This window comes from Arvicola amphibius, chromosome 14 (assembly GCF_903992535.2).
Source record: "Arvicola amphibius chromosome 14, mArvAmp1.2, whole genome shotgun sequence".
Taxonomy (NCBI): domain Eukaryota; kingdom Metazoa; phylum Chordata; class Mammalia; order Rodentia; family Cricetidae; genus Arvicola; species Arvicola amphibius.
Genome location: NC_052060.1, coordinates 10,358,977 through 10,430,756, shown reverse-complemented (window position 1 = coordinate 10,430,756; position 71,780 = coordinate 10,358,977). Strand labels below are relative to the sequence as shown.

Sequence of the window (71,780 nt, the reverse complement as noted above, 5' to 3'; positions counted from 1 at the left end):
TCAGGACCCTGTAGTTGCATTTGTGGGCAAATCCTAACCATGGGGAATGTGACCCTTGGACCGTAGAAACGTATTAAGGCCATATCTTAGTCACGTTTTCCCATGTACAGAAACGGATCAGCGTTCAGAAACGAGAGCCAAGGGGCGTCAGCATTCTGAGACAGTCATCTAGGTATGGTAATGGGGAGGGGCCAAAAGAGGAAGGGCCGCCTTTGGAAAATAAAAAGGGGTTAAGTCATGCCTCATACCCCACTCTGGCAGGATAGTGCTTATGATTCTAATAAACGGCACTGTCTTTACCTCAATTACTGTCTGGAGTTGCAGCAGAGACTCGGAGAGAGTCAGGACTTGTCTTTGGTTATTCTTTTCTCAGAACACCACTCCACCGTGAAAGTAAGAATAGGCGACTCTTAAACCCTAAGTGGCAAAGTGCTGCTGAGTTATGACTACTTTTATTACGCTGTTGGAAGGCTTTCTCACCGTGTGTTAAGGATCGCACGGGAGGAAGTGTCTGTCCTCTGTGTCTGTCTGAGTGGATCTCACTATCCTACCAAGCCTTGATCGTATTGCTTGTGTTGTAACAGTGGTTTTTTCAGGAGTTGGAAAGCAGAGACTAAGCGCAGACTGGGAGTCTGAGGCCATATATATTTGTTCATTTGTATTCAAATGTATGCTAGCCAGGTCATCCTGCTTCTGTTTGCTGAATGTCAGCAAGCTTTACTGCCACCCCACCTGCCTTTCCAGTGATACTGGCCATGCTTTCCTGGGTCAGAGATTTGTCGTCAAAATGAGTTAACTGTAACTTGAAAGAAAATACCCAAGCAATCATTAGTTTGAAATTGCCAAATACCTTATTTATATAGTAAAGAAAGACTATTGTCGATGAAAAATTTCAGTTATTTTGAAGATAACAATGTGTTTAACATAGGAAACTTACATACGCATTCTGCTGTTTATACAATTCGTAATACTGAAAAAAGAAACAAGCTAACTCTATATCATATTTGCAGCTTGCCAGGGTATCAATCTTGCCCTTCATCTTTCTTCTCTTTTTACTTCCCGCCTTGGTCTTGGCAAAGGTTTCATGGGAAATGTTATCTTGAATGATTTCATTTAAAGACTCAGTGAAGAATCATGCTGAATGAACTAAAAGCAACAACAACAAAACAACATATGCACACCCAAAGCCACAAATAATGTTACAATTCCAGCGGCTCTTCACAAGATCACCTCAACTCTGCCTGTTTCATGCAGGGTATGTCTGTTATCTCCCCTCCCTCGGGGCATCCACGCTCTTCTCTGTGTACATTCAGTGGAACACAAGTAGAACATGAGCTTCTCTGTGAATCCCTTAACTTGGGAATAGTGGCATATGTAGGATCCATGCGCACGGGCTTATAGAGGCCCAGTCGGGAAGTCGCTGTTCTGTCACCTGAGTTCCCCTCCAAGGCTTCCTTCTGGAGTCCAGGCCTGTGGGATCCCAGCTCTGATACTCACAATATATGTAATCGGGGGCTCATCTATTCATCTTCCTGTGTTACTTTTTCCTTTTGTCAAGCAGAGATCTGTCTAGGTCACCTTTCCCAGGGTTTCTGTTGGAGTGAAATGATTCCCACTGAGGTCTGATCTGGATGTTCTAAGGCCTACTTATTTAATGACAGTCTCACCTACAAGGTTGAAGATTAGGAGACACTGTTAAGTATTTAAGCTGTGTAGGTCTGTAAGAGATTCTGGGGTCCACCAAGGCCTAAGAGTAACTAAGGGATGACTGGACAACAGAGAGTCAGTCTGTGCCAGCAAGAAGGCCTTTTTCTTTGCTCGATATCCCAATGCCTCAGCGCAACCTATTATAGGTACCCTCACTGTGCTCATCATTCCCTAAGCTACAGCACATGCCAATGTTTCATGCCAAGTCCTGACACTGCACACAAGCTTCCTTCCCATTTAGCCTACAGGGTCTTGGTAAAGGTTGCTGGGGTGGGCTGCTCTGACCCAGGAGAGTGAGGATTGCCACCACTCCGATTACTTCATTCCAGACCCTCTTCTTTGACTTTGATTGCTTGTATGAGCACAGTGTCCATCCTCACTCTGCTGGACCATACCACGTTCAATCCGTGCAGAAGATCATCCAGGAGATGTACTGAGGGACTCACAGTTCGGAGAAAACTTTGGCTATCCTGAGTCTCTCAATTAGCAACATTTTCAACACAAACGTAAAGGAGAACTGGGTCCGGGAGAGAAGTAAGCAGATAGTTCAGCACACGACTTGAAGATGGACATACCTGAGGTCAGCCTGGGAGCACCACTGTGTGTCCAGCAGCAGGGAGTATCCTGGAGTCAGCTCTCTAGGGCAGCTGTCTGGAGGTACTAACCTTCCCTCTCCTCCAGCAGCAATGTGCTAACGTAGGATGCTTACAACCCAAGCTTTCCCATGAGCCCAGCTTAAAGGTGTGGCTTTAGGAAAGAAACAGAATACCTCTGGACGTTTTTCCTCATGCATTTACCTACCAAAAATATGCGAGTACAACCCAATCTATGGTTTAACTAGATAATAATAAAGCAGAATGCACATTGCTTCTTTCCTGCTGGCCCTTTAAAAATATATTATTGGAATGTTCTAAAGATTTGTTTCATTTGTTCATGCTTCACAGTCCTATATCTGTGATGAAAAAATAGGTACATTTTTAAAAATTTATATTCATGTATGGGTATAAATGTTTTGGCTATATGGGTATATCTGTGTCGCATGTGTGGCTGCATCAGAAGAATGCATCAGATCACATAGAACTGGAGTTACAGATGGTTATAAGGAATCATGTGAGTGCTGGACACCAAATCTTGGTCCTCTACAATAGTTATGTGTTCTTAACAACTAGGCCATCTCTCCAGGCCTCAATAAATACATACCTTTAAACTGCATAATAAATGAGTGTGAATGATCTCATTTTTTTCTATGTTCATCAAGTGACTGTCTGGAGTCAACACAAACCTACCCTGAGTGTGACTGTAGCCCTAAGTCAGTAACTGAGGGACATTATCGTTCTGAACTCAGATCAGTTCCAAAGGTCAAGAGCCTGCAGCCATGCTTGCCTTGGTTTCTGAAGTTTCCCACAGAGCTTGAGTTTCAAGACAGTTCTCCATTGCTTCCTGATGTAGACATAGACTACTTAGACATTTTTCCACCAGAGGGCAGGAGTCACAAAGATTATAAACAAACCCAAGAGCTTCCCAATAAGCCTGTCAGCCTGGGGTTTAAGAGTTGAGTGTGAAGGATTCTGGGTAGGCTGCCTATGTGACCACTGGCTCTCTAGCTGGAAAGAGGCTTCTGCATTACAGCAAGTTCTTTTATCCAGATGCAAAATATAAACATTTTTAACATTTCTCAGTTTCTACCTTAACTAGTCTTTAGACAGCCTAGCAGTATTTATAAACAAAATCACAGGTAGATGAGGCCATTATAATACAACTGTGTAGAAATAGGTAATGAGCTATATTCAGCCCATGGGCTATAGTTTGCTAGCCCCTGCTTCTTACCATTGATACTTCTGGTGCTAAAAGTTGTCTACAGGTCTGAGAGTAGTTGCATCTTTGCGTCTACTCTGGTCCTTGGTCAATCACGAGCAGGGGGCCTGGGGAGTAGAAGGGCAAAATAATGAGTTCAAATTAAGGCAAACCCAAAAGATGAAGCCTAGCGTTACATGAGATCTGGGTAGCTCAGTGCCTAAGAGAAGCCCCTTATTTTCTGAATAAATAACTGACTACGTGATTGGTTTCCACAAAAGTGCATTTACTGTTTGGTTGACCTCAGAGCACTTTGGGTCTCAGATCAGTCACCAGCTCCATACCTTATCTTCAGTCGGCCCTCTCTGCCACAAGTCAGGACCAAAGTAAGCAAAGAGTCAACATGGCTGGGCTCAGGTCAAGTCAAACACTACCTCAGTTGATCTGAACATCTTTGGAAACTGGTGTGGCCCGAATAGGTCTCGAGTCTCCTGATTTTCCCCAGACATTTTCTCCCGTAGCGAGCCCTGTGATTCCTTTGGGCTACTGGTACTGGGAAATTAGTGACAATGAAGGCCGACCTGCATCTGAGCATCTTGCAGCATCTTGTTCTTGCTCCCCTCTCAGCCAGGTGTATGCTTGGATACCTGCACCAAGCTTGGAACAGAGCTGAAAAGGCCTGTTGGGAAAGAAGAAACATCTCACTGTCTTCTATGGTCCCATCACCTTTGTCTGCAAAGGAAGTCTAGCTTGAGGGCTGCTGGTCAGGTAGATAGATTTCCACATCTGCCACATATTTCGAACATTGCTTATCTGCCATGACTTACCATCTGTGATTTGACATGTTCTACACATATGGGCATGTTGTACACATTAAGACGTACTTCCTGTGCTCTCTTTTCCCAGATCCAGGGCACTTCCTGAAAGCAGAAGTAAAGAGTGAGTTCAAGCATTCACGCTAGGACAGTTCTAGAGGAGGTCTGGGCCATTTTCTCCACTGTAAGGGTTTCCAGTGGTGATCCGGGGCATGCCAGCGAGAGAGCTTGCACTCTGTACGGTGGAGAGTTGCTATCTCCATGATCAACAATGGATGGTATCCTGGCTTGAGCTGCCCTTCTCCTTCCCCTTCCACATAGAGAGAGGCTGCAGCCTGCAGCTCACAGCTCACCTGGAAAGCCTCTGGCTGCTGAAGGGCCTCATGGAGACGCTGAGACAGCCTGATGGATCATCCCATAAACAGAGCCTGCAGGAAGGAAAGGAAAATTATGCCAGCAGAATGCACTTATGAGAAATAGATACGTGCGGTGCAGGGAGAAATGCTTTGATATTAAAATTTTTTGTAACTTAAAAAGGCATGAAAAATGATACCGACCACTAACTAATCAACATTCCTCGGCAAATGCAGCTTCAGTTCCTAACCAAAAACACATCCCCGCTATTGTCTTGTCTGAATCCAGATGCAACCATGATTAATTAAGTTTCAGGCAAAGAGTGGGAGGGGGCTGGTCAGGATGAATGGTTCCTCCAAGGATCCTTTTTGTACACGGGCTCAGAAGCCTCTCCCTTCCACATGGCTGGGCTTGCCTTCTGTGCGCCTATGGCCACTGGGCTTGCTGAGGGGCTTGTGCCCAGGTCTTCAGGGCAACACAGCCATCAGAAGGGCATCTCTCTCCAGTGTGTCCTACAGGGCAGAGAAAGCACCTGTGATGTGCTGTTAGGAGGCCTGGCTTCTGCTCTCTACACCGTTACCAGGCAGACTGGAGCCCTTGGCAAGCTGCCTCAGTTTCTGTACTCATGAAGTGAAAGCAAGGAATCATTGCTCTGTAAATAGACCTTTGCTTTTTACTCGAGAGCCCATGTCCCCTCCTACGTAACAGGTGTCTGGCGTTTGGTTGCTAGGCACACGTGACTGTCAGACCTGCTCTCTGGAGGCATGGGAAGTGCGTGAGATGAGCACACCCTACAGAGGTGGCTGAACTGAGGACCTCCCCACCCACCTCGAGGAACACAGAAGGAGCCAGTAGACCCGCCTGCCATTCATGCCCTGATAGTAAGTCTAAAAGCCATTAGATACCTGCCTGCTCTGCCAGGCTCAACTTATCTATCTGGAGTGCTGTCGTGCTGGTTGGTTAGAGGGGACCGTGACAGCGTGCAAACTCTTTGCCAGGACTCTGCTTCCCTAATTAGAGCCATCAACCTCTGAAGGATTCTGCAGTTGAGTGGATAGAAGGATGGATTCAAACTGCCTGCACTGAGATCACCCAGCAACCTAAGGCACCATGCACATTACAAAAGTCTTTGGGGCCACATTGACTTTCCATGGAAGGAATAAAATCCTATCCCATGCCTCCCAAGATCACCGTGAAAGTCAGATGAAGTGTGTAAAGTTTGACAGTCGTGAATTACATGGTTAGCAAATGTGTAGTCAGTGCCGTTATCACTGGTCCCTCTACTGCTTTGAGTGCCCGCCAAATGTTTCTGTACTGGGTACGGAGTTGTATCTTATTGCAGAGGAAAGTAAGTGGCCTGCCTGAATCTTCAGTTGCGCTGAGCAAGCACATCCACTCATTTGACAGATATCACTAGATGCCCACCGTACATCCTTCACAGAGACTTCAGTGAAGCATTGCATAGTGCTTCCAGCTTGGCTGAAACCCGGGCTCATCAGAAGAACATGCAATGGCTGTCCTCCCTGCATAGTGAGCAGGGGCTGACTTCTACGTGGGTGAAAGAGTTTTCTAAGGGTCAGATGGGATTCCAGGGCAGTACAGATCCCGGTCAGAGCCTAGATTAGAGTTTTGTGAGCAGTTTAATTTTTTTTTTGCAACTTGCTTGTTCATAAACTCGTATTTAGTCCCTCTTGATATCAACTCTAGATAGCCGTTTTCTTAGAACACCAGCCACTCCCCATCAAGTATTGAAAATGTATTGCCCAACTCAAGTTCTATAATCCTGTTTGATTCCAAAGTAAAGAGGATTACTTTTATGTGCGCCTGACTTCATCCCTGTGAACATCTCTGAAAGATGCAGTATCCTCTAAGCTAGCTTGGAAATCACTTAAAAATGTTTTTTATGCATCTTCAGGTTCTCAAGAGGAGGTTTGTTATTCCCATTTCCCAGATGGAGTAACTGAGAACAGAGTTAGGAGTTACATAGTTAGTTTACATAGGGCTGGAACCACAGTAATATTTGGGGATAGGGCCAAGAATCTATTCTTCTATCCTGCCTCCAAATCCTTCACAGCCTGGGAATGACCTTGCAGGGCAGTGTTAGAAACACGAACGAGAAAGGAGAATATAGATGCTGAGCCTCTGGGCCAAGTCCAGCATTCAGGAATGAGCGCACTAGTCTTGTGAAGGTAAGACAAATGGACCATTAGATTGTAAATCAAGGTAACACACATCTTCGGGGAAGCTTCCAGGCAAATCCAGTCCCGTGAACTTCATTTCATTTCAATTCATGCCAATGATGATTTAACCCCCCTCTCAGGTGCAGGGTATTGCTTGGATGAATGTTTTATAAAGTTACCAAGAAGAGATGGAATTTCCCTTGAAATAACAGCGTAAGGATATAGAGATGAACTCATGGCTCCCAGGCTGTGCATGAACTAGTCCTTCAGATGTGACCAGCCTGCTCTGCAATTTGGCCAAGAGGCTCACCTTGCCTCATTTTCTGGGCAGCTTCCACTCCTCCCAAAGTTCAAATGACTGTTTCTTTTACTCTATGACGTGGACTTGGTTTCTCTGCTTTGGTTTCCCTTGTGTTTGTCCTCAAGTCCTTGGGTTTGTACACGTTATTGCGGTATCCCGCCCCCACATTCCAGAAATCTCTGTTTTCTTTTTCCTCCCTCATGACCCAAGCACGGAGATCCTTATCTGGGACTAAGGATGTAACAGGACAGGAACTCAAGGCTCCGGAACACAGAGTCCTGATGGGTAGGCTTATATAACAATCGGTGAAGGCCAGGGCTCCCCTCTTGCTGATCTCCCTGATTCCAAATATTGTCATCTGCCCAGCCTTCAGCACGTTTACTGTCCCCACTCTGTCAAGTCTGTCCATGAAGCCTCTGAGCCCCTCAGCCCTTGAGAGCCCTGACCCCCTTAGAAAATGCACAACCACCTTCTCCATCATTGGGAGGATTTTTCGGGAGTGTGAAGGGTAATTAGGGGAGGGGGGGGCTTGCAAATCAAGCAATGTTCTAAAGATCTTTCCAACCTCTCTTGAATATTCAGGAAAACCTCATGGGGCAGGTGAGGGAGAAACTGTTGGTTAGTGTGCTATACAAAAGCAGAAGTTACATAGCTACTAACTGAGAGACGTGAAAGACTAGAAGGCAAATACAGGCCATTCAGATTCCAAAGCCCAAGTTCTGTGAACAAGGACAGAATAAGAGCTCAGAAGTTCAAAGGAAAGGTTGGCAAAGCTTTTCTCAAATAAGCACATTAAACAAACAAACTGAAAGCGATTTCAGAGTTTTTGAGCCACACTTTGTCTTTGTAACACATTCATTTTGTTAGACTTCATTTTGATTTTAGTTACTTTTTAATACTGCTGAAACCATGCTCAGCCATTAGATCATCGCTCATCTAAAGATTTTGAACATAAATGAATTCAGGATGAGTCTGAGATGTCAAAGCACTAATTACCAATCTTGCTTCTGAGGTTCCCTGGTCAATATTGCTGAATACTGGCAAACTATCAACTTCTGAGAGTTTTTATTTTGAGCTTTTATAATAAGAGCAAATTGCCATAAGCACCTAACCAAAATATAGGTTCATTCATTAATGAAGACTCCAAGTATACCTCTAGGCATAAATAATTCATCTCATTATAAAATTGAACTATTTTAACGTTTAACAAATAACACAATACTTCTTAATTATCACACATACAATAGCCATTATTCATATTTAGATCTATCATTATACATTTTTAAAAACACAAATAAAATTACCAAAGAAATTTTTGTACTCTTATCCCTAGAAACAGGATATTAATCTACATTGCTGTAATGGTATAGGTTTTTATTCAACAGAAAGAGTAAGTCTGTGTTCTTGGTCAGCTGGGAGGACAGGTTGTAAGAAGCTGTATTTGAACTGCTTCTTTCTTTTCCTTTCCATGAAACTCAAAGCAATATAACAGCTGCATGTTGAGTGCTGAGGTTGGGGAGTTATCCCTTATTCCTTAGGAACAATATAAGATATCAGATCAAAGCTATGTGTTTTCAGACATTGCGATTAGAAACTCTCCACATCTACTGATGACTGAATTGGGCCCGCACAAGAATGGGCATCAACTGGCAGACAAGAATGCACAGGGTCTCACAAGTTGGGTTGTGGTGGCACATGCCTTTAATCCCAGCACTTGGGAGGCAGAGGCAGGTGGATCTCTGTGAGTTCAAGGCCAGCCTGGTCTACAAGAGCAAGTTCCAGGACAGTTTCCAAAGCTACACAGAGAAACCCTGTCTCAAAAAACCAAAACCAAAACAAACAAACAAAAAAAATGGACCCATCAACCACAAGCAGACAAGAATGGAGAGGGTCTCAGAGGATGCTACTTCTCGCTACTTACTTAATTCCTTCAGATAGATTCATGGAAACGAGTCATTCCCTTATTTGTGTACAACTGGTAATCCTTCCAGGCTCCAATGTATTCCTCCAATGCAGTGGTCACACAGATGGCCCTTACTAAACCAAATGGCTAGCACAACAAAACCAAAGTCATGAATATGGAAAAGAAACTAGGGTGTGGGAGGTGGGAGGTTGACATTGTTGAACAATGGCTTTAAGAAAATCTGATTAACCAATTTTTAAAAAACTTAAGTATATTTAAAAGTACATTGACTAGCCTGTTATTAAGTGAATTAATAATATAGAATAATTGAAATGGTGTCAGACCTTTATATGGGCTATATCAAAGCCTCAAAGCTCACTATTATTACTTGAATTCTGCTTAAGGTAGCTTCAAACACCAGAAGGCCAAGTAATTCTTGTAAATAACCTGTTGTCAGCTCTTGTTTCAGCATGTTATTGTCTGAATAGCTCTATCATGTTTTCTAGGGGGGGCATTTAGCCTCTCTTAATTTATTCGAATGATCTATAGAAAATTATGAATAGGAGCTCGGTTGTATGGTGGAGCAGGAAGCCATATTTGAGACTTTAATTACCTTTACGATGGTACTATACACTACATCACTTTCAACAACATCCTTGGATGACTTTTATAAAAGCTTTGAGGAAAAACAATTGATATGTTGTCTATAATTTGAAAGAAGAAAACCTTGTCTCTTGTGGATTATATATTCAAGGTTACCTAGGAATGTTAAAGCCCCGTCTGGAATCAGCCCAGACCTTTGCATACCAAGCCCAATGCTGTCCTTCTCAAATTGCTGATTCATTCTGCCAATGACAGCAGGATAGGAGACAGCCCAGAGCAGCCACCAGCAGCCTTGGGTATTCTCTTAACCTTTCTGAGGACTTCCAGTTAGGTAAATCTGGGCTCTTGGTTTCGGTGGAGAAAATTCCAGAACAAGGCAGTGTGAAGCAGAGTTTAAGTCTATTATTGAAAGACATTTTTTTTATCAAAGATCTTAAGACAAGGGGTTAGTAAGATGTGAGATGCCCAGGAAAAGAATAAGGCTTACCCAAGTTTCCAAGGGGAAGTGTGTGTGTGTGTGTGTGTGTGTGTGTGTGTGTGTGTGTGTATGTGCCCATTCTAGTGGTGGGCGTATGTAGAGTTTGGAAGCTTTTGGAACTTCACTACTCAACAGGTTTCTTTTTTTTTTGGTTCTTCGAGACAGGGTTTCTCTGTAGCTTTGGAGCCTGTCCTGGAACTAGCTCTTGTAGACCAGGCTGGCCTCAAACTCACAGAGATCCGCCTGCCTCTGCCTTCCGAGTGCTGGGATTAAAGGCGTGTGCCACCGCCGCCGGCTCAACAGGTTTCTAATAGACCCTCAGCTTCTCTATCTCAGTTTCCCATTTCAATAATAGAGACTGCAGGGTGGCTCCAAAGATGCCTTCGGTGGAACTGCAATATGATAGGATAAAATCTGAAGCTCTTCAGGTTGTACAAGGGATTTAAGATGATGTACTATTACTTTAAATGGAGTTTCTGGAGATTCCTAGAAGATCGCAGGTTTACACCTGGGTAGAGAGGAAGTTAATTGTTAATGGCCCAGGAATTCCTGATTCTCCAGCAGCGAGAGGCTTCAACCAGATTCTGGGGTAAGGAGCTCTTTTTGCTTCCATGTCCTCCTCATATCTTCCTCCTTTCTAGCCGTCCTCACTTTTTAAAACAACCAAAGCTCCCTGCTTGAGGGTTCCTGGGTAATGCACTACACGGCCCTGTGAAACGAAGACCACCCGACTGACTAGCTAAAGCCATGGGTAGCCATGGAGCTGTCTGCGGGAGAACGCGTAACACAGACAAACATACTTCCCACACATATTCTCTGGCACGTCGTTTGCAGGTGCCCTGGATAGCTGTGTATAGTCTAAACGTTGCAGAAAGAAAGAAACCAAGCTCTGGCTTTCTAAAAAGGACCTGGGGTGGGCTTTGTTCCACTTGGGTCCTCCCTCAGTGCCCAGCCAAGAGGAAAAACCCTATTTTGGAGTTTGGTAGAGATTGAAGTGGTGAAGAAGAAAGCCAGGTGTCAAATAGAAGCTGCGTATCCTTCCAATTATAAAGCCATGGGTGCAGACGTGTCTGGAGGACTAACAACTTCTTTAAATTGGGTATTCTGAGAATGGGGAGAACGTGGCTTTTACTTTCTGTGTGAAGTCTACTGAGTTATAAACACACCTACTGTTATATATCAAAAATGAGGTAGGAACAACAGCTCGATGAAACTGACAGTCAGCGACTGTCCTTAAGGTGTCACTTTGAAAAGAGTACGAATGGCCATCTGACAACATCCCCAGGTTGCTGAGTATAATGGTTGATCGTCACTGTCATCTTGTCTTGATTTGAAATCATCTGATGGACGCAACTCTAGGTGTGTCAATGAGGACAGTTCCATGGGGTTGACTGAGATGGTAGAGCCTGCCCTAAAGTGGCCCCACCCTATGGCCTGACATGCCAGATCAAATAGAGAGAGAAACAGGAGAAGACCCGATGAAAATCAGGCTTTTCCACTTTCCTCTGCTTCCTGATCAGCACCAGGGACCATGCCCCTCCTTCCACCATGCTTTTCCCAGCACGATGGACCTCGTTTCTTTGAACTATGAGCTACACTGTTTATCTCATAAGTTACATATGGTCTGGCATTTGGTCACAACAATAAGGGAAGTAACTGATACATTGAATAAGACACAAAAGCTATATGGGAAAGAGTGAGCCCACTGGAGACCTTGGGGCCGCCGTAAGGGGACGCTGGATCAGAAGGATGAAGCTCAGAGGAATCATTGCTGGAGTTCTGGGAGAGCATCGCTGCCTCCTAGAGGATAGCTGGTGTATAGGAGCACACCTTGGATGCACAGAGGGCAGGGCACCTTGGAAGCAGGGTTAGCCCAGCAGCACAGCAAACAAACATGAGGAGTCTATTCTACACTCATCCCCTGGCAGTACTTAGGTGCATAAGCAGGAGCAGCCGGACGTTTGCGGATGAACAGTCCCCTAGGATGAGGAGAAAGAAGGGAAAGAAAATCTTCACCGTGACTTGCTCATAAAAATTCCCACAGTAGTTTAGAAGTCAGTGGATTTAATGGCTCTACTTAAGTAATTACATTAACTTACCTCTGTTAGAGTGAATGAAGATTCAAGGCAGAATATTGGGCCTGGCATAGGAAGAATGAAAACCGAATTTCCTCCATGTTTGTTTGTATCTGTTTAAAGACACGAGTAGTTACATTGGCTATTGTTTATCAAATACCGATTTTGTACATATACTTCGAACATACCAGCTCATCTAATCTTAATTATGTGAGAAACATATTACTTTCCTCTCTTAAAACAAACAAACAAACAAAAAAACAGGTAGAATGAACTACCTACCCCAAATCACCTGCTAGCCATTGCTGTCTGCAGATTACCTGTATGCAACTAAACATGTGCATTCTTTGGGACTCTGGGAAGAATGTATCTAGGTCACCCTGTGTACCTTTGACTTTTAAACCATGTGTTTATATCGTCACATTTGTAACAATAATAATAATAATAATAATAATCAGAATAAAGTTCAAGCTTGATCATGTTTTTAGTGACACCATCTTTATTTCCACATCTTCCTCACCCCAAAGAACAATGACACTCAGAAGCCACAAAACTCCTTTCGCATCTCTTCTTTGCAAAGGCACACAGAGCTGTGATTCCTAGCCTTCGTCTGTTCCTAGACGGAAGGCAGACAATTTAGGCAGTGGTAGCCCTCCTTCTCTGCAATGTAAATGAAACAATCAGATTTCAAAGTCCGGGCCCATTAGAAGCCCGTAGGAACTCCAGTTCCTTCTTTTCTCCTTCAGAGCATTTGCCTGTTCCCTGCAGCACGCTGGACTAGGCACATACTGGGGGCCTGGGAGAAGCATGCTGTGAGACCCACACACTGGGAGTAGTGAAGGGCAGTCCGGCAGCAGATGCAGGGACAGAAAACAGGAAAGTCGTTGCTTTTAGGATTCAGTTCCCATTGTACACATTGTACACATTCATTCTGAAGCTGATTTAAGGAAGGAGACAACAGAAAATATCTCCAGTCTCTACTCCAAACGTTAACCACAAAATATCAGTGTGAAAGCTGGAAGAGGTAGCTCTCTGATCCCCGGGCTGGCTATTCATTATGTTTCCAGCACAGCCTATCAACTGTGATTCCTCTTTTCTTCAAGACAGTTTGATTTACAGAGGCTCTGCTAGTCTTCCCTATCTCTGGCACTGGTTAGTGGAAGCCTATTCTACCTCAGTGGCTCTCTCCCAATTTCTCCAATTTCTCTCCCGTTTTGCTTTTGTAAAGTTTGCATAGTCCCCTTTCAAAGATTCTCTTCTTTAAGACACAAGCAAGTTTGTGAGTATTTAAAGATTAAAAAATCCACCAATACTCCTCTCCCAGAACAAAATAGTATGATCAGCCAACTCCGTGGAACCCCTGGGAATTCCCAGAGCAAGCCTTTGAAGGCTTCTCTAGTTGGAAATATCTCTCACAACACATTGACATGAGTAAGTCTTTATTTTGTATCCTATTGCACATATAATTCCAAGCAAATGGTTTTATGAACGAATTTTAAATTCAAAAAAGTTGTAGTATACAAAATCTGTACATCTGTGTTAGTTAACTTTCTGGCCCTGTAATAAATGCCCAAGAGAACTAACTTTTAGAAAGAAGAGACTCTATTCACCTCATAGTTCTGAGAGTTCCCACCATGGTCAATTGACCCAGCTATTTTGGGCCTCCGACAGCATGTCACGGCAAGAACAAATATCTTAGTTTCTTTTCATGTTGCTGTGACGAAATGCTCGAAAGGAGCAGCAAGGTCGGGAGGTAATAGCTTATTTCAGCTCACAGTTCAAGGTTACAGTCCATCACGTTGAGACAAGTCATAGCAGCGGGAGCTGGAGAGAGGTGCTCACATTGTATCCCCAGTAAAGAGATGGACGACAGCAACTGATGGATGTGTGCTAGCTCTTGCTCAACATGCCCTCTCCACTGACATGGTCCAGGTACTTCCTGCAGTTAAGATGTTCTTCCCTACATCAGTTAACACAAACATAATCAAGGAAATCCATGAAGGCATGACCAGAGGCCTGACACCCTGGTGGTCTGGATTCAGTAAGGGTGATAACACTAGCCATCCCACCTGCAGGAGACCAGGGTCCCACTCTACCCTTCAAGGCCATGCCTCCAGTGACCTACAGACCTCCCATTAGATCTCTTTTTGTTTGTTTGCTTGTTTATTTTGTTTTATTTTGGTTTTTTTTTGAGATAGGATTTCTCTGTGTTACAGTTCTGGCTATTTTGGAACTAGCTATGTAGACCAGGCTGGCCTTGAACTCACAAAGATCTGTCTGCGTCTGCCTCCCAAGTACTGGGATTAAAGGCATGCACCACCACCATCCAGCTAGATCTCTTCTTTATAGTTTCTACTACCTTTCAATAGTGCCAATCTAGAAACCAAGCATTTGCCCACACAGACTTCTGGGTGGCTCCTATCTAGACTATAGTAATATTGTCCCTTAATTAAGACACCTAAAGAAAGAGAGCCATGATCAGAACTAAGACTGTTTTCTTTTTAAAGTTCTCCATTCATTAGCTTGCCTTTTAAACTATGTAAGGGAATGACAAAGAAGGGCCAATAAAGCTTCTCACTTCTTTGTTCTGTACAAACTGACAAAGAAAATAAGTAATTGGCAAGTGGAGGTTGGAAATGCATTCTGCTTCTTCTAGAAGCCAGGCTAGGAGATATGGCTCTCTGTCACTCAAGTGAGTCTGGTGAGTCTGACTCCCGCAGTGGGAAATAACCTTCCCTGGAAAATCAAGATAATTTCTCTCTGTGAGCCACTCCCTCTCTGAAAGATGAAGAATCTGAGCTGAGTGTTCCCAGATAATTCGGACGCTAAGAGACTCCGTTGTTCCCTGGAGAAATAAGGAGTTAAGAGAACCAGGAAGCTAAACCATTCCCTTTAAGCAAAGGAAATACTGGCAGCTGAATGAAACCATTCCTAAGGTACATTGAATTTATTTACTATCAACCTAAGTGAGACTTTATTTAAAAATTTCCCATTACAACTCTCTACTGCCATAAAACAAAATGGTGTTTTCTGTCTATTTATTAACAAAGACAATAGTACCTTTTAAGTCCTTACACCAAAGAACTGTGAAGAGCAGAGTGGGGAGGGAACTTGGCGTACATCTGACCTGGCCAAACCAGGCATAAGAAAAACAGTTCTGTGTTTCCTCAATTTGTTCGCTAGTAAGGGGCTATCTTACTTCCCAAAAAGACTTATCTGAATCCTATTACAGGGGGCCTTGCCCACTTTCAGATGGAGTAGAGTGCTTTCATTCTCAAACTGATCCATCTTCTTCCAGAAACACATCTCCTAGAAAAGTCTGGAGCCTCCGCGTGCTACCATTTTTAGCACATACCAGACCCACGGCCAACTTCAGCTGCCTCGGGGCTTATTGGGGTCAACGAACATTGTACCATACACACTTAAGCTCTATAAGAGTTGATAGATGGGTCCCCCAAATCTGATTGCCAAGGCTTTTTATAAAGTAGGTGGAGAGCAGGAATGGTTCTCATCACAGCCTGTCTCCACCATCTTACGATCCTGATTCATCTGCAACGAGAAAGAGGGAGGGTGTGGGTGTGACAGAGCATATGTGAGTGTGTGTGTGAGTGTGTGCGCGAGTGTGTGTGTTTCAAATTGCATTTTTTTTTTTTGGCTACATCTCCAATGAGATGATTAAAGAACTCTAGCTCTTTGCAACCAGCCCAGCCAAAAGTTTGACTTCGCTTCGCTTTCCCAATATGGTTCTCATTTGCTCCGAGCCTCATTCATTTCTTATTATTTGTCTTTCAGAGAAAAAGGCAGCAAGAAAAATCAACCTTGGGCTTCGTTAATTAAGGCTCGCATTCTTGCCGGTGTATTTCAGGAAGACAGTCGGTAACTTTTGCCCTACTCTCTGGAGACCCTTATAATGTGGTCCTATTCATTCATCAGGGCTCTGCGCAGCTTGGGGGCCCATGCGGGTTTGGCGGTCTCCAAGTCCGCCTTCATATGGAATTGTGGACATGGATGGTATCAGCTTTGAAAAAGTGACTCTAAAGCTGCAGACTTCCAGCAAGCAAAAGCTAGGACAGTCTCACAGATACCCCCGGGCAGGAAATAGGAAGGTAGGATTTCTACCTGACTTGGTGATTTTTAATATTTAAAAAGGAAAAGAAAGGCAAGCCCTAGCTTCCCCATTCCTCACACTCCCAAGTACCATGCACTCCAGCCTGATTTCCTTCCTTGCTTGCTCTCTGACAGCTTGACCCATCTCAAGCTTAGCCTCATTTTTCATTATAAACAAAAATAAATGCAGAGAAATTTAGGGTTATTTTTCCAAATATGGAACCGGACACAGTCAGGAAGAGAGGCCATGTGTCTGCCGCCTAGTCTCCTTTTCTTCTCCCGTTTCTGCCTCTGGGAAGAGGACCAGTGTGATTCAGCATTCAAGTTGGGATCTTTGAGCAACTGACCAACTGTTTGCTCAACTCTTCTGATACAAGCAATAGTATGGGTGTCTTAGAAGCTGGGAAATGAACTCACAATCCACACAAAAGGCTTCGACATGCAGGATGGAGCAGGACAGACATACAGCAAGAAAATGAGTCCTAGAAAGGGAAAAGAGAGAGGATGAAATAGGTCTCTTATAACATTGACGCCATTGGTTTGGGGTGGGTTGAGCTTTCTTCACACCTCCTTACACTTCTAAAATACTTGTGCTTTGTCATAGGTGCCTGGAAAAAAACGATGAGGTGATTAGTGCCCCTGCATTTGAGAACGTGTCTGGTGGGACGATCAGCTGCAGGGCTCTCTTGCTCTGAGCAGGTGTGATGGCAAACCTGAGCTAAGTGGCCCGAGAAACAGGAAACAAGGAATTCCTATGGCCGGGGACATGGATAAACCAAGATGATGACGGAGGCTGAGAAAGAGTAGCCAGTGAGGCAAGAACCAAGTCAAAGTAAGTAGAAATAGCACCCAGTATCCCAGCATAGATGCTGTTGACATCTCAAGATGAGAGAGGAGTCTTAAACCTCGGTTTAGGAGTGATTTTGACCTACAAAAGTAAAAACAAAATACCTGGTTTAACAGGAAAAATGGACGTGATTATTGACATCACTTATCTAAGAAAAATACCTTTGGAAATTAAAATTAAGCATTACGCAGAGAATGAGAGAGACCTTGGATTACTCAACCATAAATTGGATGTGTCCACCAAATCTCTCCCCATAAGCTCAAGGAATCCCATAGAAGAGGAGGCGAAGAGTGTAAGATCCAGAAGGGATGGAGGTCACTATGAAAACAAGGTCCTCTGATTCAACAAGAGCAGAGCTCAAATGAACTCACAGAGACTGAGGCAGCAAGCACGGAGCCTGCACGGGTCGGCCCAGGTCCTTTGGGCTTATATTATGGCTTTAGTGTTTTATGGAATTACTGACTGTGTGAACAAGTGGGTCTCTGATCCTGTGACTGCTCTCGGGCTCTTTCCCTTCAGTTTGCTTGTCCTATCTAATTCCAATGCTAGTTTCCATTCTCTCTTATTATATTTTATTGTTACGTTTTATTATTATCTCTTAGAGGCCTTAGAAATTCTTCTCTAATGAGAGATAAAGGGAGTGGATCTGGATGGAAGGGGAGGTGGGGGGAACTAGGAGGAGAAAAGGAAGGGAAGTCACAATCAGAATATAGTATGTATGAGAAGGAAGGAAGGCAGGAAGGAAGGAAGGAAGGCAGGCAGGCAGGCAGGCAGGCAGGCAGGCAGGCAGGCAGGAAGGAAGGAAGGAAGGAAGGAAGGAAGGAAGGAAGGAAGGGAAGGAGGAAGTAGGGAGGAAGGCAGGAAGGCAGGCAGGCAGGGAGGGAGGGAGGGAGGGAGGGAGGGAGGAAGGAAGGAAGGAAGGAAGGAGGGCAGGTAGGCAGGCAGGCAGGAAGGAAGGCAGGAAGGAAGGAAGGAAGGAAGGAAGTAAGGAAGGAAGGAAGGAAGGAAGGAAGGAAGGAAGGAAGGAAGGAAAGAAGGCAGGCAGGCTTCTGTGTTTGGAAGGTTAAGCTCTCCGTTATCTTCTTTTTCTGATGTTGCAGAATAATTACCTCACCCAGGTATCATAAGTTTTCAGCTTTCTAGAACAGTGGATGATGCTGACTGATCTGTAACTCAGGGCCCCTTACTTTCATAATCATCTTTATACATATTTTTCATCTGTTTAATCTTCATAGTGACCCGAAATGGTAATTGCTATTATTGAACCCATTCTACAGATGAGGAATCCAAAGCCCAGAAAGGTTCATTAATTTAGTCAAGATGGTATAGTCAGTAAGAGCTGAAGGCAGAATTCAAACAGCTAGACTGGATCATGCAGGACCCAGCCCAAGTCCTCCCGTTTCCGTAGCATCAGTTTTTGATAGGATGATTTCTCCTCCAGTGCTTGCTTTGCTGAGCACCACATCATTCTTCCAGTCAGATATGGAAGGTGGAGGCATTAGAAGACCCCTGACCAAGGTCCAAATGAGGAGAAGAAGGAGAGAGAACATGAGCAAGGAAGTCAGGACTGCGAGGGGTGCACCCACCCACTGAGATGGTGGGGTTGATCTAATGGGAGCTCACCAAGGCCAGCTGGACTGGGTCTGAGGGAGCACTGGATAAAACCGGACTCCCTGAACATGGCGGACAATGAGGGCTGCTGAGAAGCTAAGGACAGTGGAACTGTGTTTTGATCCTACTGCATGTACTGGCTTTGGAGGGGCCTAGCCTGTTTGGATGCTCACCTTCCTAGACCTGGATGGAGAGGAGAAGACCATGGACTTCCCACAGGGCAGGGAACCCTTACTGCTCTTTGGACTGGAGAGGGAGGGGGAGGGGAGTGGGGGAGAGGGAGGGAAATAGGAAGTGGGGAGGAGGCCTGGAGGAGGTAGAAATTTTTAATAAAAATAATAATAATAAAAAAATTTTCAAAAAAAAAGAAGATTCCTGAAAGCCCCAGGGTTCTGTGGCCTTGACACTCTGCTGGATTTTCATGCAACACACTTCCTTTGTCTGTGTTCTTTTTTAAACCTCACAGACCACAGCTACTGACCCTGGAGACTAGTTAAAAACCAGAGTGATAATGATGGGCAAGGTTAGAGGATCCGGGGGACCAAGGCAGATTATTGTCATGGGGGGATAACAGTTGATGTTGGTCCTCATGTCCCTGACACTAAGTCTTACTGATAAAGGGTAACCAAGCTCTCAGGCCACTCTTCCTACAAACTCTTCATAAGGAAAAATGCTTACTGGCAGCAATATTCCACCACATCTGTCTCCCCATCTTTGATAACCCCACCTTCTACTTACTATATCTGATGGGATGGCCTGAGTAAAGGTATCCCAATACAGTATCTCCAGGATTGGCTAACACAGTTCCCACACGATAGTGCTACAAGACTTGGTGTCCGTCTGTCCTTTTCCTCTGCCATCTTTAGCATCTTGTCTCATTGACTTGGTGGCCTTCCTCACATCTGACAGTCTCAGGTATCCTGTTACCCACAAACATGGCAGTCTCCAAGAGTGGTTGTGTTCAAGAAGGACAAGCTCTTTTTCAGAAGCTTCCTATCATTCCACAACACACACATACACACAAACACACACACATATAAACACTCACACACACATACACACACATACACACAAACACACACACATATAAACACATATAAACACACACACACATACACACACATACACACAGACACTGACTGGAACTGAGCATGGTGCTCACTCTCAAGCCCTGGAAAGAGAATAAATTTATCTTTTACCAAAGTAATAGAGAGAAGGTAGAAAAAAACTCAGAGCACTAAGCGCCAAGAATTTGGAGTTGGGAGTGAAAGTTGGCAGTGGGTGAGTTTTGCCTGTGCAACCACCTGTTGGCAATGTGTACCAACGTTCACCTTATCTCAGATCATTCCATCAGTTACAGGAGCTGAGGTGTGAGGATATAGGACATGAGTCAGTAGGCTTCGGTAAGGAGAGAAAAGCAAGTCAGAGGAAAGGCTGAAAGTGTGTGCTGAGGAGATGGGGACCGCAGAGCGAAGAACAAAAGCTGACATGAGGATGTTTCCATCACACACGCTATTCCATTAATCCTTGTAAAATCTTCTCAAATATATATTTATATATTTTATTATATATTATTAAATATGTGTTTGTTATATATAATTTTATATATAAAATTCTCCTATTACAGGAGAAAGTAAGAAAAGGAGAATAAAGAGCGAGGGAGGGAGGGAGGGAGGGAGGGAGGGAGGGAGGGAGGGAGGAAGGGAGGAAGGGAGAGAGGAAAGGAGGAAAGGGGTGGGGGAAGGGAGGAAGGGAGAGGAGTAAAGAGGAAAGGAAGGGAAGGGAAGGGAAGGGAGGGGAAGGGAGGGGAAGGGAGGGGAGGGGAGGGGAGGGAAGGGAAGGGAAGGGAAGGGCAGGGAAGGGAAGGGAAGGGAAGGGAAGGAAAGGAAAGGAAAGGAAAGGAAAGGAAAGGAAAGGAAAGGAAAGGAAAGGAAAGGAAAGGAAAAGGAAAAGGAAGAAAAGAAGGAAGCCCTGGAGCATGAGTCACTGGCCAAGAGTTACATAGCCAGCGAGCAGCACAGAGGATCATGGTGGCTGTGGAGATTGACTGCAACCTTCCCACCAGGCCATACTGTCTAAGGAATGATAAGAACAGAAAGAGTTCCTCATCACCAGCAGCTTTGGGCCGCTGATCTCTGTGGTCTCTCTTGAGAAGATGAAGGGACTGAGAAAAGAACTTCGAGGAGACAGGAGGCTTGAAAGATGTTAGTAAAGCGGGAGGGGGGGGGGGAGAGAATCAGCAAACCTCCGGCTGCTGAGAACAAATTATCCAAAAATCTATCTGATGAAATTATTAACCTGGCAAGTGATCCATGTGCCAAACTCACAACTGCTAACTTATTTCTTTTAGTTGTTTGTAAAGTTCATAGCCATCTGTGCTGTTTATAGCCATTTCAACAGATTTTTTTTTTTCAAAATTCTCTCATGAATTATTGAGCCTTTGCTACCAGAGGACAAGGTATCTTCTTAGAAGAGAGGCCTCTTTGATGAAAATGTAGCCCCAGTTTTTATGGAATTTTGAGTGCACGTCTTTTGTGGGGAGATGCTTAGGAAGCAATCAAAAACGGTCATTTAGCCAGCCAGCAATGCCAAGTCAACCACAACTGGGCATGCAGGCACTGAGGTGGCTGCGTTTGCCACCAGGCAAGTCAGGATCAGGGATTGAAAGAGTATCAATGCTGGGTTCCTAAGCGTGCAGACAACTCCCAGCAGAGAAACCAGTTCACCTAGGATGCTCCATGCTCCTCACAGCTGGACAGCAAGGCTGTAAGCACTCTGCCCAAGGGCAGAAGCCAGTTTGCATGGCCGGCTCCATCATCATTTGGTAAACAGCCATCCTGCAGAGAGAGGGCTGGTGGGTCCACTGCTCAGACGGATGGCTCGAAACAGCTCTCTGCAACTAACATCTAAAACTTCTTGGGGCTGCAGGGGGGAGGGAGAAGTAGTTACATAAATGTAAAGAAGTCAATGGTTATATAGGACACTAAACACAGAATCTCAGCTCTATTTATGTATTCCCCAATCATTTATCTACATAAACAAGTATGTCAGGCTACTCGAAATTGTTCAAGCCCCTGACGTTTAAACACCAGGACAAAGTGCTTGAGTCTTGGTTAAAACTGGCATCTGTTCTCTCTGAGATGAATAACTCTGAACAAATTCCTTACATTTCCTGAGCCTCAGTTCCCTAGCTCTAATGCTTATAACACCTACCAAAAGTGCTGTGGAGCTTGCATGGCACCAAGCATGTTGCATCTGCATGAGTGGCTAAACTCTGTCTACACTGGCTTTCTTCCAGAACACCTTGAAGATTGATATTGGCATGATCCAGTTGTTTTCTTATTCCATTTATAACATCATTTAAAATAAAGAAGAAAAAGGAAATAAGTGAGAAACATTAAATCGGTAGCTAACAAGAATTCCATTTGATGCCCGGACGTCAGTACTCTGCAAGCTCTGCTTCACTTCTGGTCATTCATCACACTGGGTGCCTGTCTGCTGCCAGTCCCAGCAATCTCCAATCTCAGGCCGCCCTCCTGGCCTGCAGGCTGGGCCTGCTTCCTCTTCCTTGTCTGGAGCGACCTCTGGCTCTCTTACTCCGTGCTTGTCTCTCTTGTTTACACTGAAACCCATGAACCTAATGGAGGGTGATCTCCTTGGTGATCCCCATCTCTTCTCTTTGCTCAATGCCTTTCATTCCCTCTCTGGTTCTTACATCTTGATTCTGCTCCCTTTTATTCTCTGTATTGTAGGAAGCTCCTATTTCAATTGGCAGACTCACCTTACTCTTTGTGGTAAATTCTCGCCCCAGTATTACCTGTCCAATAACAACAGCTCCAGATCCAGGTCCCATTTCAGTATCCCTCTGCATCTCATCATATTTACGAATGTATGTATGTGTGTGTATGTGTAAATTATATATATGTGTGTATGTATAAATTATATATATACATATATAATTTACATAGATCAAATATGAAGATATATATGCATACAAATCAGCTATGCATCACTTACAACCCTTAACACAATGGAGCATTTACAATGTTATTTAAGTAGGTCATAGGTCATATAGTTTACTATTTGGGCAATAATGAAAGAAGAGAGTTTTATGTATTCAGTACAGAATGTAACTTAAATTATATACATATATATGTATGTTATATATGTATGTTATATAATGTTTATATATGTAATATATAGTGTTTTATCACATTTATTTTAAGATTTTATTGTTTGGTAGTTTCATACCTTTATAAAATGAGTTTCAATAATTTTATATACTTCATTTCTCTCATGTGCACCAGTCCCTTCTCAGTAAACCCCCTTACTTTGATGTCTTCTTTTGCCTATAGCAACACTGACTTTAAAGTTTCTCACCGAAGAACGAGGGGAGGTTCTTTACTGGAGCAGGGACACCTTAACAGATGACTGCACCGCTGATTTTGATTGTCAGCCATCTCCTGGGGAAGAGGGGGACCTCGCTGGGCAGTCACCCATCTTTGACGCAATATTGAGTGACCCCGTCTTGTGCCAGTCTCACACAGATGACCACAGCTGCAATTAGTCCTTGAGCGCCACAGCTCTGCTGTTTCTAGAAGACGAACGAAAGCAATTAAAATTATCAATGCACACTTGATGGATGGTGAGCCCTGCCATTCTGTGCTACAGCACAGACTGGACACTTTGCAAGTCCCGTGTTGATGCTGTTGTCTCATACCCTGTATGTGTCTGTTCAACACGGAGGTCTCTTGCCACACATGGTTTTTAAAACACAAATGAAAGATATTCAATACAATTTGAAGCTCAGTTCCTCACCCACACTAGTCACATGTTCAGGGGTCAGTAGTCACATGGGTCAGCAGTCACATGCTGCCGTGGTCTACAGGAGCATCACTGACATTTGCCTGGACAGCCCTACACCACAGCACCTGCTGATGTCTGCATTTCTTCCCCTACTATTACCAGATCCCCAGAAACCCAGAGGAGACATGTGTTTATTTGCAAAAGGTACTCACTCTTTTTTCATTCTGCTGAGCAAAAGCAAAGACAGAGTTGACTCAGTTTTCTCTCTGGCTGTGTGGGGTGGGGGGACAGAACTGGGGAATGCTGCTTCCCAAGAGTCAGAAAGAATCACAGGATCACAGTTCCCTGTCCCCGGGGCTCGGCCCCTGGCTTCTGTGCAACGCTTTTGGGACTCTGTGAATGGCAGCGATGACACGTTTAATGAAAGGTAAATATATACAGTCAGTCTCTAGCAGATGTGGGCTGTGGGGAGCGGGAAAGTTAGCACAGGGAGGGGAGCCCAGAGTGGTGCTCTAGGCTGACCTGTGAGGTTGCCCTGCATAAGGTTAACCTTGCTGTTCAGAAACAGAGAAATCGGTAATCCAGAGACCTAGAGTCTATTAGTGGCCCTTCAGTTCCATTAAGACGTGGATGTGCTTGAAACAGGAGCAGATTTTCGAGTTGTCATTAAAAACTACCAGAGAACACGCGCAGCCATCTGAGCAATATCCCAGGGCGCTGCTGGCATCTAGTGTAGAGACAGGGAAGCAACTGGCAGGCAAAGGCTCAGGGGTTCACAAAGGGAGGATCCCAACCAGAGTCATGTAACCTTGCTGTGTGCACAGCAGATGCCACTTCTCTAACAACAGCGACTGCTGGTGGATGGGGAGTCATAAGAATGAAAAGAAGTTTCTCAGTACATCTGTACAACGCTTAGAGCAGTGGCTGTCAATCCTACCAAACACATTGCCTGCAGGGAACTCATAGTAAGTTATTACCACTGTGTGCATCGTCAAATATAATCAATAGGCACCTAAAACCTGCTGTGTACATTACTATAAAAATAAAATGATATACTAACTAACAAAAGGAAGAAATTTGTAATTACAAAGCAATAATGTATTTTAATATGTATTTACTAAAACATTCAACACGTAATTGGGCCACAAGCTTTTTGCTTACATAGAATGAATAAGTGTGAATTTAAGGATTATTAGGAAGAAGTAAGAGTATACAAGAGAGGCAGAAACAAGGACTCACAGGTAAGGAAGGACATGGGACTTTTGTCTCTCTGGGTCTGAGTTACCTCACTCACTATGATCTCTTCTAGTTCTGCCATTACCTGCAAATGCCGTGGTGTCCTTATTCTTTACAGTCTGTCCTGTAGTGTGTATATACCACATTTTAACTATCTATTCATCATTTAAAGGACATTAAGAATGTTTCCACTCCCATAACTGGTTAGCCAATACCAAGTGGCCAGCCTTGTAACATTATACAGACCGGCAAAGTTGAGTTTATATATTTAGGAATATAAATGTGTGAATGAAGGAGACAATGTTGGGGGGTTGAGGGATGACAGAGGAGGGGAGAGATGATATAAATATAATTTGCTTTTCTAAAGGCTGTTCTTTTCTTTTATTAAAGATATATTTTTTCATAGCATATATTTTAATTTCAGTTTCCCTTCCCTTCGCCCCAGTTCCTCCCCACATCCCCTTCCACATGAATCTACCTCCTTTCTGTCTCTCCTTAGAAAACAGACAGCTATCTAAGGGATAATAATAAAATTAAATAAAATATAATAAGACAAAACAAAAGCAAACAAAGTGGAATGGGGCAAAACTAGCAGAAGGAGAAGGCACTAGAAACAGCTATAGATGCGGAGGCCGACTAGTTTGTGTATTCAGGAATCCGGTAAGAACACAAAACCGAAAGCATAATATATATTCAAAACCTGGAGTAGTAAATTAATTAATAAATAAAATGTAAATTTAAAAATAAAAGCCCTGACCATGACCTTATGAGACAAGAAACCTCCAAAGATGCCTTTGAGTGAGTTTTGTGTTGGCCATCCTCTGCTAGACATGTGGTTTGTTTCCCTTGGAGAAAATTGATTTTTCATTTGTAAATGGTTGTCAATTGGAGATTTCATCTGAGTTAAGGATTGGGCATATGTGTTCCCTTCTCCTTTCAACTCTAGGTCCCTGTACGGTGCAGACCTGGGCAGGCCCTGCACATGCTGTCTCAGTCTCTGTGAGTTCATAGATGCATTGCTACTGCCATGTTTAGAAGGCTCATTTTCTTGGTGTCTTCCATCCATCTGGCCTCTTACACCCTTTCTGCTTCCTCCTCCATGGGGTTCCCTGAGCCCTGGGTTGGGGCGAGAATGGAGCTGATAGAGACATCCCACTTAGGATGAGTGTTCCGAGGTGTCTCACTTTCTGGCAGTTGTCTGTCGATTTTGTTCCCATTTGCTGCAGGAGGAAGCTTCCCTGATGATGGCTGAGCGAGGCACGGAGCAGAGCAGAGCAGAGCATCTTTAGGAATCATTTTATTGCTACTTCATTTTCTCTTTCAGGACAGCAGTGTTTGTTTTTTTTACCTTAGATCTCTGGGCTAATGAGGCCTAGGCTCTCGGTCACCCAAGCAGCATCAGATATGGGTTTCCTCTCACATGATTTAAGTGGGCCTTAAATCAAATCAGATATTGGTTGGTTACTCCCACACGCTTTGGGCCACCATTGCACTAATGTATTATAGACTGTATGGTTTGCAGCTGGGTTGGTGTTGACATCTCTCCTTTGGTAGCATGCATAGTACCTTCTGGTATCAGGAGCCCTAGCCAGTGGGGCTGAAGGCTCTAGGCAGGCACCAGCTCAACTTCTCCACCTTCAATGAGTTCTGTAGGTGTTATTTTTAGACATAGGGCCTTGCTTTCAGTTTATGGAGAGCAGCAACCTGTAGCCTTTGCAACAGCAGCTTGTTCAGGGGTTCCCTTGGGACTCTTTCGGCCAACAACTAGATTAGGTATAACCCATTCTAGGTACTGAAGTTTCTTTGGGGAATAAGAGATGTCCAGTTGGGGTTCCCCCATTATTTTGTAAGTTCATTTAGATCACCTTCATATATGTATGAAGCTTCTATTGTATTAGGTTTTCATATGACCCCTCAAATGGCCCTTAAGCTTTTAGCTGTCCCTCCTCATATCCCTTCCCTTGTTCCTCTCGTCCCTTCCCATCTCAATTTGATCTGTCTCACCCCCCTTGTCCGTCCATAATTATCTGTTCTATTCCCCTTTCCTGGGGATGTCTGTGCTTCCCTCAACACTGCCATTTGTTTTATTGATCTTAGCCATTCTGACTGGTGTAAGAGAAAAATCTCAAAGAAGTTTTGACCAGCATTTCCCTGGTGAATAAGGATGCTGAACACTTCTTTAAGTGTTTTTCAGCCATTTGGTGTCGCCTTTTATTTAGGTCCATACCCTATTTTTTTACTGGGTTACTTGTTTTCTTGATGTCCATTTTTCCAGTTCTTTGTGTGCCTCGGATATTATTGCTCTACCAGGTGTGCAGCTGGTAAAAGTCTTTTCCCACTCTGTAGGATGCCACTGTATGCTGCGGGTGTTGTTCTTCACTGCCCAGAAGCTTTGCAGTTTCAGGAGGTCCCATGTACTGGTTGTTCATCTTAGTGCCTCTACTAATGGTGTTCTCTTCAGAGAGTTTTTTTCTGTACTGATGAGTTCAAGGCTGTTCCCCACTTTCTCTTTTATGAAGTTCAGTGTATCTGGTTTTATGTTGAGGTCTTTGACCCACTTAGACTGGAGTTTTGCACAGGATGATAATTTATATCTCTTTGCATTCTTCTACATATAGCCATCCAGTTTGACCAGAACCATTTGTTGAAGATGCTGTTTTTTTTCCAGTGTGTACTCATATTCGTGGCTTCTTTATCAAAAATCAGGTGTTCATAGGTGTGTGGATTTATGTCTAAGTATTCAATTCAATTTGGTTTATCTGTGCCTTTGATCTTGATTTCTTCTTTTTCCTCTAGTCCTACTGCTCAACTATTTTGGTTCTTTCAAAGTGTCACAAATTTCCTGGGTGTTTTGTGCCTGAAGATTTTTAGATTTAATGTTTTGTTTGATTAGAGTATCTATCTTGTCTTCAATGCCTGAGATTCTCTCTTCCAATCCTTGTATTCTGGGGGTGGGGCTTGCCTCTGAACTTCCTGTCCAAGTTTCTAGATTTTTCAGTTCCAGATTTCCCTCAGTTTGGGTTTTCTTTATTGATTCAGTGATCATTTTCAGGATCTGAACTGTTTCATTCATCTCTTCCACTGTTTGACTGTGTTTTCTTGCATTTCTTTAAGGGATGCATTCATTTCCTCTTTAAGCATCTCTATAATCAAAGCTATTTTTAGGCTCCTTGTCTTGTGTGTCAGCTATATTGCAGTTCTCAGAGCCTGCTGTGGTAGGGCTGCTGGCCTCCGGTGAAGACACATTACCCTGGTTGTTACTCATTGGATTTTTTTTTTTACACTAGCATCTGGGCATCTAGTTTGGGAATTAATGTAATTCCAAGTGCCAATATCTGTAGCAGGAATAATAAAAACCCAGAGTCAGATATAGGGGCAAAGCTGAAGATCAGAGAAGCAGAGCAGTAAGCAGGTAAAGAGACCTTTAACCTCTACCAATGCTTATACTGAAGGAGTGATCCTCAGGCTGCCTAGATGGCACTGTCTCCATCTCTCCATCAAACCTCAGACTCCACACTCCAGAGAGTTCCTGTCTCTTCCCCTTTATATTCCTCTCTCCACTCAGCCATATTGCTCCAGTCTCAGCCTCCCTAGTGCTGGGATTAAAGGTGTGTGACTCCCAAACACTGGATAAAATGTGTGAGCCATCGCCACGTCTCTTGCGTAGCCTAGGATAGCCTTGAACTCACAGAGATCCATCTGGTGCTATCTTCTAAATCCTAGGATTAAAGGTGTGTACCACCACTCCCTGGCCTCTAGTGGCCTAGCTTTGCACTCTGATCTTCAGGCAAGCTTTATTTTTATTGAAATACAAATAAAATATTGCGACGATATCTGTTCTTGTCTTTGGTTGGTTGGTATTCTATCCTTTGATTTCTGTTGTTCCCTCAGGCTCCTTAGAGAGTGTAGAAGCCTTGTGTTGCCTGGAAGGGGGTACTTCCAGGAACCTGCTTGGTGTGGCCACTGAGCATTCTGAGTGTTGAGTATTTTTAGATATTGGGAGCTGATACTTGGGACTGGGAAAGGGTTAGAAGGGAAGCTGAAGGGATTCTCGAGAGGAATAAAAACAGGATGCTCCACAGAATCTGCTTAGTCCCCTAGGAATGGGAGCAGAGAGTGAGGGCAGGCTACATAGGTGGTCTGCTACAGATATGGGATTAGATGGGGGCGGGTTGTGTTTGGAGGAGTGATGGAGGAAAGTTATCTGTCTATGTTTCTTTCATTGGTTAATTAATAAAGAAAACTGCCTTGGCCCTTTAAGAGACAGAAAATTAGGTAGGTGGAGTAGACAGAACAGAATTGTGGGAACAAGGAAGTAGAGTTGGGGAGACCCTTCAGGCAGTCTCCATAGGGAGTCTCCATGCTGCTCCTCTCCGAGATGGACGCAGGTTAAGATCTCTCCTGGTAAGCCACACCTCGTGGTGCTACCCAGATTACTAAATATGGGTTAAAGGAAGATGTGAGAATTAACCAATAAGAGGCTGAAACTATGGGCCAGGCAATGTTTTAAAAGAATACAGTTTCCGTGTAATTATTTTGGGTGTAAAGCTAGCCGGAGGCCGGGCGGCGGGACACAGCCCCGCCGCTTCACACTACAGATTGGCGCTCCAACGTGGTGACTAAATCCACTTAAAAACCTGAGAGGGCTTTAAATAAAGGAGAGAGAGAGTTTAACACAGCTTTTTGCTGTTTGCCTGGACGTGCCGTAGAGAGATTTTCTGTTTCTGCAATAGCGGCAGAGAAAAAGCTGAGTCATTTTAAAACGCGGCTTCCTTGTGCTGTGCTGCCAGTGCAAATTCTGGCTATAAACCATTTCAGTGGCTTTTATGGACTGGATGTTTGTGTGCCCGCTTGGGATCGGGAAAAAAAGTACTCTGAGACCATGCCAATGGCTCACTGCTCCCTGCCTGCACCTGGGCAGATGGCGGAATCAGGCTTAGGCGAGCGGGACAGCATTTGCGGATTCCTGCCGCCATAGAGAGAGAGGTGTTTTCAGACTGCGCGGTGCTCTGCGCGTCAGATTCAGCTGTGACTTGGATTAAAAGAGTTTCTGTGCTGCACGCTCAGTATCAAAATTAAACTGCTGAGTGCAGCTCCAATGTGGACTGCTGTGTACCTGTAACTGTGTGCAGCTCAGGGACACCAAATAACTGAGGCAGTAGCAGCTCTGGCTCTGCTCCGCCATGCTGAATTGTGCTGAGCTCAGACAGGTCTATCGCAATTACCATAATAACAGCGCAGTTAAGGTTTAGACTTGGCTGTAAACAGGCGGTACCGTATTACCTCTACCTGGCGCAACTTAAGATTTTAAGAAGTGGTTAACCTTTTAAGAAGTGCTCCTGGATAGTAAAAAATTACAGATTCACAATAGAAAAGATTCAGACATAGAAGGCCTTTAAATGGCTCATGTAGGCTTAAAAGAGAGAAAAAGAAAATATAGAGAATAAAGTTAATGCCTTAAAAAAAAGGCTAAAGTCTTTAAAGAGACAGAATAAAGTAAAGTGATAGAATGAAAATAAGCCGCATAAAAATGGAAAATTCACAGAGAGTCTGGATTATGTATTTTGTTGTGTTTTCTTTGATTTTTTTGACTGTAAAGGAGCTAAGTACAGAGAGACATTTCATTATATGGGCTGCCAGGCTAGACCAGAATGGACATCTTAACGGTATGACTTTAGGATTTGGATCTAAGAACATGATGCTTTGGAAAAGAGTTTCTTCTTTTGTTTTCACAGAGGACGAGACTCTGTGGATTGCTTCTATCCCAATATGGTATGATAGACCACGCCCTCCTGAAAGGTTGCTGTGAACATCTTCAAAAAATTACTTCACTCAACTGCCAACTGAGAGGAACCTAGCACACAGGTTACACCATGAAAGACCTAAATAACAGCGCCCCCATTCAGCAGGAAGCAGTTTGGAGAGAAAAAACTGCGCCCATTTTCCCAAATATTGCTTATAAATGTTCTTTTACATTTAAAGGGGGAGATGATATAGATATGAATTTGCATTGGTATGGATTTTAAGGTCAATTTGTTATATGTATATGTATTTCTGATTTTGATTAAGCTATTGTGATTGTAGTTCATTTTAAAGAATGTAATGTATAATTAGGAAATATAGGTTGTTAATGGATAATCATCGATTAATAGTCAAGCTTGTAGTCATGTTAGTCATTTTCTAGATGTGCATAGATATATTTCAGATAGGCATTCTTCATATCTTTCAAAGACTGCAGAATATGGCATTTAATGTTTTAATAACTTAGGGTTTTTCATGACAATGAGACACGTCTGCTCCTGGCAGCACCAATCTACTTCAAGAGGAAGATGGGCATCGAAGAGGCTACTTATAGAGTTTGTTAGCCATTTGGGCAAGAAACTGCTCTTGGCTGGACTGTTCCATAAACTGGACACAAAGAACCCGCAGAGAGAGGACTGCTGAACTTGCCTAAAGGTGAGATGGTCTTTCGGGGTTCCTGATTCATGAAAGTGTCTGCGAGACGTTCTGCAGGACACAGCAGAAAGTGACTGAACTGTCTTTGGAATTTCCTGCTTCATGAAAAAGTCTGCTGGACACTATGGGCCTGAAGGCTGAAGATGGATGCCCCAACGGTACAGAGGAACTTTGGGTGACTGTCCAGGCAGTGAGTTGTCTCTGTCATTTCTAGAGTTTTATAAGTTACTTATTTCTTGTTTACTTAGGTAGCATTATATCCTTCTGGAGTCTTTGATGGAGTTGAAGAATGGTTCAATAGTTATAGATTTCCTTAGTTATGATAAAAGATAAAATAGATTTAAATATTGTAACTGTAATACTTGCTTGATAACTGTTTTGTTATATGTAATTTTGCTATGTTAAAATTGAAGCCTTTCTTTTTTGTTTAAACAGAAAAAGGGGAAATGATGGAGGAAAGTTATCTGTCTATGTTTCTTTCATTGGTTAATTAATAAAGAAAACTGCCTTGGCCCTTTAAGAGACAGAAAATTAGGTAGGTGGAGTAGACAGAACAGAATTGTGGGAACAAGGAAGTAGAGTTGGGGAGACGCTTCAGGCAGTCTCCATAGTGAGTCTCCATGCTGCTCCTCTCCGAGATGGACGCAGGTTAAGATCTCTCCTGGTAAGCCACACCTCGTGGTGCTACCCAGATTACTAAATATGGGTTAAAGGAAGATGTGAGAATTAACCAATAAGAGGCTGAAACTATGGGCCAGGCAATGTTTTAAAAGAATACAGTTTCCGTGTAATTATTTTGGGTGTAAAGCTAGCCGGAGGCCGGGCGGCGGGACACAGCCCCGCCGCTTCACACTACAGAGGAGAGGAAGGAGTGATAAAGATCCTCAGTTAGCCTACCTACTTGCCTGGTTGTAGCAAGCTAAGGTTCCCAGGGAGTTCCTGCTGGAGCTGGGGCTGGGACAAAGCAATGCTTGAAGAAGGAAGTTTGGAGGAAGAGCTGCAGTTAGCACACCTGCTTCCCTGGCCTGAGTTCCTTTTGAACTCTTATTTTTGTGTGTGTCAACACAAGGAACTTCTCCCCTCCTTTAGAGACTTGTGTATAAAACATTGTGCTTCTGCTGGCATTTAAACCAAATGACCTTGGATTTTCATGAGTTTGTTTGTTTATTTGTTTGAGGAACACATCTGGACTCACCCAGATCCGCCTCATTTTTTATATGAGAATCACAGGCAAGGCCCACTGAACTCCATTTGATCTGAATTTTGATTCTTCACCCTGACTGTTGCCCAGGCAATCTCATGTATTAGAGCTTTCATTAGAAACAATCCTGTGCAATAAAAGAACTTCTGGAGGCATCACAATCCCTGACTTCAAACTCTACTGTACTGAAAACAGCCTGGTATTGGCATAAGAACAGACAGGAAGACCAATGGAACCGAAAAGAAGACCCTCTTATCAAGCCACATGTCTTCAAACACCTGATATTTTTTTTTTGATAAAGAAGCAAAAAATATCAATTGGACAAAAGAAAACATATTTAACAAGTGGTGCTGGCATAACTGGATATCAACATGTAGAAGAATGAAAATAGATCCATATCTATCACCATGCACAAATCTCAAGTCCAAATGGATCAAAGACTTCAACATAAGGCCAGCCGCACTGAACCTTACAGAAGAGAATGTGGGAAGTACACTTGAATGCATTGGCACAGGGAACCACTTCCTAAATATAACTCCAGCATCACAGACACTGAGAGAAACAATTAATAAATGGGACCTCCTGAAACTGAAAAGTTTCTGTAAAGAAAAGGACACAGTCAACAAGACAGAACAACAGCCTACAGAATTGGTAAAGATCTTCACTAACCCCATGTCAGACAGAGGTCTGATCTCCAAAATATACAAAGAACTCAAGAAATTGGACACCAAAAGATCACATAATCCAATTTAAAAAATGGGGTACAGACCTAAACAGAGAACTCTCAACAGAGGAATATAAAACAGCTGAAAGAGATTTAAGGAAATGTTCAACATCCTTAGTCATCAGAGAAATGCAAATCAAAAGAACTCTGAGATTTCATCTTACACCTGTAAGAATGGCCAAGATCAAAAACACTGATGACAACTTATGCTGGAGAGGTTGTGGGGAAAGAGGAACACTCCTGCATTGCTGGTGGGAGTGTAAGCTGGTACAGCCACTTTGGATGTCAGTGTGGCGATTTCTCAGAAAATTAGGAAACAACCTTTCTCAAGACACAGTAATACCACTTTTAGGTATATATCCAAAAGATGCTTAGTTGTGCCACAAGGACATGTGCTCAACTATGTTCATAGCAGCTTTGTTTGTCATAGCCAGAACCTGGAAACAACCTAAATGTCCCTCGATTGAAGAATGGACAAGAAAAAGTGGTGCATTTACACAATGGAGTACTACACAGCAGGAAAAAATAACAACAGCTTGAATTTTGCAGGAAAATGGATAGAAGTAGAAAACATTATTTTGAGTGAGGTAACCCAGACACAGAAAGACAATTATCACATGTACTCACTCATAGGTGGTTTTTAAACATAAAGCAAAGAAAGCCAGCCTACAAACTACAATCCCAGAGAACTTAGACAACAATGAGGACACTAAGAGAGACTTATATAGATATAATCTACATGGGAAGTAGAAACTAGAAAAAGACAAGATCTCCTGAGTAAATTGGGAGCATGGGGACCTTGGGGGAGGATTGAAAGGGGAGGGAGAGGCAGGGAGGGGAGCAGAGAAAAATGTAAAGCTCAATAAATATCAATAAAAAAGAATAAAAAATTTAAAATCTTGGCATTTTGACCCTTTAGAGTTTCTCTCAAAAGGCATATTAATGCAGTTTTTTGAAGACTTTACATGTTGAATAACCAGCAGAGAAGAGAGAGAGAGAGAGAGAGAGAGAGAGAGAGAGAGAGAGAGAGAGAGAGAGAGAGAGAGAGAGAGAGGAGAGAGAATAACAAAGCATTAGCTCCACCCAGCACATCTTTTTCACTTCTTAGAGATCACTGAGATTCCCACCCTGCTGAGCAGAGGCTTGTGTTTCTCCTCCCTGGACCTATTTCCACCCACAGCAATGTCCTTGACGAGAGACTAAAATGAAGGATTTTATACTTTTAGACAAAGGTCAGAAGATGGAAGAGAATGAGACAAACAGAGCTGAGAGCTGAAGACCAAACACTTCAGAAAACCCTCTCTCTACCTGAGCACGTGTTGAAATTTCCAGCCTAGAAGCCCAGGAGGACGTTTCACAAAGTTCTTATTCTTCTTTCAATGCAAACTCTTCCCCAAAGCTACAAGTACTAAGCCTAGATCATCCTCCTTTCCAACTAGAGCTTCCCTGAGACCTTAGCGGTAGGCTTTGCTTTCATAATCCCTCACAGGGTAGTTGATCAGCAGATTCTGCCTGATTGTATCATCCCTTTCCCTCTGATCTGTAGCCAGTCTAGCTCAGAGCATGTTCTTGGTCCACAGTTTACACAAATGTTCCTAACTCTGCTGCCTCCTCTTGCCATTAGGTAGTTGGGGGTATTTCCGAGGACCCAGGTTTGTTTTTTCGGGCTAGCCATGGCAGGAATGGCTCAGGGGTAAGAGCATTTGCTGCTCTACCAGAGGACCTGAGTTTGATTCCCAGCACCCACATCAGTGGTTCACAACCCTTTTGTAACTCCAGCTCCAGGAGACGCGTCATCCACCGCCAGTGTCTGCTGGGATGGAGGCAGGGATGCTGATGTAAGTGATGGCGAGAGAGGGTGGGGGAGAAGGTCTACATCATCTGCTGGGGGTGAGGGAGAGCAGGGGAGGCCACCGCAGGGGCTCTGCTACAGAGCTGGTGTGAGTCGGGAATTTGATTCGGAGGAGAGCTTTAATTTCAAACATTTTTTTTTTTTAAAAAAAAACTATTATAAACAAAGGTAGGAAAGTAAAAGAGAAGTGGTACAAACTATCTGTGTGTGTGTGTGTGTGTGTGTGTGTGTGTGTTGTGTATCTGTGTTGCATGTGTATGTATGTCTATATGTGTATTTGTGTTTGTGTGTCTGTGTGTGTCTCTGTGTGTATGTGTGTGTCTGTCTCTGTCTGTCTGTGTGTCTGTGTGTCCCTATGGTAACTAGATGCGGCTATCTGAGCCTATGCCACAGGAGTTACAGATGGTGGGGAGCATCGCAGTAGGAGAGCTGGGAACTAAATTCTAGTCCTCTGCAGGAACACTCTCAACCCCTGAACCATTTTTCCCAGGCCTGGCTCAGTTATTTGTATATGACTGGAAATCGAAGGCAATAATTTTAATTACATATATATGGCAAAATATGTCTTACATATAGATGGATATAGAATGGAGAAAAAGAAAATAGATACAGAAGGCAAGATACAAACAGAATTTTTTTTTTATGTAGGAAGTTGCCTAAAACAATGAATGTCCTCTGATAATCCATGGGAACAGGAACAAGAGGCAATGGCAACTTCCCATTCAGTGTGAATTGGGAGTTAGCACTGATTTATTTTCTGTTTAATATAAAAAGTGCATGACCCCACATGACCAGGAGCAGGGGAATGGACAGCCCAGGGAGTGTTGCTGCTAGCGTGTGAGCTTTATCAGTAGGAAAAGTCATGAAACTGTTTCACAAGGTTCATTATCAACCGGGCGAATCTGCCATCTGGTCAATGGTGTCCCTGCAAATCCTAGATAGGTGGCCTACTCAGTATCGGGGCTCTTGTTGGTCAGGCAGCTACTGTGACAAGGTGTCACAGAACAATGCCGAATGTAATTCTTTAGCAGTTCTGTAAGACAGGTGTTTTCTCTTCACTCCATAGGAAAATGGAAACGCAGATCTGGAAAGTTAAACTCATATTTGGTCGATCGCCTGATGGAATGTGGACAGAACCCAGATCAGAGCACGGCTGTGGCCAGCACACTTGAATCTCACATCTACCCTAGAAAGTAGAATGTTACACTTAGGAACGCTGGATACACCTTTCGTTTTGAGAAGCCACAATCCAGTTTCAATGATGCAAAGCTGATGCTGGGCTGGTGTGCAACATCTTCCTTTTTAAGAATTTTTAATTGATCTGTAATAACCATACATATTCATGAGGTATGCTGTGGTGCTTTAATATATGCACACAATGTGTAGTAATCAAATTAGAGTAGTTTGTATATCCATTACTTCAAACATTTATGTCATATCTCTACACACTTCAGGTCCCCGTCTGCCCAGCATTCACATCATATCTTCATATCTTGTGATGTCTACATCCTATTTTGTTCTAAGGACTCTCAGAAATCAGTTGTAGTATCAAGAAAATTAAATCAAACTATGCTGACAGGATATAAGCATGGCAATTCATCAACTGCTTCATAATAGGGACCAGAAATCTCAATATTGCTAAGGGTATTTTGTTAAGATCTGGCTCAGTATGGGAGCAATTAGCCAACAGAGTGCAAATAAATCCTCTGACTACTCTCAGGGATAGACGGTGACTGGTTGCAAAGGCGCTCGCGGAGAAGCTGGTGGCTGCATTTGATCCTGCACAGGGAGCCTGCTGTACTGCCTTCTACATGCGCTCCGCCCTGAACAGTACTTCAAACTTTGCACAGTGGGTTGTGGGTCTCAGGAACAGGAATCCATGTCATGTCAATGGTGTGCAAGGGAGGAAGGCGTCCTAAGGAGAGGACACCTTCAAAAGATCAGTTTGTAGGTTTACCATTGTGGGAGCTGTTCTTAATAACTAGAGACTGTGAGCTATTAAAATGAAGTCAGATGACCTCTGAGAGTAGGAATATACACAACTTGGGTTAATTTTTTCTTACAAAGTTAAAAATCCATCTATCCAATTGCCCAGCAATCTCACTCCTTCGTTCATTTATCCTTGAGAAACAAAAACATGTTTACAAAAAGTTGGGCAAAGGATTCATAGAGACTTTATCCTGAATGGCCATCCAAACGGGAAAGCATTCAAATTCCCAAGACCAGCTGCAAGGATAAGCAAATTTGAATCACAGTCTTACAGTAGGACAATATTAAAAATGAAAGCACACTCATGCTAACCACATGAAAGAATCTCAAATGCATTGTGTTGAATGAATGTATGTGAAAATAAACAAAGAAATATGTAATGAAATAAATATTTAAACAATTTAAAGTCATAGCATAGGTATCTATGCGGGCAATAGAAATTCAAACAGTGATTCTCTGTGGAAATGAGAAAATAGCTGGGAAGAGACCAGGAAGCTTTTTCAGGTGATGTAAATGTCAAAATTATACACTGAAAATGTATAAATTATTCTCCAGTGAAACCTGTTGTATCCAGGTAACAGAAGACCAAAACTCTGCCCTTCTCTTCCCCCTCTTCTTCTTGTTCTCATGTTTCAGATCACCAGTGATGGTGGAGCATGCAGTCAGTCTTCACTGGGAGAACACCACTAGAATGGGGACCGGGGGCAATGGGTGACCTTTGGTGTGTTATACAAACATGCGGCCAATCCCTGATTCTAACGTGGCTCAACAATATATAAAGCACTACTAATTAATGAAGTAATTCCCTACCCCAGGCTCTCGTAATAAATTGATACTGAACATAGGTTTGAAAGTTCTTCACTCAGAAATCCAAACTTAAGACACAAATACTAAAGGAAGAATGCAAGGTTTAACTGGGAGTGCTAACAACTCAGAAGGAGACAAACTGGTGTCTCACCTTTCCCCTTCAGATGTTTAGGGAGGAGGGGGAATTATGTAAGGACCAGAGAAAGAAATAGAAAGTGTAAAGTTTTTCCGGCCTGACAAGCCTCTCTGCCAACACAATAAACCAAATCAGACCAAATTAAACCAAATTAGAAAAAACCCAGGTTTAACGAATGCCAGTGCTCCGGGGTGGCTCTTCAGCCTCCCTCCCCTGCAGGAGGGAGATAAGAAAACCACAGAAAGGAGGGAAGAGAACCAGAGAGACCTGGAGGGCAGTTTAAATAGCCCGTGGGAGTGGTCTTGACCCTTTCTGGGGAGGGGTCACGGATTGGCAGGCTTTCTTGGAGGTGGAGTTTGGACTGTGGCAACTCCCAGGGGAGGGGCTTGGGATGGAGCTTTCCACTCAAACATTCCAAAATGAATATCAGGGGCTGGGTTGACTTTTCCAACCAAACATTCCAGACTCCTTGGATAAAGGGGTGTCAGAGAGCTGAGGTGATGCTTCCAACCAAACAGAAAAGAGTGTTGCCCAGGGCTTAAGAGAGATATCTGAATAAAAATTAATGGAGATGGTGAATGGCACACTCTGGTGAAATCCCTTTATTGTGTGCATGGGACATTCTAGTTTTACATTATATATGATTATTAGACAGAGTTCCTAAAATCAATCCAGAAAAACAAGCAAGATCATCTTGTCTGACAAAGACCTTTTCTAAGACCAAAAATGAGAAAAATAGGAAATAGACTACAATGGAGTTACTGGCAGCAGCCTCTTATAGAGGAGCCAGGAAACATGTCTGTTATAAGTTCAGGAAACAGCTCTGTGGTGGTTTGAAAGAAAATGGCACCATTAAGGGAATGGCACTATTAGGAGGTATGGTTTTGTTGAAGGAAGTATATCATTGTGGGGGCAGGCTTGGAGGTCTCTTTTGCTCAAGCTTCCCTCACTGTGACAATCAGTTAACTTCCTGTTGCCTGCAAGCCAAACCATAACTACCACATTTGCCTGCCTGCCACCATGCTCCCCAACATGACGATAATGAACTAAACCTCTGAAACTGTAAGCAATCTGCTCCAATAAATGTTTTCTTGTCTCTTCAGAGCAATGAAAATCCTGGGACAGAAGTAAGTACCAGGAATGGAGTATTGTTGTGATAGGCCTGACCATGTGTTTGTTTGGAGGAATTTGGACTTTGGTACTTTGGGTTTGGGAAGCAGTAGAATGCTTTAAGCACTGCTGAATGACTCATACAAATATGAGGACAGAGGTTATTTGAACTGTCAGTAGCTCACTCAAGAGGTTTCAGAGTAGAAAATTTTTACTATGTTGCTTAGAGATTATTCTTGTGATATTTTGGTGAAGACAGTGACTGCCTTTTGCCCCTGTCTGACAAGTCTGCCAGAGGCTAAAGGGAAGAGTTGGGATTAATTCTGTTGGCAGAAGAAATCTCAAAACAGCCTAGTATAGACTGTCATGTGGATATTAGTGGTAACTCTAAAGCAGATTTATAATGGAAAGGAGCAAGCTTAGCAGGGTAATTTATAAAGAGTAAATTTTGAGGAGAAAAAGAGCACCAGGAAGTAGAATAGAGCTAAATCCCTTTTAAGAACAACTGTAATAAAGGGAGTGGTGATCTCAGGGCAAGATCACACCCAGCTAAATTTCCAAACTTGTGGAAAGAAACTAAAGAAAAGCTTGGTAGAGCCAAACTTTAATCCCAGCACTGGGAAGGCAGAGGCTGGTGGATCTCTGAACCTGAGGCCAGCCTGGTCTACAGAGTGTGTTTCAGGACAGCCAAGTTTAGGCAGTGAAGGAAACCGTCTATAAAACAGAAAGCTAACGAAGATGTAATTGAATAAAAAGGCTGTATTCCAGTCACATCAAGCAGCAGAACTGGACAGCTTCGGCTACGTGGTCCTGACCTTAGAGTTAAGGATAGAAGAAAGGAGTTATGGAATAAAGCCACTGAGGCCAGGCATGGATAGGGGTGTTAATGAATGGAGGCCTAGTAGAGAGACAATTGCATGAAGTTGTGACGTTGAAGCCTGGATTGCCTTGGGGAACCCAAGATGTTAGAGATGCCAGAGTTGTGGGACACCTGCTAAGGAGAGCTGCTCACAGGAAGTAGAACCAGCCCAAGAGAAAAGTGTGTTGCAGTCAACAAAGCTGAAAGGAGTTGGAGTTCTGAAGAGTGTTTTGACACCAGACATGGAGATGCAGAGCTTGGAGTTTGCCCAGCTGGTTTTTGGTCTTGCTTTGTGTTTGGATGGAAATTTCATCCCAGCTCCTAGCACCCATATATCCAAAGAGTCTGGAATATTTGGATAGAAGCTTCATCCCAGCCCCTAGCACCCATATATCCAAAGAGTCTGGAATGTTTAGATGGAACCCTTACCCGGAACCTGGCTTCCATATGTCCAAAAAGTCTAGAATGTTTGGGTGGCAACTTCAACCCTAGTCCCCTCTCATGGAGTTGCCTCAGTCCAGACTTCAGTTTTGAGAAAGTCCGCCAAATGATGACACCTCCCCCAGAGATGCTCAAGACCACTCCCATGGGGTATTGGAACTGCCCTCCCTCCCCCAGAGAATAGACTTGTGGTTTTCTGGTCTTCCTTTCCCATCTCCTCTCTAGGGGACTGGAAAACAATCCAGGAGTGTGGTATCCATTAAACCTGGGCCTTTTCTAATTCGCTTTGATTTGGTCTGATTTGGATTATTGTGTTGGTGGAGAGGCTTTTTGGGTGCAGAAACTTTTCACTTTGGTCCAGTATTTCCTCACTACGCTCTTTCCCTGTGTTTTGGAATGGTAATGTGTATCCTGTGTCATTATATGTTGGAAGAATGTGATCTGATTTTTATTTTGATTTTAAAGCTGATTACAGTTAAGAGATTGCCATGTGTGTCTCAGAAGAGACTTTGAACTTTGGATTTTGAAACAACTTTGAGACTGTGATAGACTGCAAGGACTTTGGAAGTTGGACTGAATGCATTTTTGCATTATGATACAGCTATAAGCCTTTGGGGGCCAGAGAGTGGAATGTGGTAGTTTGAAAGAAAATGGTCCCTAAAGGGAGTGGCACTATTAGAAGGTATGGCCTTGTTGAAGGAAGCTGTCACTGTGAGAGTGAGCTTTGAGGTCTCTCTTGCTCAGCCTTCCCTCAGTACGACAGTCAGTTGACTTCCTGTTGCTTGCAAGCCAAGATATATCTATGGCCACATCTGCCTGCACGCCACTATGTTCCACCATGATAATGGACTGAGCCTCTGATACTGTAAATGAGCCACCCCAATTAAATGTTTTCTTTATAAGAGTTGCCATGGTCATGGTGTCTATTTACAGCAATGAAAACCCTAAGACAAGTCCTGAGCATATTCAGAGACATTTTGGAGGAAAACTAGGTGTAGTGTCAAGGGTTAGATGTGTACTTGGAGGCAGGCACTTTACAGAGCCAAGATAGCCTTTGAATATCAAATGGATCAATAGGCTTATGTGTTTGAACACTTGATTCCAGTGGATGGCACTGTTTGGGAAAGTGGAGATGGACCATCTGGAATATGGCACACAAAGTTACTGGGAGGGGCAACAGCTCTTCCACAGCTTTTTTGGTAAAGAGGCACACCAACTGAGTCTCAGAAACGGGTAGGAGGAGCAAGAAGAGCAAATACAAGGCACAGAAACATGAAATCAATATGCTTTAGTGCAGATAGAGGCCAAAGTTACCCAGTGAGTCACTAGCTCTTTCTTAAACACATATATACACTATCAGCCAGGCACACAACTTTAATCCCAGCACTCGAGAGACAGAGGCAAACAGATCTCTGTGAGTTCGAGGGCAGCCTGGACTACAAAGTGAACTCCAGGACAGCCAGGACTATGAAGAGAAACCCTGTCTCTTAGAGTTCCTTATTGTCTCACCCACCGTCTCTGGTTCTCCAAAGGTCCTCAGTCCCACAGGCCTGCGGCTTTTGCTGAGTATGTTGACATTGGACCTTGTAGAGAAGAAAGACCTCCTGAGCTCAGCCTAGGAGTGAATGCTCAGTGCTAGAGGTGGAAAATAGTATTCAGCTGACATGAAAGCACCACCCAAAATGTCTGCCCTTTCAGGCTGATTTCCCAGAAACACTCTTTCTCTGTTGTGGTCTCCCATGGGCAACTCTCTGTTGTATTAAAAGTTAAAGCAAAATATTTAAATGCAGACCCTGGAGCTTTTACCCTCTGATTTAGTATATGCTAAACCCCTAGAAGATTTGCCAGAGCAATCAATGCTCTATGAATGTTGGTATTATTACTGATTATATTGTAACCTAATGCAATGAGCTCACCTCTTGGTGAGTGTGGAGCTCTTTAGCACAGCCAGCCAGTAGAAAGAATGAAGAAAGGTGTGCTACCTAAAGTGCATTAGGAGAGAGCCAGGGATAATTCCCAAAGCAATATCTCTCAGCACGGGAAGCAAAGGTTGGGAAATAAGGTCACGTGTTCATACGGCCCAGAGTAATCACACTCAGAGGAGCGCACATTCCCAGGTACACTCCATCCTTCCTACACAGTGCATGTTCAGATAGTGCTGACCCAGCATGCCTCTGGACAGGGACTTCAGTATTATATCAAGCAAAGCTTACTGTAGGATGACTCAATGATTCAAGATGTTCCTTGTAGATTTCCCCAGAAGGCCTCATTTAAAACAATAAAACCATCTAAGTCATAAAGGGGTAGCAGCAGCACCCTTTGTAAGCATAGGATAGCTTCCTGACCAGTGACTAAAAACTTCCCCTATAACATTCCATTCCTCAGACCTCAGGGGCCTAGAGATAGTGGTAATTCCAAAATCACTTAATGCTGAATAGGGCACTGTCATGTCTTTTTTAGAAAAGTGAAATTCTCTTATTGATAAGGTGTGGTAGCAGCCCACAGAATCAACTAAGCAGGGTTCATAGGGGCTCACAGATAATGAAGAGGCAACCATGGAGCATGCATGGGTCTGCACTAGGCTCTCTGCGTACATGCTATGGTTAGATGTTTACCTGGGAGTTTTGTTGGACTCCTAACAGGATGAGTGAGATTGTCACTGACTCTTTTGTGTGCTCATGGGATCCTTTTCTTCGTACTGAGTTGCCTTGTCCAGCCTGAATATGTGTTGACAGAGATTTCTGTTCCACCTGGTAGCATAGCCGTTCAGTTCCAAAGAAACACACAGAGGCTTACATTAATTATAAACTGGTTGGACTATTAGCTCAGGCTTCTTATTAATTCTTATAACTTACTTTAGCCCATAAATCTTGTCTGTGTTAGCCACATGGCTTGGTAACTTTTATCAGTGAGACAGTCTCATCTTACTTCCTCTGTGTCTGGGTGATGACTGCAGACTGACCCTTTCTTCTTCCTAGAATTCTCCTGTTCTGGTTGCCCTGCCTATACTTCCTGCCCGGCTACTGGCCAATCAGCATTTTGTTAAAGTACTACAAGTGACAATCTTTACAAGGTACAAGACCATTGTCCCACAGCAGATATGGGGTCTTTCTGTGCCTAGCCTTTTCACATCTTGTTACAATGTGTTTGTTGATATCTCTGGGAGACTTACTCTTTTCTAAAGGAAACAGAAGAGTCATAGACCTGGGAAAGAGGGGAATTGAGGGGGTGCTGGGAGGAGGGGAAGAAGGAGAGGTTGTAGTCAGAATGTAACGTATGAGAGAATAAAGAAAAAACAAGGTGTGATAGTCTTTATGATCACCAACAATAACATGAAAGCATTTCTTCGACTCCCTCAGTGATTATTCTACAGAGCAATTCACAGCAAGTTAAATACGTCACACTTAGTCAGATGACCCTTCCTAATGTAAGTGACACAGAAAATTTAGATTTAATGCCCTAGAGAATCCAGGATAATTTTTCTGAAAAACCACTGTACTATGCGTGTCTATTAAAGACAGGATGTCTGCTTTCAATGGTTCCAAGATGAGGTTGAACTTCATCAGCAGAATTAATGAGAAATAAACACAGCAGGATGTGTGTGTGTGTGTGTGTGTGTGTGTGCGCGTGTGCGTGTGCGTGTGTGCATTCAGAATAGAACAGACCACTCCTTGTGCAACTAGGACAGCACCTACAGAAATGCAGATATGGAGCACAACTTGAACTGAATATCCCACTTCTGATGAGCAAAATTGGCCCAAGATGTTTCATTCCTAAGCTCCCCAAGGTGCTAATTTTCTAATTATACACACATGGGCTCCCATCCCCACACTGAGACAAGAACATCCTGATGGAAAGAGACCCAAACCCATCTTCTGTAACCCATAAAATTTTACAATTATCTTGTAAAAATTAAACAGAACTTTCCTCTGGGGTACCATCATTTCGATGCAGGTCCACAGTGTGGAAACACACACTACCCAATTTCCCAGACCTTTGTCCACAGCCAAGATGAAGATTTTTCTCAGTCACCCAGGTTTCATAGCCACATGTGCCCCCAACCAACCCCTCCTTTAAAGATGTTCTTCAATCTTCCAGAACTTTAATTAAAGGCATCTGGCATGCACCAATATTTCTTTTAACCTCCCAGATCTCTGCTTGCTGTAGCTTCGGATTTATGCCGACACCTCGGTGCGTCTCCAGCACAGATCTGTCTCTATGACCCCAGAGCCCTACCCACAGAGAGAAGGGTCCGGCATGACTCGTAACCCAGAGAAACTTCGGAACTAAATTTCATAGCAGCCACTAATTCAACCCAAGTTATTAGGGGTGCAGTCAGGCATGGAGAAATGACTTCTCCCATCTCTTGGTGGCCTGCTTCTGTCAACAGAGTAAAGTCAATCCAGGATAAAATACCACTGCCCACTGATTCTCCTGTTGGCAGGGAAAGTAGCCACAAGACATCTGGGTGGCCAATTTTGTAACTGAAACAGGTTTGCCTCTTAGTAAGTACAAAGTCCGTAAGTTCAGCCAGGGCAACAGCATCCATAGGTGACTGAACCTCAGCCTATCCGTCTAGTTGCCAGCAGTACTAGCTCTCATTTAGGGAGCGTTTTCTGCTACCACGCACAGGGCAGGCCCTTTGCATACCCTCTCATTGCTGAGCTGTGAGGCAGTCTGCTGTCTCTGCACAGGATTCCCAGTACAAGGTGTGTGTGTGGGGGGGGGGGGTAGCTGCTGCTTCTCAACCAAAGAACTTTCTTGCCTGCTCTAGGCATTGGCTCCTGACACTTGATTTGCATTTAGTTGAGTTTGATCCTGGATCCTCACAAACCTCTTGATAAACCCACACCCACTCCAAAATGCCAATGGTTTTCACATCAATGGATTTGAGGAAGGCTCAATACAAGGTCCAGATGCTTCATTTCTTTCCAGACTGATCTGGCCTATGTAGTGAACTCAGCAGCTAGAGGACAATTTTGAGTCTCTAAGATAAGGAGACATAGTGCGATTGATATCAAAAGTCATTGTCTCTGCCCAAGATCTCCAGCAGTCCCTCTCTAGTCTTTCTCCCCATATGTCCTTGTAGCTCATGCCATGCCTCTGGCTCTACTGATAGCATAGCCACAGTTGAAGGTTCATAGCCCCTAATGGGATCAGAACTATGCAAACGTCTCTTGATGTGACTTTAGCCCTATTCCATGACTGGTTGCCTTCAAAGATCAAGTGTCACTCTAAGCCTCGTGGCCTTAAGGCATGCGCAACCAAGTCCAGAGTTCATCCTAACTTGCAAATCTATCTCAAGCGAGACACACCATAGAACAGAAGCAGAAAGATCATGAGGACCAGACGGTCCCTCATCCATATTTATTGAATTGCCCAGGACTCCAGCATTTCATGATGGGCAACTGTTTCCTGCCTGGGTCACAACTGCTTAGGATGCATCTCCTCATCACTCAAACTACGTTGCTCAACAGGTAGTAATGGCTGCCTGAAAAAGACAAACACCACTTCTTGGTTGCATCCTAAGCACACTCAAATCCTATTGACTCTGTCTGTAGAACCCAGATGGATCCAAGACTGGCTCGTTTTGCCATGGACCAGTTCTCTAGAACTTAAGAGGTATTGTCGAGCTGCCACTTCAAATGGCTCTATCTGTGACCATATAGCTAGCCACTAAGATTAATTCCTTTAGGTAAAGGCACTGGATACTGATATAAAATGTTCCATCTTGGGGCTGGAGAGATGGCTCAGAGGTTAAGAGCACTGCCTGCTCTTCCAAAGGTCCTGAGTTCAATTCCCAGCAACCACATGGTGGCTCACAACCATCTGTAATGGGGTCTGGTGCCCTCTTCTGGCCTGCAGGTATACACACAGACAGAATATTGTACACATAATAAATAAATATTTAAAAAAAAAATGTTCCATCTTGGAAGAAGGATGGCCCTTGGCTCAGTTCAATGACCCTATTCCTAAGAGTTCTAGGATGGTAAATAGTTCAAATTTGGGAGTCTCCCATGAGAACTCCCTCTTTTCTATCTGCTACCAGTACTTACATACATCTGCTCATTTGCTTCTTATGCCAGTTAGATTTTTGACACAAGCTAGAGTCGTCTGAGAAGAGAGACTCAGTTGAGAAAACATCTCTGTCAGGTTGGCCTCTAGGCAAGACTGTGTGGCATTTTCTTGATGAATGACTGAGGTAGGAGGACCCAATCCCCTGAGGACAGATGGTTCTATGCTGTATTCATAAATCAGGGCAAGCAAACCACGAGGAGCAAGTCAGTAAGCAGCACTTCCCTGTGGCTACTCCTTCGGGTCCTGTCTCCAGGTTCCTGCCTTAGCATCCCTCAGCTATGGATTAGAATTTGTGAAGCCAGAATGAACACTTTCTTCCCCGCAGTAGAAATAAAACAAACTGGAACCCTTCTCATCACAGTGCAAAAAATGTCATGAAGAAATGAGACAACAAAGAATACACGTAACGTGTAAAAGTCACTAAACATGTGATATAAATTGAAGCTTAAGTGTCATCTTCCCAGGCTGGAGAGAAGGCTCAGAGGTTGAACGCAATGGCTGCTCTTCCAGAAGTCCTAAGTTCAAGCCTCAGCAGCCACATATATGGTGGCTCACAGTCATCTAGAATGAGATCTGGTGCCCTCTTCTGGCATGTAGGCATGCATGCAGGCAAAACACTACATAATAAATAAACCTTTTTATTAAAACAAAACAAAACAAAAACATCTTTCCATAAGCTGCTTTATGGAACAGAAGACTGTGGTCCATGATGTAATGGGAGATGTCAATCAAAACACTGCCTACAGTCCAGGTAATATCAGAGCCGACCGCCGGTATACTTAAGAGCTCTTTACCAAAGGTTGAAATTGCTGTGGAAAAGAAATTCCCAGATTAAAAGCAGGCTGCTTTGAAAGCATTTTTAAGATAGGATTGCCATCTAGTGGTCAGAAAGTTATCATTTACTCTCCAAGTGGATAAAGGGGAAAGCAGGGAAAGTAGGGACAGTTTGGAAGAGCCTGCGGGAGATGTTTCTTTTTCTCTCACACTGCAGAGGCAGAAGAGGGTCAGGTCTCACTGCCACGACCATCAGAAGATCTTGAAGCTTTGCTATGGCTGTGTGTAGGAGCAAGGTAGGTTTAGCGCCCAATTTTGCTTACTAGTGTTTGTGTCCGTCACTCTTTGACAGAAACAATGTAAGGAAGGGAGACTTTGTTTGGGATCACTCTCTAAAGGGGGTTACATTCCATTATGGTGGCAGCAGAAGGTGGCTGGTAACACTGTATCCACAGTCAGGAAACAAAATGGTGAATGCTGGCGTTCTCTCTCTCTCTCTCTCTCTCTCTCTCTCTCTCTCTCTCTCTCTCTCTCTCTCTCTCTCTCTCTCCCCCTTGGTTTGGTTTTGTTCTGTTCTGCTTTCTTCGGTTTGAACAGGGCTTTACACTGTTGCTATACAAACCTTGACCTAACTATACCATCCAGGCTGGCCCTGAACTTCTGACAACCTACCTGCCTTGGCCATTGGATTACCTACATTGCAGGCAGGAGCCACTACATCCGACTTGTTTTTCCTGTTTGACTGAGTCTGAGGTCACAGATCTCCAGCCTTCTGGCCAGATCCGTTCATGTCACTTAAGCTTCTCTGAAAGCACCCATATACATGTACACCCAGAACGGTATTGCCCAGGTGACCCTAAATCCCATCAAGATGAGGGTCAAGATTAACCCCAACACTGGTAGACGGTTATGAGCAGGTTAATTAACCTCATCCATTGTTCTGTGAAATGGGGAAAGCAACCACGTACCTGGTGAGGCAATCAAATAAAACATTTCATAGAATGTGTCTGGTATATTGTAACCACTTAAAGTGGCACATCTGCTGTGATACAAGAACAGCTCATAACAACTGGGGTGGAAGAAGAGAGGGAGGACCGGGAGAATCGATAAGTTAATAAATCAATAAATCTTGAAGGAACCCCCCCCCCCAAAAAAAAGGACTGTTCTGAGGGAATCAGCCTTTCTTTTCTGAATATAGTTTCCTTTCCTCTTCTTATCTGTCATCCTGCTTCACCGAGTCATGTTGTCCACACATGATTCTGCCCTGACTCCTGCATTAGTTTGATTGTCTGGCTCAGTATGTAGAGTTCAACACTGTTCTTCTGTTGTCCCGTCCTGGATCCTCACTACCTTCCTGCCCATGGGAAGCTATTATCCGCTCTCCTATCTGCCTATCACCTCCCAGGCAAAGGCCTCCTTTTTCCAGTGCAGGGTTTTTTAAAAGCCTCTCCCTGCAATCACCCCTATCTTTCCACTAACCATCTCTGTGAACAGGTGCTTGAAAGCAAACAAGCAAACTTTATCTCAAAGGTCAATCTTACAACAAATTTCAGGATCCTTGGAACACTGGCAAACAACTAGTTTGGGGAGCAAACATTACAAAACCACTCGAGATCATGTCAAAGTCAACTTTGATCTGGACTAGTTATTTAGTATTTCCCTGATAACTGTTTCACCAAAAGGTTAATATTTATCCTTGAATATCCTTTACCCCTGCACTGGGCAGTGAGCCACCATACCAGGCTCTGCATGGCTACCTCTCCATACCGCTATTCCTGGTTATCGGAAGACCTTAGGATCAGGTTTGTCTTGGGTTATTGTCTATGTGCTTGGAACCTGGGGAGAAGACAGAATAGCAGGTGAGATTCTACCTAGGGTTGGCATTTGCGGGAGGCATATTGAGAGCTTGGCAATGAGCAGAACATGGAGATAGGTGGCATTGCCAGAGGAAGCTGTAGCACCAAAGAGTCTGTGGGCAGAAAAGGTTCAGTCTGGTTAATTTAAACTTGGAGACGGTAGAATGTGTATGTACCCTAGGGACAAATCAATCAAAGTATGTTCACATAAAAGGTTCTGATAACCCATAAGGTCCTTGTCCTTAGATGTGCTTAGGACATGGAACATTGGCCACACAGTAACAAGACTGGCTTGTTTGAATTGCACTCAGCTCCCAAATGAATCTACAGATCAATCTGGGAAGAACTGGAAAGAACAGGAACCAGGACAGGGTAGTATCGGCATATAGATAGCCAACAGTTGAGTGGAACTGAGGACTCGGGGAACAGATCAAAAGGAAAGGGGGTTTTCGTGTTCTTCTGTACCTCCCGGAATGCAATCTCCCAAAGCTTTGACTGGGAATCAGTCTGTAATTCTGCATTCTACAAAATCCTTCCGTTCTCATTAGAACCCTGAGGAGGATAGTGATGTCCTGATTTTATACCTCAGTCACTGCTGGAACTTGTACAAGTGATAGCGGCCATCACCTGAGGTCCCTTTTGAGAAGTAATGGAGATTTCCCCCATATTTCCAGTAGCCTCCCCTAGGAAAGAACTCATATCAATCTCTAAATCATGCCAGTAAGCTGAGATGAAATACTGACTCCCATCTTCAACCTTGACTGTGAATGTCTTGAGAGCTGAGAGAGAAAAACTACAGTTTTTCAATTTAATTCCCAGTACTTAGAAATAACACAAAAATGTGTATGTACAAATAATACATATTTGTTCATTTAAAATTATCTGACACACAAGGTTGCCCCTTTCCAAATAGAGATTTGGAAACCCAAGCTGCCTTTATCTCAAAGCTGTGGCTTATGGAAGACGGGGCCCCTTCGTGGCTGTCTGTAGCAGCAGAAAAGAAGTGTACTGAATCTTACCAGCGACCTAGCACAAGTCATGCCCACACCAAGCCTGTTGGGCAGAAAAGGCTATATAATCCCAACTATTCTTAAACAACTGGGAAATGTTACTAGTCTAGGGAGCAGTAAGTGATAGAAATACACCAGTGGAATATTAGTGTATGCATTATAGGACACCCTGGGGGTGAATGTCAGATCTAAAAACAAAATTCACTTGTACCTCATTCATAGTCTGAAGGTCATTTCGTACATTGTGGTTTGACCTGCGTGCCCCTGTGTGACATCGGGAATGGAAGGGCATCATGTTGGCTGTCAGTTTTAGGTTTTGGAGCATTTGGGATTTCTAACTCCTCAATCTATGATGAAGAGAAACCACTTGTGTAACTTCTGTCTGTTTGCACACCTGAGCAAATAGAGGCTAGACAGTGATCTCATGGGGTCACTGAGGACACTGTTCCCAGCGGCTTGAGTTTGTGAGAATCGACCAAGATCACCTCACCGCATGCTGAACAGCAGGTGCCCTGTTTCCTCCGTTAGCTGTTCCATGTGGCTTCAAGGACAAGAGGAGAAAGTCAGTTTTTGAGATCTGCAATTAAACTCTTACATCACGCTGTATCGTGAGCATCAAACGCTGTGACACGCGGAAGAACGTTTTGTAAGGTGTTGAGATGGAGCCGCATGAGTGTTTTTGTTTAGTTGGTAACTTGGCAACTTGTTTGCTTATCTAGTAGCTTTCTATTTCCCGGTAGAGTTGTGACGTTGGCAGGCGAAGTGAGATGCTGTCTATGACTACGGCATTTCAAATATCTAATCAGTGAGTTACCTGAAGTGTACATAAAGCGTATGTGTACAACTAAGGTATTCGCCAACGCCTTCACTATCAACCGCTCTTTGGCAACAGACATTTTCTTCTTTCCATAGTGATCAGCAGCCAGGTAACTGAAGTAGAACAAGCTGCTAGGTATGTGGTTCTGTATGAAGTCTTTTGCTCTTTCTCTCACTTGCAAAATGGAGGGTAATAATATTTTCTTTTGAGAATGGCAAAAAGGATTGAAACACTTAGCTACTCACACGGTGTGCTGAGTGTCATGGAGCACTAGGCAAACCGCTGCAACGTATTGTCAACATCTTGTTGTTGTTGTTGTTTTTGTTGTTGTAAGGAAACCATCACGTTGTTCCAAACACACAATACAATTCTCTCACTGCTTAACTGAATCAGGAAATCCCCTCCCCACCCTAAATACTCTATCAGCGTCTCGAACACCTATAGGAAGCAAACAGCTAACAACACACCTGGGCATCAACACTCTACTTGGAAGATATTCCTTTGGCGCTCAGAACATAATTTTCCCATAGACAAAATGATGTTAAAATAGTGATTGGAGTCTAAGTGACAGAAAACACCCACTTGATTAACAAAGTTTCTGAAAATGGGCATAGTCGCAATACAAAATGCTACAAAGCAAGGTTGTCGTGTTGGTGGTCATTATTCCACACGGGAAACTATAAAAATTAGTTTATACATCATTTATTTTATTTCTCACGAATGTTGATTGCGGAGAACAGCAATCTTAATTGCTGACACCACAGAGGGAAGGAGAAGTTAACAGAAAGGAAAGTAAGAACTGCCGAGATGCCTCTAAGAGTTGTTCCAGGGCTCTGGGTTGAGCGTGTCCCAGAGTTGTGATATGCAAGCCCCTAGAGCGGAACACAAGTGTGATCAGTGAGTTCCTCGCACCAGTGCAGAGAGAATTCAGAAACACCCAGATAGCATACTCTCTGAGGCAGCACATGGTCACGGGACAAGAAAGGAAGTGACGTGACAGAGAAGAAGTACAAGACAATGAGCGTGGTTGAGGGTCACTGGGACAAAGAGGAGAAAGTACCGTCTTAGGAAACAAATGAATGAGCATCATGGCCTGAGAGGGTCCTGTGCCTTTAACATGAGGGCCCAGAGATTCAAACAGGACTGCTTCTATGCTGTCTGAAACCACTGACTTAACAGATACCTCTGTATCCTCATTCTCAAACAAATGCGACATTCTGTTTCTCAAAGCCCCCCCTGTGCTGGAACACTCCTTCGCCGTTATTACTCTGAGGGCAGACCTGTTACTTATCCAGTCATTCTGTTAGTTCCCTCTCCTGTTTTGCCTGTCCTGAGGCTTCCTCTGCCTAGTCCCAGGGCTATTATCCCTTGTGATCTTATGACCCAGGCTGTTTCCCCAAGGGATGAAGCCCTCAGTCATAGGCCCCTTGCACTGAAAGCATGCAGAGCCCCATTCTGCTATCTTCTCCCTAAATAACTCATCCATGAATTTATTGCTGCTCTTTTACAAGATAACTGCTGTGGGCAAAGGCTTTGAAGATCACCCTGCCTTTTGCAACATCTATCCTTGAGGTTGGGACAGAGTTTTAGCCAACCTTGGACCCTATAATCTTCCAAACTGCAGCCTTGATTTTATCTTTGACATTCTAAATCTTGGCCTAAATTCTAAATTCCAAGAGACCAGGCCAAAGGACCTTGAAGGACAGTTCCTGAATTACCAAAGAAGTCTTCAGTGAGGTAAACTGTTCCCCTCCACTCTCTCACCCCATGTCTCTCAGCGCCCCCATGATTCTAACCTTGTTCCCCACAGAGAACCTCAGAGTTTTCCATCCAAATGCAAAATCTGACACTCCACAGTGTCTCAAGTAACAACAATTCATAAAATCTTCAGAGGATGATTGACTCAGTTCCCAGAGGCAAAAGACACATGGTCTAGGATGTGGATCAGCTCCCATTATCACCCTAAAGAAACAAGGTCTTCCTCTTCAGGAGAGTCAGCTCCAGTTGGCATCTTGGGTTAGGGATCAGTGTTTGAACATCAAACCAAGCAGCAGGTACCCTGTACATCCTTGCTCTTGGATTTTCATGTTTCACTCATTTCTGAATTGTTTCTCTCCAATTTTCAATCCTGAAAGAGCTTGAAGAAGCTCGAGGTGATAAAGTCCCCATAACTACTCCTCACATGCTATGAGATCTGTGTGCGAAGGCTCTCCTCGTGCCCGGCCTGCTTCTCAGGACAATCAGAATGGAAGAGAACTGAAGCGAAGCTTGTGAATGAGGTAGAGGAAATGCACACCGAGGAATCACTAGGGGACTAGAACCCTCCCTTCAGCTTCTGGTTTCAGCTCGGGTGGGACACAGATTACAACACGCAGAAACATCACACGAAGTTCTTTCTCAAGTTTGGGGAAAGCTTTGGATGGCACAGTATGCTGGATCCCCTTCAACTGTAAACCTTCCATTGTTCTTTTAATAAGAATAATGGACTCAGCACTCTACCAACCTTGACATATGTCATAAAAAGAAAAATGAATAATTGCATTTTTATGACTCCAACATTTTCTTAAATGTAATTTAACATGTAATTTATTTTACACTAAATTCATATCTTAAAATACTATAATGACAATGTTGCTCTTTACTGTTGAATTGGAAGCGAGCATCTCTTTTTGGGGGACTAACAGGAGATACAGTTCCCAAGTCCTTCCCTGTACTATTTTACTGTCTAATCATCCACAAGTTTCCTATTTTCTGAGCGTCAGTCTGTCTGAATCCAAAAGAAAGAGATCAATAGCCCCTTAGTGATATAGGTGTGTCTTCTATCTATCTGATTATTTCATTGGTTAATTAATAAAGAAACTGCTTGGCCTGATAGGTCAGAACATAGGTAGGTGGAGTAGACAGAACAGGATGCTGGGAAGAAGGGAAGTGAGTCAGATGCAATAAAGCTCTGACCCAAGATGGACGTAGGCTAGAATCTTCCCAGTATGCCAACCCTCATGGTGCTACACACATTACTAAATATGGGTTAATCAAAATGTGAGAGTTAGCCAGTAAGAGGCTGTAGCTAATGGGCCAGGCAGTTTCTTTATTAGCCAATGAAATCAACTCAAACAGAAGACCCTCCCACATCACTTTAGCTTTAATGCCTCTGTCTCCTCAACAGAGATGTTGGCAGATCCTAGTAGACGGAAAAATCAGAAGGGTATGTGAAAATAGGCAGCTTTGGTTACACCGAAGGATGCTGAGACAAATGTGTTATTGTCAAACAGCTTTCAAATTCCATAATCACCGTACTATGGACAGGTAACAGAATTGCTTCTCTTGGATTATACTCCAGTTCTGTGCAGTTTCTATGCTAGATATGTTCACAAGAACACAGCCATAGGCATTTAATATGCAAGATGCCAACCGTCAAAATCTGCTGAAATTTTACCCCCATCAAAGCAGAGACATGGCTCACAGAGGGATTCTAAATTGAGGCAATTTTCAGTTTACACAGTAATTCGGTGCTGTACTATCCTAAAGCCAAGAGGTACAGTACGTAGATCAGTGGATTCACCAGGAAAATGCACAGAACTCAGCAAAGAGTTGATGATTTGGGTTGTTTTAGTGAAAAGAAGCAAAGGGAAGTTAGGACAGGGAAAGGCCTGAAAAAAAAAATAAAACGAGTATAAAGATCCAAAAAGTGCATTGAATCTTCTAACGCCACGATGAGATGCGCTAGGGATCTGCCTACAGGCTCATGTTGGGGGCTAGTCATATGATCACCTTCCGTTCCAAAGTCGTAGGGTCCTAGAAGGAAAGCAGGTGTTTAGCACAAATCATTGTAAAAACAGTTCAGATACACTAAATCTCTCCCATCAGGCCTTGCTGATATAGAAAGCTTCTAGCTAGCCATAAACCAAGACCTAACCTTGAAAGCAGGTCTTCTAAGCAATAACATTCTAGGGGGCTGCTATCTTCACTTTTCTATGAACACAGAATTACGAACAAGAACATGCAAGATAGTTAGGTGTTAATGAGTAATTCATCGGCCTAGGGTTTCTGGACTGTTTTTGTTTGCTCGTTTGATACACCAGTGAGTGAGGTAGGTAGGGGTGAGTTAACCAGGGCTGCTGAATTTTGTCGGATTAACTCATGCTAAGTAGCTTCCCACCCATCCACTGACAAGGTCATCTATGCAAAGCTCTCTGAAGGCCAGTGCCTCTCCCTAACCTCCACCTAACGCTTCCACTTCCCTGAGACCCTGGTCTTTTCACGAAACTTCTCTTCAGCCCCTTAGGTAGGAATTAGGCGGTACTTCTCTGTTGGACTTTCCTGGGCTTTTTCCTCACTTCGATTGCCCTCGGGCCATTTCTGCCTCATTTCTACCCAAGCCAAGGTATTCAGCACCCCACATTTTCATCTGCCTTATTGGTCCTTTGCCATTCTGGTTGAAAAGTGAGTCTCTGAGAAGTATACCTTCCCCTCAGCCTATAACTTAAAAGTCCTTTGGTTTCTGCTTTTAGGCTTGGGGTAATTTTTACACCGTTGTGTCCCGCACTAGGGTTGGCTAGAGCTTTCAAGTTCACCTTTCCCCTCCTTTCCTTCTAGAATCTTCTCACTTGAGAGCCCCGGATGCTGCGACCAACCTCAGAGTCTCAGCATCTTAGCGGTCACTGATCTCACTGCCCTTGCTCCTATTGAAGTAGTTACTGGTGCCCCCTAAACTCTGCACTCTCCACCCCTCCTGTGTGTTTTTATAAGAAGTACCATGTGCTGTTTGCAGGGTTCAGATCATTGACGGTAATAAACGGGAGCAAAATGTCTCCTTGGCAAAGAGGTAGAAGGTGGTGACACTTGAGCAACATGTCTAATCACCCAGGCAAGAAGTAACCAGAGTCAATGGCTTTCATCAGGTTGGCCACACCTTGGGTAATTCAGCTATCCTGGGATTCCTGGAAGTTCTCACTTGATATCAGCTAAGACCGGAGTTTTCAGTGATGTAAATGCCAAGTAAAATCAAGGCTACTGAGACGTGAAGCTAGTCGGGCTGTTAGTAGGCAGTTCCTGGTCAGGGCAAGTGAGGTGAAATGGGCACCTGGAGACACCCGGAGTGCAAAGAAACTTCCGTTTCAGGAACACCCCAGCCACCTGGAAGGAGATGAGGAGGCACGAGACTCTTGGAAGAGGGTGGTAATCTCTTAAGATGTGAGACAATCTCAATACAATCTCCATGTCAGCCATGGTAGACATTTAGAAGAACGAATAATAGGGTGTTGGGAGTGGCCCTGAGAGAATGGAGGTCTTCCGGTTGGGGGGGGTTCAGCAGTAAAGACATGCAGTTAAAGAACACCAAACTACAGATGTTACATCTAGACAGCTTCACACTCTGATCCCCCTTTAGCCTCCCTTTTATGGCCAACATGATCTCACTGGGTTTGTTCGGGCTTTGTCTTTCGAAGGTCCAGAAATGTCTTTCGTGTGCTTGGCAGACTTTAGGGCACACGCACGCGAGCAGCTGTCGAAGTCATCGTGGGACTTTATTGAAGGAGCAGCTGATGAGGGCATCACATGCAAGGACAACATCGCAGCATTTAAAAGGTCTTCCCTTTGCCCTTTCTATTGTCACCCTAATGTGTTTTGCTGGAGAGCTCCCTAGATGATGACCATTCTAGTGTCTGTCTTTAGCAACACAGCATATACAGGAACTCGGCTGGCTTCTGTGCTGGTTTATTGTGGTGTGGGGATGAGGCGTAGGGAGCGGGAGGGGGGGAGGAGAGACGTTTTCTGGAGAGAATCTGTCTTACAGCTAGGGGAAGTGAGTTATCAGTTCTCTGCCTGCCAGCAACTTTGTAACATGTCAAAATGGAACAGGACCAGCCAGCGTGCCCAGCAGGGAAACCTGCATGTAGTTCCAGCCCTCTCGAGCTCCTAAAACCTCCACGCCTTGGAGGATGAAAATGTGAAGGATGGACAAGGTCTCAAGTTTGGAGAAAATAAGATCAAGGGCTGTCTAGGGATGATGGAAGATTGCTTCCAGTGAGAACTGGACTTGCAAACCAAGGGCAGGAGTGTATGTCAATGGACAATAGCTACAGACAAGTTTCCATTTGCCATAAAACAATGTTTTAGATATCATTTGTGAATTAACCTACCTTCCTTAAAGCAGTATATAAGTCAAACGAATTAGTCTCCTGGGTGGCAGGATGGGGGGAGGGGGGAGGATGACGACATGATTGTTTTCTAGGATTTGGACGCTTTTAATTAAAATTGCCTTATGTTTCTTTCCAGTGATGCCTAAAATTCCTTCCTTTTCTTTCTCTGTCTAGTCTTTGCTGATAAAGACTGAATTAAGTATCTAAGCACTGAGTGGCAAACCAGCCACAGAAACAGGACTCTAACAGAGCAAGACAGGCTAAGGGGGACTCTGGTTCAATGACAGCTCAGGAGTTACTGGGTTAATGTGGGGGAAATGGTTGCCTGGCAATTAGTCTCCTCCTGAGCCTACATCTGCTTATTTAAGACCGGCCCACTGATCCCACCAAGCTCTAAGCTCCAAGTCTGCTTAGGCCTGCATTGGGAATCAGGGTCCCAGCTGCAGGAAGCATCGCCATGCTAGAGAATAATCCACCTCATTGTCTAGTGCAGAATCCGCCTCTGCCCCCGATACCTGAGAGATGTGTCAGTGGTGGACACCAGGACCACAATTCAAGGGCAGGAGATCCAGGCCCCCATCTGCATCTCTCCCACAGCTTTTCACTCTATTGCCTGGCCAGATGGAGAGATGAGCACAGCCAGAGGTAGGAATCATCCCTTTCCAGGAGGCCACAAGAGACTGGGGGGCGGGGGGACTCACCCAGAGAAGTGGCAGGGAGCATCAAAACTTCTCACAAAAAGGCCTTAGGGGCATCAATCTTGTTGGAATTAAGTGGAAAATGTCTTTGATCCCAGCTCTTGGGAGTAAGAAACAGGAGACTCTCTGTGAGTTCAAGGCCAGCCTGGTCTTCAGAGTGTGCCAAAGCTATACAAAGAAACCCTGTCTTCAAAAAAAACCAAAAAAACAAAAAAAGATAGCAAAGGAATTGCTTAAGCCATTGCATAACATTGCATGTAGATTGTAAAAATACATGCATTGGCATTAATTTTTGATTAGACCCAATTCTTTGGCCAGTGATATACCTTCATAGTAAGATAACCCTACCGGGGAGACACCCTGAAATGAAGACAGCAGGAATGGAGAGAGAATAGTTCAGTGACCATGATGTGACTTAATACCTTTCTATTTGACAAACAAAGCCACATGGAAGAGGAGGAGTGGGGGCTGAGTCTTCTCCCTCTCAGATAGGCGTGTCTTCCGCTACAAAGCACAGGATTTCCGCTGTGGAGCATCTTCCCATGTCTAAATCGTCTCCCTTCTACGAAGGGATTCCTAGGAGCTTTGCTTTCCTCCTTGAAGGGTGTAACACACCCAAGGGCAGCTTTGGGGGATTCAATGACGTCTCCTGTTAGAAAATCCTCATTATCATGAACAAGATTTACAGAGCAGCTTATGCAGAAAAGAACACAACACCAGGCCTCTCCATTGACCCAAATCCTGTGGGGAAGTAGAATGAATGGGGCAGTCTCTCTACTCTGGGGAAGTCTGGCCAGAGGCTAGTTCAGACAACTCTGCTTTCCAAACTGGGTCCCACCCCCTGCTTTGCAGCTGCTCAGGAAGCCAACATCTGCTACATCACCAGCACTTATGCCAGCTGTCCCCTGGAAGACATTGTTGCAGCTGCCCCCAGAGGCCTCCGATGGTTCCAGCTCTACGTACAGTCAGATTGGGAGCTCAACAAACAGCTGATTCGGAGAGTAGAAGCCCTGGGTTTCAAAGCTTTGGTGATCACTGTAGATGTACCAGTAGTTGCCAAAAGGCGACAGGACATAAGAAACCAACTAAATTTAGCGGCAAACTTAATGCGGATGGACCTCCGATCACCTGAAGAGGTGAGAAAGCTATCAGTCCCGGAGGGCATTTCTTCTAAGCAATGTTTAGAATAAGAAGAACCCCTTATTGTCCCTCCCTTTTTTTCCTCCTCCTTCCCTCCTTCCTTCCCTCACCCCTCTCTTCTTTTCTCCCTCCTGCCTTCTTTTCCATGAATATTTTTCCATACCTGCCTTGTTGTGGGGGAGCAGGAGGGGAGCAGTTAGAGAGCTGGTACCTGGTTTTAGCTGCCCACAGCTTCCAGGCAGAACTGAAGACCAAATGCGCATCCCTGAAGCTGTTCAGGCTGCCATCAAAGATGTTCAACTAGGCCTGATTGGGAGATTGGTGGAGGGGTGGAGTCTTAGAGAGTTGTGCAGGAACTGGAGAGCACACTAAAGTATTCATCTAATATTTTCTATTTCGTGTATTTGCACGGAATAGACAGACAAAGTGACTCTTGGGAGTGGACCCCCGCAGCACAGGTGCACAGCTAGCTAGCTAGTCCAGACAGCTGGGACCCCAATCTGCTGCCTTGAAAACTTAAAACTCCTCCAGAAGCATCAGGGTACTGAAGCACATCTTTTGGAAGCCTCTCAATTAAGGACAACAAGGGCCACTTCCTTCATTACATTCTAACTATCAAAAAAAATGTCATGCCTTTGATAGTGAAAATCAGGGCCACAGTAATAAGGGCCTTTTCAGCCTGTGGGCAGCTATTATTCCTCTGGGTGTCCTTGGATCAAGAGACACATCAAAATTTAAGGAAATCTACTAAATACTGAAATCCAAGGCCAGATAAAAGGCAATGCCTAGTTTAAGGTTCTTATTGCTTTGGTTTTATTAGTTTTCTTAGCTCAACCATAAAATGTCAGTCTCTGGGCAGTGGTGGTGCACACCTTTAATCCCAGCACTCAGGAGGAGAGATGGGCAAATATCTGGAATTTTGAGGACAGTCTGGTCTACAAAGCAAGTTCCAGGACAACCAGAGCTGTTACATGAGAAACCCTGTGTCAAAAAAAAACCAATGAGAATGAGAGAGAGACAGAGACAGAGACAGAGAGAGACAGAGACAGACACAGAGAGAGAGAGAGAGGACAGAAAGATGTTAAAATGACCCATACTGTTTTTTTCTCACATACTAAACTCTGCACCCTTTTAAAGTATAGATTTGTCTTATCTGTCATTGTGTCTCCAAATCCGAAAATAATTATCAAGCAAAGACATTGATTAATGGTCAGTGAACAAGTCATTGAGGCAGAATTTCTTTATACAACTTTTGTGAGAGGAAGGAACTAGAACCAGAGCTGGATAGCTTTGCTCAGGTCTCATAGCTTACAAATACAGGGAAATAGGAGGCGGGGAGGAGACGGAGATTTTTTTAATTAAAAATAAATAAATAAGAAAAAAACAAATACAAATAATATTGTTCCAAGTGCGCTCATCTTCTGAGAGGCTCCCGTGGTGTGAGCGTTTGGGACTAACATTCACCTTCCCGTTCCCTGCAGAGAAATTCCACGTGCCCTGCCCCCACGTCTTTCCCAAGTACATCTTTCTGCTGGCATGACCTCTCCTCGATTCAGAGTATAACTCGATTGCCCATTATCCTCAAGGGGATTTTGACAAAAGAGGATGCAGAGTTAGCAGTGAAACACAGCGTCCAAGGCATCATTGTTTCCAACCATGGTGGGAGGCAGCTTGACGAGGTTCCTGCTTCAGTAAGTAGGGTGATTTCCGAGGGGTGTGTCTGAATGCTCTATGCATGGCTACACCAAAGCCCCCTACTAAATCTGCTGCTGCACATTGTCCTCCCTTATCAGGGCTAGTGCCTATAGATTTGAAGGATGGATAATAACTAATAACAGCCTAATGTGCACATGACTAGTTTTGCAAATTGTATGTGTCATATACCTCCATTCTGTGGCACTGCTGCAAAATAGATATATTCTAATTTTACAGTTAGGATACAGGAGTTTACAGACATCAGCTAACGTGTGAAGTTCACAATAGCAAAGGAGATGTTCCAAAGGCATTGACGCCCCTGTCTTCGGCCAGCAGTGATCCGATTAAAGCAGTGATCCGATTAAATGTGTCCTCATGGCTTTATAGACATCTCAAGATTTCCTATCTGACACAATGTAGGAAGGAGCAGCACCTCACATGGACGCAAAAGTGTTTTTCAACATGGATCTGAAATGTACCGATTCGCTAGTGCATAGCACACTGACGAATCCTTTATGCAAATCTCTAGCAGCTTACACTAGCCCACAAATGTGTCTGTTCTGCATGGTGCTCAAGAGTACTGAACGGAGGAAAGGGAAGTAGGAGAGGAGTCTTTAAATGGAGATCAGCTGTTAATTTCTCCTGGAAGATCTATTTACGCTCTTTTCCCCAAAGGCACTTCTCATTCAACAGAAGGAAAACTTTTTCCTCCCCAATTCCTTTTACCTCTTATAAAAACATCCATGAACAAAAAGAAATAATTTTTTAAAAAAAACAACCCTATCAAGATATCTTTCATTGCCCTCCCACTCCATCCCAACCCCAACCAACCATCCCATTCCCACATCTTTTTATCTCCCGTCCTTCCCCCTTTACCTCCATCCCAGTCCCCAGTATACCCAGGAGATCTCATCTCTTTCTCCCTCCCTGGACGATCAGTGTGTCCCTCTTAGGGTCCTCCTTGCTACCTAGCTTCTCTGGAGCTGTGGGTTGTTGTTGCCTTGGTTATCTTTTGCTTTACATCTAGTATCCACTTATGAGCCAGTACACACCATTTTTTTTTTCTGAACCTGGGTTACCTCATTCAGGGTGATTTTTTTTTTTCTAGTTCTATCCATTTGCCTGAAAATGTCATAACGTCATTGTTTTTAACAGCTGAGTAATACTCCTTTGTGTAAATGTACCACATTTTCTTTATCCATTCTCTGGTTGAGGGGCATCTAGGTTGTTTTCAGGTTCTGGTTATCATGAATAATGCTGCTATGAACATCGTTGAGCAAGTGTCATTGTGGTATGATTGCGCATCCTTTGGCTATATGCCCAAGTAAGGGATTTCTGGGTCTTGAAGTAGATTGATTCCCAATTTTCTGAGAAACCGCCATACTGATTTCCAAAGTGCCTGTACCAGTTTAGACTCATAGCACAGGAGGAGTGTTCCCCTGAGTCCACATCCTCTCCATCCTAGACTGTCATCAGTGTTTTTGATCTTAGCTATTCTGACAGGTATAAGACCTGTCAGGGTCATTTTGTATGTATCTCAGAGTCATTTTGATTTGCATTTCCCTAGTAAGGATGCTGAACCGTTTCTTAAATGTCTTTCAGCCATTTGAGATCCTTCTATGTTGGGAGCCACCTTTGTGGGGTGACTTCTGCTGTGGTCCTAGCTGCAGCTGGTTGGTGCATTCCAGGGTAGGAGCTTGAGGATTAGAAACATTAGGGTAAGAGGAATAGAGATAAGCAAGAAACACAAAGGCCGGCATCAGGAGGGTCACTCGGTGAACACTGAACTCAGGGAATACTCGCCTCGTTTATCCCACATGCTTGTATATTTCACTCCAAAATGGGAGGGAGGGAGGGAGGGAGGGAGAGAGGGAGGGAGGGAGGGAGGCAACAGGCTTCATGAGCATGAAGCAAGGAATAGTCTTGAATTCGCCATCCTTTGGTCCAAGTGGAGCAGATCTATTGAACACTCAAAATACTAATTAGCCACACCCTAGGCCAGAATCGCTCGTTTGTAGCCACACCTGTTGTTAATAACGTTGAGAGCAAAAATCAGCTCCAACTCTTCTGCTTTCAGACAGGGTGGAATAGGCTCACCTTTTGGGGTCTCCACACTTCTGTTGAGATTTCTCTGTTTAGATCTGTACTCTGCTTTTAAATAGGATTGTTTGGTATTTTTTATGTCTAGTTTCTTGAGTTCTTTATGTATTTTGGAGATCAACCCTCTGTCAGGTTGAGGAGTGAGTGGGGGAGTGGGCTGGGGGAGGTGAGAGAGAGGGAGGAATTGTGGTTGGTATATAAAATGGATAAAAAAAATTAAGAAAAAATAAATAGATGTATGACCATTGATGCAGTGTGAGAAAGGATAGACCGGAATTTGATTTCTTAAATTGGTGCTATTCTGGTTTTGTCTCCGGAAAAGCAGAATTGAATCAAAATTAAAATGGCTCTAAAGTTATATGCAAAATAAATGAGACTAAGGAAATGTTAGTTAAAACTGTTGTAAATCTCCATGAGTAGAAGGAATAGAATTTGAAAATATGGAATTTATAGTGGTTTCATCAAGTGACTTTCACTTTCTTCTCTTCATAGACTTTGTTTCCAGTAAAATAAAAATATAAACACACAAAAAACCCGCCCCTAATTTCATCACAATCATTGGTGTTAATTTTTTGATACTTACTAATAAAATAGATCTTTTGCTTTAAAATATATATACATAGGAATATGTTTCATAATTTCCTTCTATTCAGTTGCCCTTGTATTAGGCATGCACTTTTATTCATAAGCCTCTCTTCTTTTTAATGTTGTATCATGAATGGACAGTTTATATAATCAACCCCTTATAGTTGAACATCTGCATTGATTCCAGTAGTTCCTACTTTGTTTCTTTTTGTTTGGTTTGTTTGTTGTTTGATTGAGATAAGGTTGCACCATGTAGCCCATATTAGCTTTGGATTCTTTGCCTTCTCACCTGTTTCCTGAGTGTGGGAATTGCAGGCATGCGCCACTATATCTGACTTCATTTTTTTAAAATATTCTAAACAATACATCGAACACACTTAAAACCTTAAGTGTGTCCTTGATTAATTCTTTAGAAGATAGTGTCTAAGACTGGGGAATCCCAAAGCAGCTCTAGCTGGGCTCTGGGGTTTGCGGAGCTGAGTGACTTTATCTGCCCATCACTCCTTCCCTAGCAGGCCCTGCCTATTGAGAACAGTGGGATGCCAGGCCTGTGTGGAGAAAGGCTCACTCTGCTGGGCCTCTCAGTGAAGCTGGATTGAGAGGTGTAGCTGTGCCTTTCAAGTCAGGAGAAGATGAAGGGAGCAGGGGACTGGAAATGGGCCCTTCACTTCCAGGATCTGGCATACAAATCTGGCCCACTGGCCAAGTGAATTGAGCTTCATTGTTAATAATGGGTGGGGTTGGTATCTGCTTTTTACCATTTCCCCTCATATATTGACTTTCAATGAGCAAAGCATTTGACGCAACTAACCAAGCCAAAACCTCCACAGAGATTGCCCTGAGATAACACTCCTCTCTCTGAGCAGTGACTCAAGCCAAGAGTGCTGAGCCAACAAGGAGATCAGGTTAAGGACCAGAATGTAGCTTTGGATTTTAACATTATCAACACTTCTGTCTCATCAAGAAGCCTGAGCAAGTCCCCTCACAATTGCCTCTGAAAAAGAAAATACTTCAAAGAGATGAGTTCCTGTTCTGTGAATCTCCGTAGAACACCACTGTCCTTGTGCCAAACAGGGAACTCTCAACAGACAAATCTCAAATGACTGAAAGTCACATAAGGAAATGCTCAACATCCTTAGCCATCAGAGAAATGTAAATCAAAACAACTCTGAGATTCCATCTTACGTCTATCAGAATGGCCAAGATCAAAAGCATTGATGACAACTTATGCTGGAGAGGATGTGGGGTAAAGGGAACACTCCTGTATTGCTTATGTGAGTACAAACTGGTACAGCTGCTTTGGAAATCTGATGGCGTAAATCACAAACAATCCCACACCAGTTTGGAATTATGATTAATAGAATGGTTATTTATTTAAAGGGGAAAAACTTACAGATCACCGTCCCAGACAACAGCCCTCTACGCAATCAGGAAGGGAGCCTAGTCGTCAGAAGCGGAGCCGGAAGCCAGAGAGCCAGCAGAGGGAAGTGGCCGCATTTTTAAAAAGAGAGACCACGCCCCAATGGGCTGGTATCTCAGCAGCTATTGGCTGAAGGAGCAGAAGGAGCTCCCGCAACACCTCCCCCTTTTGTTTAAGTAAGAGAGTTCTAAACCTACTATGAAATTATATACAATAAGCATAAATATCCTATTCCAACTAGCTTAAGTCTTGTATAATAAATAACTTGGTCAAGTCATGAGAGGAAAGTAACTACATTTATATAGTCTTCAACCCCATCGAAGATCTGAGAAGGAAAATAATGTTACCTGAGTAATTAGGAAGTGCATTTAAACAACTTTTAAAACATGTAACAAATCACAGAGACAACTAGCTACCTGGACAATCACCCAAAGTCACGTTTGCAGCTTTGAAGCAACCAACTTTGGCTAAGGCCTAACGTAACTGACATACCATTTTTAAAGGCAAGAAACTTTTCAGAACTATCTTACCCTGTCTTGGCAGGATATGACAGTCCTGTTTTATCCATTTATGGATGATCTGTATCTGTCAGTGGTTGAGGTATGGGCATTTCTTTGCCCAAAGGCCAGTTCTGCCAAGAAGAAAGGCTCCACGTGGAGTGTCTTTGGTGCTCAACATTCTCTTGGGAATAGATTGGTGTTGCCAGGAGCAATTGTGTCTCACTACCAAATTATTTGTCTACCATGGAATTCTGAGTTAAATTAAAGGCCATTTTTTACAGCTCTTTGAAGAGGTTGAAGATTATCTATCTATTCTGAGTATAATCTCTATTTATCTAACGAACCTGATTAGTCTAATTATAAATGACAAACATAGATGACTACTGATCTATATAATTCTCAATACCTATCTAACTTAAAGACTAAGACAATAAACAACTGTGCAATAAATGAGGACAATATAACCTCCAAATATAAACAATGTACAAATATACAATGCAATATGGTAAATACAATATATATATCAATACATAAATGTTTTAAACAGAGGTAGAAACATGTATGCATACAATAGTCAATATAATTTAACTTTGTATCAATATACAAGAATTGATACCAAATTATTTGTCTAAAAACAGTAACACACAATTACAAATCTATTATCCCATCATCCAATTATCCCTCTTTTTTTTTTCAAAAAGATCCCTGAGCTTATAAAATTCCTCCCCCAACCCCCAAACCCTCAACCATATACTAATTATAATTAACCCTTAAATAATGTCCCTAAACCCTGAGGGAGGGAGGGCTCGCACCAAGCCGCGCTGGCGGCAGGCAGCCGAGCGGGGAAAGGAGGGGTCCTAAAACCAAACGCTGGGTGCCGGATGATGGCGTAAATCACAAACAATCCCACACCAGTTTGGAATTATGATTAATAGAATGGTTATTTATTTAAAGGGGAAAAACTTACAGATCACCGTCCCAGACAACAGCCCTCTACACAATCAGGAAGGGAGCCTAGTCATCAGAAGCCGAGCAGGAAGCCAGAGAGCGAGCGGAGGGAAGTGGCCACATTTTTAAAAAGAGAGACCACGCCCCAATGGGCTGGTATCTCAGCGGCTATTGGCTGAAGGAGCAGAAGGAGCTCCCGCAACAGAAATCAGTATGGCAATTTCTCAGAAAATTAGGAAATAATCTACCTCAAACCCAGCAATACTACTGTTGGATATATACCTAAAAGATGTTCAATCATACCACAAGGACATGTGCTCAACTAAGTTCATAACAGTATTATTTGTAATACCCAGAACCTGGAAACAACCTAGATGCCCCTCAGCCAAAGAATGAATAAAGAAAACGTGGTACATGTTCACAATGGAGTACTACATAGCAGTAAAAAATAATGACATCTTGAAATTTGAAAGCAAATGAATGAATCTAGAAAAAAACATATTGAGTGAGGTAATCCAGACCCAGAAAGAGAAATGTAATATGTATTCACTAATAAGTGGCTTTTAGACATAAAGCAAAGAAAAACCAGCCTACAATTCACAACTCCAGAGAACCTAGACAACAAAGAAGACTCTAAAAGAGACATACATGAATCTACATAGGAAGGAGAAAAAGACAAGATCTCCTGAGTAAACTGGGAGCCTGGTAGTCACAGGAGAGAGTAGAAGGGGAGAGGAGAGGAAGGGAGGGGAGCTGAGGAAAATGTATAGCTCAATAAAAACAATAAAGAAAAATAAATGTAAGCCATATAAACCCTTTTCTCCCCCCACCAAAAAAAAAAGAAAACACTGTCTTTGTGCTTCCTCTTGGAATCAAGACACATTTTCAGAGAAATTCAGTAAATGACCTGTTCTAACATTAAAAATGGACTATTCTACACCCTAGGCTAAAATCAGTTTCTACTGTTATTATTTCATGTATTCGCTTTTTAATTTAGTTTTTACATTTATTTATTTATTTAGTGTTTGCTCACCTGTGTGTATGTGTGTGTATGTGTCTATGTTCACCTGTGTCTGTGTGTACATGCTCATCTTTTGTATGTGCATGTGTGTGTGCATGCTCACCTGTGTGTACGTGTGTTTATGTGTGTATGCTCATCTGTGTGTATGTGTTTATATGTGTGTTTGCTCACCTGTGTGTGCATGTTCACCTGTGTGTATATGTGTATGTGTGTGTGTGCTCACCCGTGTGTGTGCATGTATGTGCATGCTTACCTGTGTCTGTGTGTTTGTGTGCATGCTCACCTGTGTGTATGTGTGAGTGTGTGCAGGCTCACCTGTGTGTATATGTGTATGTGTGTGCATGCTCACCTGTGTCGATGACTATGGGTGAGTGCAACAAATGCCTTCACCTGCTGAAACATCTCACAGGCCCTATTTTTGTTCTTCTGAGAATCTTATGTAGCCCAGGCTGACCCTGAATTCCTGGTTCTCTTCGTCTCTGCTTCCTGAGTTCTGGGTTTCCAGGCGCTCTCTCTCTTGGCTTCTGAGCTCTACTTCTCAATTACTATCAGCTGCTCTGCTGCGGAGGTCTAGAGGGGATTTTATAAATATGCTTATTTCCTTTTCTACAGCATCATAAAAATATTCCAGATCATACCTGGACATGAGTTTTCTTAAGTTATTACGTAGGTCTAACATACATCCTGTGCTCCCTCCATACCAACATCAAAGGTCAGAGTTATTTCATTCATTTTTTTAAAATTATGTCTCTGCTCAGACTCGAGCAGTTTTTGATGGCTTCCTTTCACACTGTCAGGGTCTGGTCATATTTATTCTTCTAAAAAAATAAAAAGACTTGGTGTCCAAGCAGCAGAGGACATCTCTGACTCTGACATCTTAGAAACAGAAATGAGAGAAGGAATCTAAAGGATAACGGGTTCCCTAGGGCCAAGTGAATCCTATGACTGGGAAGACGGCCCCGAGTGTATAACCAGGAACCAAGCAAATCGTCCAACCCGGAGAGGATTGCTAGAAGTCAGAAGCTAGACTGGAGGGGAGATAGAAATGGCTGCAGGGATGATGGAGGAGTGTCTATGTGTTACTTTCATTATTAATAAAGAAACTGCCCTGGCCCTTTAAGAGACAGAAAATTAGGTAGGCGGAGTAGACAGAACAGAATTGTGGGAGAAAGGAAGCAGAGTTAGGGAGACACTTCAGGCAGTCCCCATAGTGAGTCGCCATGCCTCTCCTCTCAGAGATGGACGCAGGTTAAGATCTCTCCTGGTAAGCGATCCACCTCATGGTGCTACACGGATTACTAAATATGGGTTAATCAAGATGTGAGTAAGAGGCTGAAATTAATGGGCTAGGCAGTATTTAAAAGAATACAGTTTCTGTGTAATTATTTTGGGTAAAGCTAGCCGGGTGGCTGGACGCAGCCCGCCGCTCCTTCTACACAGGGACAGTGGGGGACTCTCATCTGGTCTTCAGGAGGCTCCAGGCCTCAGGAAACTGCAAGCACAGTTGGAGAAAACAGAGAAGGACTTAGAGTTTGCTTGGATGGCCTGGTCCTCCCCTACTTTGGGTGGACATTCATCTCCCAATGCCACGAGAAGCTAAGCAGATTCACCTGAATCCGTGTGTCTTTCTTTCTCAGATCGATGCCCTGATGGAAGTGGTGGCTGCTGTCAAAGGGAGAGTTGAAGTGTACATGGATGGTGGGGTTCGAACCGGCAATGATGTGCTGAAGGCACTGGCCCTTGGGGCTAAGTGCATTTTTCTCGGAAGACCAATCCTTTGGGGCCTTACCTACAAGGTAGGATTGCTAGCAAGAGATTCTGAACTTGGCATTCATTCCCATGGGTTTCTGCAACCCGACTTCCAGTGAAGACGCTTGCAACAGAGTTTCAGGTCACCTCCCCTTCAGGCCTTTGCAGTGTTCCACAGACTTCATCATCCCTCACCCTTCCTTTCCCGCTTTGTTTTCTTTTAGTCTCTACAGAATTCTGCTTTCATTGATTCTATCCTCCCTGCAACAGTGCTGACCATGCATGCACACAGTTTGCCCCCAACAGGCGGTCAGAACGTTCTACCAAAGCTCTGTCTCTCCCCTCCTACTTTTCAGGGTGAACATGGTGTTCTGGAAGTTTTAAATATTTTAAAAGCAGAGTTCCACACTTCCATGGCCCTTTCAGGTACGTATTCTGTTCGAAATCCTTCACTCTGCTTAACCCTGCCTTGGTTCTGTAGTTGTCCTTAAGGAAGAAGAGGGTAGAAACATTCTACAAAGAAATTAGTGGGGCGGGGTTGCTCTCTGGCAGTGGAAACACTGTGCTGGTCTGTAGGTCATGGTCAGTTGCTAAATTAGTTCCCTCTGTGGCTGTCTAAGGCTCTCACCTCTGGTGTGAAAGTTAACCGTTTCCTAACATCTTTTAGGAAAATTATCTCTCTGTGGGTACATTTTTTGTGGCACATATGGATGGAGGTGAAGGTGGCTACATCAAGTTCAGTACCACACAGCCTCTTCCTAAAGTCTTTCAGGCTTGCCATCACCAGGGACTGCTTGATGCTCTTTCTCGCAGCTCCCCAAACCACCATGCTGGCCTTGCTATCTAGATTCTTTCTCAATCCCTATGTGGAAGCCAGCTCTAGTCTTTATGCTACATACTAATTAAGGTCTTAAATAAAGAATGCTCTTTCCTTGACAGAAACTTCTCTAGGAGGCAATTGGTATATAGGATACTCACCCGAACTGCTACAGTATCCTTGAGTCTATTCTTCCTCCCAGACCAGTACATACGGTCTAAGTATACCCACCTTTAGAACTGAGCTAAAGATCAAAGATGGCTAGTGTATGCTGTTAGGTTTTTGGTGTTAAAATAGAGATTGTGTGTGTGTGTGTGTGTGGTCGTCTTACATTTTGATCTGGTTATGTGTAAACTATGAGCAACTTGAGATCATTGATTCCCACTGCAACCATACAACGAGAATTCCAGTACTTATTCAATATGAATAACACTTTAGCAAGATAAGCACAAAGATTAAAGGCTTGTAGCTGCTGCATATCCCATGCCTATGGAGAAAGAGCAATGAGCTGTTGAACTGTGACAGAGAGAGAAACACAGACACACAGACATACATGCATGCATACAGGCACACGTGGGGGAGACAGAGACAGTGAGAGAGACCCAGACACACACACACACACACACACACACACACACACACAGGGGAGAGAGGATGTGCAGGAGCAGGTAGGGGAAAGGACAATTCTTGGCAGCTGCTTCTCTCCAGCTCTTCTGTGGGATGCGAACCCAGACCATCAGATCTGCATCCGGGGTCCTCGCCCAACTAAGCCCGCTCACCTGCCTGGCAGCAGGCTCACTACATGATTCTTTCAGGCTGCCGGTCAGTCGCTGAGATCAGTCCGGACCTGATTCGCTTTTCCAGATTATAAAGAACTACTGAGATTGCCTACAAGGGGAAGACAAGACCTCAACGTGGTATGCAAGGCTTTTCTCCTTTGGCCCCATCCAATCTGGGAGTTTGAGCCCTGTATCCTCAAAAATATAGAGGAATGGAGAAAAGATAACAGCTCCCACCATAGTGTATGTGGATGAAGGAATAACATCTAATATTCTACAGAATACCTACAGTTGACAACAGTTAATTGACTATGTGAAATAGCCACGTAACAGCAAGAAAGGAGATAGTTAAGTCTGATGTGACATGCAAGTTATCTTCATCTGATTATTATGTACATTATACATTATTAAAATGCTCTGCTGTACCATAATTACAATAATTGTGTGCAATTACTATGTATCAATTAAAATAACGATATATGTTCAAAAGGAAACGGTTACCATGATGTACTTTTACTCATTTCATCCTGCAAGACATATTGGGAATTTTTAAACTTTAATCCATATAGTCAAAGTCTGAAACATAAAACAGCAGAGACCAAAGGAATGTTTGAATTATTCAAGGTTCTGATGCAGGACATTATGGAAATTTTATGATCTATTTCCTAATGTCCATCTAGTTAGTAACTGGCCTCCAAAAAAAAAAAAAAAAGCAAAAGGAAGATTTTGAAACTCATTTTCAAGACTCTGTGACTAAGCTAAAATGAACTATTCCAGTCCTTCACCAATATCTTTATTCTGGCCATATTAGTTTTGTCAAATGAATGTACACCTTTTCAATAAAGTTTATAGACGTAAGATAATTGTAAAGATTAAAGTCTGCTACCCAAACCAGCCTCACCCATTTCCTGGAGGATATGGCCACGTCTAGACGGGCTTTGCTCTTCTTTAAGATGCTCTACAGCCCCAGACTCCTTTGATGCCTTTTTGGACCAGTGTTTTCTGTATCATGGAACTGTGTGCCAGGCACCATATCTTTCCCTATCCCCCATTTACACCCCCATAACTTTAGCTCCACCATTCTCATCATCTGAGAATAAGAATGCCTCAGTACTAATCTGCCTCCGTGATTGCCATAGTTAACATCAGCCGTCAACTTGACAAAGACCGAGAGTCCTCTTGGAAGAGGGAATGCCAGCTGAAGAACTCCTTCAATCAGATTAGCCTGTAACCATGTCTTGGAAGGATTTTCTTAATTACT

General features: G+C 43.5%; 1 protein-coding gene and 1 long non-coding RNA gene across 13 annotated transcripts; one reads left to right on the top strand and one right to left on the bottom strand.

Annotated features, from left to right (window-relative positions):
* Positions 1-828: 828 nt before the first annotated feature.
* On the bottom strand, positions 829-12,325 carry LOC119801291. 6 transcript variants are annotated; one of them, XR_005283152.2, is made up of 7 exons: positions 12,235-12,325; positions 11,966-12,114; positions 4,874-5,182; positions 4,670-4,744; positions 4,329-4,421; positions 4,083-4,180; positions 829-3,629 (listed from the first exon to the last, which is right to left on the bottom strand). It is a non-coding gene; the product is annotated as an uncharacterized LOC119801291 (long non-coding RNA). The 6 variants fall into 6 exon arrangements; XR_005283155.2 differs by lacking the exon at positions 4,874-5,182; XR_005283153.2 differs by lacking the exon at positions 11,966-12,114 and having other exon boundaries at positions 12,235-12,324.
* Positions 12,326-47,413: 35,088 nt separating this feature from the next.
* Hao2 (hydroxyacid oxidase 2) lies at positions 47,414-71,373 on the top strand. Of its 7 annotated transcripts, XM_038311814.1 has the most exons (9): positions 48,922-49,046; positions 53,063-53,206; positions 56,375-56,513; positions 57,561-57,712; positions 58,618-58,901; positions 60,387-60,596; positions 68,812-68,970; positions 69,280-69,349; positions 70,556-71,373. In XM_038311814.1, exons 3-9 carry the CDS (start codon positions 56,383-56,385, stop codon positions 70,609-70,611), a joined length of 1,062 nt encoding a protein of 353 aa, XP_038167742.1. In that variant the 5' UTR covers positions 48,922-49,046; positions 53,063-53,206; positions 56,375-56,382; the 3' UTR covers positions 70,612-71,373. The 7 variants fall into 7 exon arrangements, with proteins under 7 accessions (XP_038167744.1, XP_038167741.1, XP_038167745.1 ...); XM_038311816.1 differs by lacking the exons at positions 48,922-49,046; positions 53,063-53,206 and adding an exon at positions 47,414-47,540; XM_038311813.1 differs by lacking the exon at positions 53,063-53,206 and having other exon boundaries at positions 48,914-49,046.
* Positions 71,374-71,780: the final 407 nt, after the last annotated feature.

Excerpts from the sequence above, each read along its gene's own strand:
- Hao2 (XM_038311816.1), top strand. The coding sequence starts at position 56,383 with ATGTCTTTCGTGTGCTTGGCAGACTTTAGGGCACACGCACGCGAGCAG. Across the intron at positions 56,514-57,560 it reads AACATCGCAGCATTTAAAAG|AATCCGCCTCTGCCCCCGAT; the intron begins GTCTTCCCTTTG and ends TGTCTAGTGCAG. Across the intron at positions 69,350-70,555 it reads CACTTCCATGGCCCTTTCAG|GCTGCCGGTCAGTCGCTGAG; the intron begins GTACGTATTCTG and ends TGATTCTTTCAG.